Consider the following 72,089-nt stretch of genomic DNA (forward strand, 5'->3'; position numbering starts at 1 on the left):
TAAACAGCGTCGACTCGCCGAGTCCATATCTGGACTCGTCGAGTCCAGTCGCGGACCCGCGACCAAGTCTGCGATCCTACTCGGCGAGTCTTGGCCCCAACTCGCCGAGTCCCCTCTTAAATCATCCAAAAACATAATTTAAACAATACCTGAGATTTCGGTCTGTTACAACTCTCCCCCACTTGGATTAGACTTCGCCCTCGAAGTCTCACTCCGCAAATAGTTCCGGATGCTGCCCCCGCATCTCGCGTTCCGGTTCCCAAGTCATTTCCGATCCCTTACGGTGTTGCCATTGAACCAACACCAAGGGTACCTCCTTGTTCCTCAGAACCTTGATCTTCCGATCTCTGATCGCCACTGGTCTCTCCGCGTAATTCAGGCTCGCATCCACCTGAATATCCTCCAATGGAACCACTGCCGACTCATCGGCTATGCACTTTCTCAACTGCGACACATGAAAAGTGTCATGGATCTGACCTAACTCCGCTGGTAACTCCAACCGATAGGCTACCCGACCTATCCTTGCAATCACACGAAATGGCCCAATATACCGGGGCCCCAACTTGCCTCTCTTCCTGAACCGAATCACTCCTTTCCAAGGAGAGACCTTCAGGAGAACGAAGTCGCCGATCTGAAATTCAAGCTCGGATCGGCGCCTGTCTGCATAACTCTTCTGTCGGCTTTGGGCAGTCAATAATCTTTGTCTCACTTGTTGAATCTGTTCTGTCGTCTGGAGTATGATCTCCGTGCTGCCCATCACTCTCTGTCCCACCTCTCCCCAGCAAATGGGAGTCCGACACCTCCTACCATACAACAGCTCGAAAGGCGGCATACCAATGCTCGAATGGTGGCTGTTGTTGTAGGAGAACTCCGCCAACGGTAAATACGCATCCCAACTACCCCCGAAGTCTAACAGACACGCTCGGAGCATGTCCTCCAGCGTCTGAATCGTCCGCTCGCTCTGACCGTCTGTCTGGGGATGGTATGCGGTACTAAAATGCAATTTAGTACCCAGCTCCTCATGGAATTTCTTCCAGAACCTGGAAGTGAAGCGCACATCGCGGTCTGACACAATCGAGATCGGCACCCCGTGCCTAGACACCACCTCTTTCACGTATATCTCCGCCAACTTTTCCGCTGAAGAACTCTCACTGATGGCAAGGAAGTGAGCACTCTTCGTCAACCTATCCACAATCACCCAAATTGCGTCAACTCCCCTAGCAGTCCTTGGCAATTTGGTGATAAAATCCATAGTGATTTGTTCCCACTTCCACTCGGGGATCTCCAATGGCTGCAACTTGCCATGCGGTCTCTGGTGTTCGGCCTTAACCCTACGGCAGGTCAAGCACCTCTCAACGAACCATGCTACGTCCCTCTTCATACAGGGCCACCAATATTCCTTCCTTAAATCCAAATACATCTTTGTAGCGCCGGGATGGATCGAGAATTTAGATCTATGAGCCTCTTCCATCAACGTAATACGCGTACCGCCCACGAACGGCACCCAAATCCGACCCTGAAACGTCATAAGGCCTCGACTATCCTTGACAAACTCTGAGATTAACCCCACAACCCGCTCTTTCTTCCGCATTTCTGGTCGCACAGCCTCTGCCTGGGCTCCACGAATAGCGTCCAACACTGGAGTCATCACAGTCAGTCTCAAGCATACATCTCGCAATGGAGTGCTCTCCGCCCTGCGGCTCAATGCATCGGCTACCACATTAGCCTTGCCTGGGTGGTACAGGATCTCACAATCATAATCCTTGACCACATCCAACCATCTCCTCTGACGCATATTTAGGTTGGGTTGATCCATCAAATACTTCAAACTCTTATGGTCCGTATATATCGTACATCGAACCCCATACAAGTAGTGACGCCAAATTTTGAGAGCGAACACTACTACCCCCAACTCCAAATCATGCGTGGGATATCTCGCCTCATGAGGCTTCAGCTGCCTCGATGCATAAGCTATCACATGACCCCTCTGCATCAACACTGCACCCAATCCCGAAATCGATGCGTCGCAATATACCACGAAATCTTCCATCCCTTCTGGGAGAGCTAAAACCGGGGCTTCGCACAATCTCTGGCGAAGTGTCTCAAAGGAGGTCTGCTGCTCGGGCCCCCATGAGAATGCAACACCCTTCCGGGTCAATCTGGTGAGTGGCACTGCGATCTTGGAGAAATCCTTGATAAATCTCCGATAATACCCTGCCAACCCAAGGAAACTCCTGATCTCAGAGGGTGACTTCGGCACCTCCCAACTCATCACCGCCTCAACCTTGGCCGGATCGACTAATATCCCCTTCTGATTAACCACATGTCCTAGGAACTGGACCTCCCGCAACCAGAAGTCACATTTGGAGAACTTTGCATAAAGCTTCTCCGACCTCAATACCTCAAGGACCTCCCTCAAATGCTCCTCATGCTGCTCTCTAGACCTCGAATACACCAGAATGTCGTCGATAAATACAATCACTGACCGATCCAACATCGGCCTGCATACCCTGTTCATGAGATCCATGAACACAGCCGGGGCATTGGTGAGTCCAAAAGGCATCACCACAAACTCATAATGCCCATATCGCGTCCTAAACGCTGTCTTCTGGACGTCCTCTTCCCGTACCCTCACCTGATGGTATCCTGATCTCAGATCGATCTTGGAAAACCAAGATGCTCCCTGCAACTGATCGAATAAATCATCGATCCCCGGCAACGGGTAACGGTTCTTGACCGTTAGCTTGTTCAACTCCCGGTAATCAATGCACATCCGGTGTGAACCATCCTTCTTCTTGACGAACAGAATAGGTGCTCCCCATGGCGAGCTGCTCGGCCGAATGAATCCCTTTCCCAGCAACTCCTGGAGTTGCGAGGACAACTCTTGCATCTCTGGAGGTGCAAGACGATAGGGCACTTTAGCAATAGGCGCAGCCCCCGGAACCAGATCGATACCAAACTCTACTTGCCTCACAGGAGGTACTCCTGGCAGTTCCTCGGGAAAAACATCTGAAAACTCACGCACCACAGGGACCTCCTTAATTGACTTCGGTCTCTCGGAAACCTCCCGCGTATCCATCACATACGCCACAAAACCCTTACAGCCCTGCTGTAGACACTGCCTCGCCTTAGCGGCCGAACAAAAAGCTGATCCTGAACGAGTACCCTCACCGTACACCGAAAGAACTCCCCCACTATGGTCTCGTATGGTCACCAACTGACGCTCGCAGTCGATGACAGCGCCGAATCGACTCAACCAATCCATGCCCACGATAACACAGACATCCCCCATCGCAATAGGAATCAGGTCAATCGGGAATTCAACCCCGAAAATCTCTAGTACACATCCCCGAAGAACCTTCGTAGCACGAATCACTTTCTCGTCAGCTATAGAAACTCTCAAAGGTCGACTCAACGACTCACGACTAACGCCAATCTGCTGACTAAAGGCTAAGGACACAAAGGACCTACTCGCACCCGAGTCAAATAACACTAAAGCAGGCACAGAGTTCACAAGGAAAGTACCTACGCGCATAATAACATAAGCATAACATATTGACATTAAAATAATTACACGAATTACAACATACCTGCCACAACATCGGGCGCAGCGCGGACCTCCTCCGCAGTCAGCTGAAAGGCTCTCCCACGAGCCCTTGGGGCCTCGACCTTCACCGGTCGAGTCTCAGTAGTCCTGGCAACAGGTGCAGATCCCTGACGAAGCTGCGGACACTCGGCCTTTCGATGGCCGGTCTGGTTGCAATGGAAACAAACCATAAACCCCTTGGGGCACTCCCTAGCAATGTGCCCCTCCTTGCCGCACTTGTAGCAGGCACCGGCTCGACACGCCCCATCGTGACCCTTGCCGCACTTTACGCAAGTGCGGTTCTTCGAACCTCCCGTCCTCGAATCGGCGGACTTGATCCGCTTGGCTGCCGGCTGAGACTGAGCCGGCCGCCGGTCTGCCTGCTGAGACTCGGCCTCCTCCCTGGCCTGAGTCTCTAACTCGATCTCACGCTTCCTGGCATTCGCCTGAAGCTCAGTAAAGGTATGATAAGTGGAGTTTGACACAAACTCTCGGATCTCCCTCCTCAGAACACCCAAGTACCGGCTCATTCGAGCCTGCTCTGTGGCCACCAGCTCGGGGCAAAACATCGCCCTCTCATGGAACTTCCGCGTGATCGCCGCCACCGAATCAGTACCCTGCTTGAGGGTTAAGAACTCCTGAACCAATCGTTCCCGCTCCACCGGGGGAACGTACTCCTCCCTGAACATGGTAGTGAACCCCTCCCATGTCACTGCCGCAGTCTCTGCCAAAGTGAAGTTCGCCGTCACAAACTTCCACCAGTCCTTTGCTCCCAGACGGAGCTGGTTCAAAGCGAACCGTACCCTCAGGTGCTCCGGGCATGAACAAGTGTAGAAGCACCCCTCTATATCTGCGATCCACCTCATTGCAGCAATCGGATCCTGCGTCCCATCGAACTCTGGTGGCTTCGTGTTGCTGAACTCTCGGAACAGCAACGAATCACCCCCCTGTGGCCTAGCAGCGGCCACAGCTGCGGTAGCTGCAGCGGTTGCAGCCTCAGTCAATGCGGCATACCGTTCGTCGAACGTCTCCATCAGGGTGGTCTTGATAGACCCGAACATCTCCGGGATCTCAGCCCGGATCGCCGCCGCCACCTCCTCGTGGATCATCTGACGAATATCCTCGTCACTCACACCGCTCGTACTTGCCCCGTGCCGCGGTCTAACCATGATATCTCTGAAATACAACATAAAACTATCAGAGATTCTACCGAGTATAATCGTACTCGACACGCAACCCTACTCAGTCCCAGATATCCAGGGATTCTTACTTGGGCCTCCCACTGACCCGGTGTCCTCGGTAGTACGGGCCCAATACTACCGACCACACCGCATCAATGTTCATCCCAAGCCCTCCTCCCCAAACTCCAGAGAGTGAGTACTCTACGTCTGATACGCTCTATCTACCCGCATACTAGCAAAGCATCTCATATAGGCAACTTCCCTAGACTAAGGCATCACAAATCAGGCCACTCTAGTCCTATCATGAATACCTAGTCTTCTAGCATGCATAACAATTCATATCATATAATATTGTAAGGTATTTTGGGGATCTTTACCATTCGGGCGCTGACTGATCGTACACACTGCTTCTTTCTTGCTTACCACAAAACCATTTACAAAAGTTTATGCCTTTATTTGAAAAGTTTCCTCAAATCCTCGGTTTGAGTTCAGTTACCCCCGAAGGTGCACCCGAATCCCTCAAACCAAGGCTCTGATACCAATTGTAACAACTCAAATTTTTCAAACAATTTTTTTTCATTTTAAAACATAATTGTGTTCATTAAAAACAAGACATAAATAGTTAATTATTCAGTCAATACAATTATTCAAAATCCCCAAGATCATAAAACCATCTTCAGTGTGTATCGATCATGCCGGCGCCTTCCCACGGTCATCGCTAGTACCTGAAATACATGCACAACAACTGTAAGCATAAATGCTTAGTGAGTTCCCCAATATACACTTACGCACATACGCCCTTCCAGGCCCTGACCTTCCGGTCCTCATAACATAATCGCCTTCCGGCCCGTAACATATTGCCTTCCGGCCCACATATCATACATAGCACATATAACATATAACATACCACATATAGCATACATATCACATATCATAACCGACCTTCCGGTCACACAGTCAAACCCTTCCGGGTACAGTATAGTGAGAAGACTCACCTCGTAAATGCTGAAAACTAGCAACTCCTGAAATCACTCGTGCACAAACCAACGAGCTACAACCCTCCTATAACATTACATAACTCATTAGCACTCATATCATCTAAGTGTGACTACCCCTAAGAAGTCAGACTTAGGTCAACTCTGGTCAACGGTCAACGGTCAACTCGACTGGACTCGGCGAGTACCATGGCGACTCGGCGAGTCTAGTCGTCCTCACAAATTCCTGAATATTCCCTTTCTACTCGTCGAGTATCCCTCCTGACTCGACGAGGTCCTCGTGGAAGAATCGCGGGGCCACCCCGACTCCACTCGCCGAGTCTGATGAACAACTCGGCGAGTCCCAGTAATTCTTCAAGCTACTCGCCGAGTCTGAAGAACAACTCGGCGAGTCCATGCCATGCAGACGAGTAACTGCTTCCTGAGATAAGTCTCGTCCCAAAGTACACATGCAGGGGACCTTCTGGACCTCTAAAGGTCCTAATACAAGATTATAGTCGTGGGATAACAAGGCATTACTTCATCAATTCACTAAATGGGTTCTATAAACCCTAATTTCATAAATACATCACTATAGCAGAGCATACACGAATTCTTACCTGGATGATGTATTCTCTTTATTCCCAATCCTCAGAATGTGACCCCTTGCTGCTCTTTTAGCCAATCCTTCCTCTTCCTTGCACACCCACTCTTCTATAGCCAACAATGGCCTAAGATCCTTGCTCCTGCTGCACCAATCGATTCAGGGTTCTTCTCAGAAGGCTAAAACGAACAATGACGGCCAATGGACCCCTTTTATACGTCCCAAACCTGAACGGTTAGGGTTTCCGCTAAACAGCGTCGACTCGCCGAGTCCATATCTGGACTCGTCGAGTCCAGTCGCGGACCCGCGACCAAGTCTGCGATCCTACTCGGCGAGTCTTGGCCCCAACTCGCCGAGTCCCCTCTTAAATCATCCAAAAACATAATTTAAACAATACCTGAGATTTCGGTCTGTTACAACTCTCCCCCACTTGGATTAGACTTCGCCCTCGAAGTCTCACTCCGCAAATAGTTCCGGATGCTGCCCCCGCATCTCGCGTTCCGGTTCCCAAGTCATTTCCGATCCCTTACGGTGTTGCCATTGAACCAACACCAAGGGTACCTCCTTGTTCCTCAGAACCTTGATCTTCCGATCTCTGATCGCCACTGGTCTCTCCGCGTAATTCAGGCTCGCATCCACCTGAATATCCTCCAATGGAACCACTGCCGACTCATCGGCTATGCACTTTCTCAACTGCGACACATGAAAAGTGTCATGGATCTGACCTAACTCCGCTGGTAACTCCAACCGATAGGCTACCCGACCTATCCTTGCAATCACACGAAATGGCCCAATATACCGGGGCCCCAACTTGCCTCTCTTCCTGAACCGAATCACTCCTTTCCAAGGAGAGACCTTCAGGAGAACGAAGTCGCCGATCTGAAATTCAAGCTCGGATCGGCGCCTGTCTGCATAACTCTTCTGTCGGCTTTGGGCAGTCAATAATCTTTGTCTCACTTGTTGAATCTGTTCTGTCGTCTGGAGTATGATCTCCGTGCTGCCCATCACTCTCTGTCCCACCTCTCCCCAGCAAATGGGAGTCCGACACCTCCTACCATACAACAGCTCGAAAGGCGGCATACCAATGCTCGAATGGTGGCTGTTGTTGTAGGAGAACTCCGCCAACGGTAAATACGCATCCCAACTACCCCCGAAGTCTAACAGACACGCTCGGAGCATGTCCTCCAGCGTCTGAATTGTCCGCTCGCTCTGACCGTCTGTCTGGGGATGGTATGCGGTACTAAAATGCAATTTAGTACCCAGCTCCTCATGGAATTTCTTCCAGAACCTGGAAGTGAAGCGCACATCGCGGTCTGACACAATCGAGATCGGCACCCCGTGCCTAGACACCACCTCTTTCACGTATATCTCCGCCAACTTTTCCGCTGAAGAACTCTCACTGATGGCAAGGAAGTGAGCACTCTTCGTCAACCTATCCACAATCACCCAAATTGCGTCAACTCCCCTAGCAGTCCTTGGCAATTTGGTGATAAAATCCATAGTGATTTGTTCCCACTTCCACTCGGGGATCTCCAATGGCTGCAACTTGCCATGCGGTCTCTGGTGTTCGGCCTTAACCCTACGGCAGGTCAAGCACCTCTCAACGAACCATGCTACGTCCCTCTTCATACAGGGCCACCAATATTCCTTCCTTAAATCCAAATACATCTTTGTAGCGCCGGGATGGATCGAGAATTTAGATCTATGAGCCTCTTCCATCAACGTAATACGCGTACCGCCCACGAACGGCACCCAAATCCGACCCTGAAACGTCATAAGGCCTCGACTATCCTTGACAAACTCTGAGATTAACCCCACAACCCGCTCTTTCTTCCGCATTTCTGGTCGCACAGCCTCTGCCTGGGCTCCACGAATAGCGTCCAACACTGGAGTCATCACAGTCAGTCTCAAGCATACATCTCGCAATGGAGTGCTCTCCGCCCTGCGGCTCAATGCATCGGCTACCACATTAGCCTTGCCTGGGTGGTACAGGATCTCACAATCATAATCCTTGACCACATCCAACCATCTCCTCTGACGCATATTTAGGTTGGGTTGATCCATCAAATACTTCAAACTCTTATGGTCCGTATATATCGTACATCGAACCCCATACAAGTAGTGACGCCAAATTTTGAGAGCGAACACTACTACCCCCAACTCCAAATCATGCGTGGGATATCTCGCCTCATGAGGCTTCAGCTGCCTCGATGCATAAGCTATCACATGACCCCTCTGCATCAACACTGCACCCAATCCCGAAATCGATGCGTCGCAATATACCACGAAATCTTCCATCCCTTCTGGGAGAGCTAAAACCGGGGCTTCGCACAATCTCTGGCGAAGTGTCTCAAAGGAGGTCTGCTGCTCGGGCCCCCATGAGAATGCAACACCCTTCCGGGTCAATCTGGTGAGTGGCACTGCGATCTTGGAGAAATCCTTGATAAATCTCCGATAATACCCTGCCAACCCAAGGAAACTCCTGATCTCAGAGGGTGACTTCGGCACCTCCCAACTCATCACCGCCTCAACCTTGGCCGGATCGACTAATATCCCCTTCTGATTAACCACATGTCCTAGGAACTGGACCTCCCGCAACCAGAAGTCACATTTGGAGAACTTTGCATAAAGCTTCTCCGACCTCAATACCTCAAGGACCTCCCTCAAATGCTCCTCATGCTGCTCTCTAGACCTCGAATACACCAGAATGTCGTCGATAAATACAATCACTGACCGATCCAACATCGGCCTGCATACCCTGTTCATGAGATCCATGAACACAGCCGGGGCATTGGTGAGTCCAAAAGGCATCACCACAAACTCATAATGCCCATATCGCGTCCTAAACGCTGTCTTCTGGACGTCCTCTTCCCGTACCCTCACCTGATGGTATCCTGATCTCAGATCGATCTTGGAAAACCAAGATGCTCCCTGCAACTGATCGAATAAATCATCGATCCCCGGCAACGGGTAACGGTTCTTGACCGTTAGCTTGTTCAACTCCCGGTAATCAATGCACATCCGGTGTGAACCATCCTTCTTCTTGACGAACAGAATAGGTGCTCCCCATGGCGAGCTGCTCGGCCGAATGAATCCCTTTCCCAGCAACTCCTGGAGTTGCGAGGACAACTCTTGCATCTCTGGAGGTGCAAGACGATAGGGCACTTTAGCAATAGGCGCAGCCCCCGGAACCAGATCGATACCAAACTCTACTTGCCTCACAGGAGGTACTCCTGGCAGTTCCTCGGGAAAAACATCTGAAAACTCACGCACCACAGGGACCTCCTTAATTGACTTCGGTCTCTCGGAAACCTCCCGCGTATCCATCACATACGCCACAAAACCCTTACAGCCCTGCTGTAGACACTGCCTCGCCTTAGCGGCCGAACAAAAAGCTGATCCTGAACGAGTACCCTCACCGTACACCGAAAGAACTCCCCCACTATGGTCTCGTATGGTCACCAACTGACGCTCGCAGTCGATGACAGCGCCGAATCGACTCAACCAATCCATGCCCACGATAACACAGACATCCCCCATCGCAATAGGAATCAGGTCAATCGGGAATTCAACCCCGAAAATCTCTAGTACACATCCCCGAAGAACCTTCGTAGCACGAATCACTTTCTCGTCAGCTATAGAAACTCTCAAAGGTCGACTCAACGACTCACGACTAACGCCAATCTGCTGACTAAAGGCTAAGGACACAAAGGACCTACTCGCACCCGAGTCAAATAACACTAAAGCAGGCACAGAGTTCACAAGGAAAGTACCTACGCGCATAATAACATAAGCATAACATATTGACATTAAAATAATTACACGAATTACAACATACCTGCCACAACATCGGGCGCAGCGCGGACCTCCTCCGCAGTCAGCTGAAAGGCTCTCCCACGAGCCCTTGGGGCCTCGACCTTCACCGGTCGAGTCTCAGTAGTCCTGGCAACAGGTGCAGATCCCTGACGAAGCTGCGGACACTCGGCCTTTCGATGGCCGGTCTGGTTGCAATGGAAACAAACCATAAACCCCTTGGGGCACTCCCTAGCAATGTGCCCCTCCTTGCCGCACTTGTAGCAGGCACCGGCTCGACACGCCCCATCGTGACCCTTGCCGCACTTTACGCAAGTGCGGTTCTTCGAACCTCCCGTCCTCGAATCGGCGGACTTGATCCGCTTGGCTGCCGGCTGAGACTGAGCCGGCCGCCGGTCTGCCTGCTGAGACTCGGCCTCCTCCCTGGCCTGAGTCTCTAACTCGATCTCACGCTTCCTGGCATTCGCCTGAAGCTCAGTAAAGGTATGATAAGTGGAGTTTGACACAAACTCTCGGATCTCCCTCCTCAGAACACCCAAGTACCGGCTCATTCGAGCCTGCTCTGTGGCCACCAGCTCGGGGCAAAACATCGCCCTCTCATGGAACTTCCGCGTGATCGCCGCCACCGAATCAGTACCCTGCTTGAGGGTTAAGAACTCCTGAACCAATCGTTCCCGCTCCACCGGGGGAACGTACTCCTCCCTGAACATGGTAGTGAACCCCTCCCATGTCACTGCCGCAGTCTCTGCCAAAGTGAAGTTCGCCGTCACAAACTTCCACCAGTCCTTTGCTCCCAGACGGAGCTGGTTCAAAGCGAACCGTACCCTCAGGTGCTCCGGGCATGAACAAGTGTAGAAGCACCCCTCTATATCTGCGATCCACCTCATTGCAGCAATCGGATCCTGCGTCCCATCGAACTCTGGTGGCTTCGTGTTGCTGAACTCTCGGAACAGCAACGAATCACCCCCCTGTGGCCTAGCAGCGGCCACAGCTGCGGTAGCTGCAGCGGTTGCAGCCTCAGTCAATGCGGCATACCGTTCGTCGAACGTCTCCATCAGGGTGGTCTTGATAGACCCGAACATCTCCGGGATCTCAGCCCGGATCGCCGCCGCCACCTCCTCGTGGATCATCTGACGAATATCCTCGTCACTCACACCGCTCGTACTTGCCCCGTGCCGCGGTCTAACCATGATATCTCTGAAATACAACATAAAACTATCAGAGATTCTACCGAGTATAATCGTACTCGACACGCAACCCTACTCAGTCCCAGATATCCAGGGATTCTTACTTGGGCCTCCCACTGACCCGGTGTCCTCGGTAGTACGGGCCCAATACTACCGACCACACCGCATCAATGTTCATCCCAAGCCCTCCTCCCCAAACTCCAGAGAGTGAGTACTCTACGTCTGATACGCTCTATCTACCCGCATACTAGCAAAGCATCTCATATAGGCAACTTCCCTAGACTAAGGCATCACAAATCAGGCCACTCTAGTCCTATCATGAATACCTAGTCTTCTAGCATGCATAACAATTCATATCATATAATATTGTAAGGTATTTTGGGGATCTTTACCATTCGGGCGCTGACTGATCGTACACACTGCTTCTTTCTTGCTTACCACAAAACCATTTACAAAAGTTTATGCCTTTATTTGAAAAGTTTCCTCAAATCCTCGGTTTGAGTTCAGTTACCCCCGAAGGTGCACCCGAATCCCTCAAACCAAGGCTCTGATACCAATTGTAACAACTCAAATTTTTCAAACAATTTTTTTTCATTTTAAAACATAATTGTGTTCATTAAAAACAAGACATAAATAGTTAATTATTCAGTCAATACAATTATTCAAAATCCCCAAGATCATAAAACCATCTTCAGTGTGTATCGATCATGCCGGCGCCTTCCCACGGTCATCGCTAGTACCTGAAATACATGCACAACAACTGTAAGCATAAATGCTTAGTGAGTTCCCCAATATACACTTACGCACATACGCCCTTCCAGGCCCTGACCTTCCGGTCCTCATAACATAATCGCCTTCCGGCCCGTAACATATTGCCTTCCGGCCCACATATCATACATAGCACATATAACATATAACATACCACATATAGCATACATATCACATATCATAACCGACCTTCCGGTCACACAGTCAAACCCTTCCGGGTACAGTATAGTGAGAAGACTCACCTCGTAAATGCTGAAAACTAGCAACTCCTGAAATCACTCGTGCACAAACCAACGAGCTACAACCCTCCTATAACATTACATAACTCATTAGCACTCATATCATCTAAGTGTGACTACCCCTAAGAAGTCAGACTTAGGTCAACTCTGGTCAACGGTCAACGGTCAACTCGACTGGACTCGGCGAGTACCATGGCGACTCGGCGAGTCTAGTCGTCCTCACAAATTCCTGAATATTCCCTTTCTACTCGTCGAGTATCCCTCCTGACTCGACGAGGTCCTCGTGGAGGAATCGCGGGGCCACCCCGACTCCACTCGCCGAGTCTGATGAACAACTCGGCGAGTCCCAGTAATTCTTCAAGCTACTCGCCGAGTCTGAAGAACAACTCGGCGAGTCCATGCCATGCAGACGAGTAACTGCTTCCTGAGATAAGTCTCGTCCCAAAGTACACATGCAGGGGACCTTCTGGACCTCTAAAGGTCCTAATACAAGATTATAGTCGTGGGATAACAAGGCATTACTTCATCAATTCACTAAATGGGTTCTATAAACCCTAATTTCATAAATACATCACTATAGCAGAGCATACACGAATTCTTACCTGGATGATGTATTCTCTTTATTCCCAATCCTCAGAATGTGACCCCTTGCTGCTCTTTTAGCCAATCCTTCCTCTTCCTTGCACACCCACTCTTCTATAGCCAACAATGGCCTAAGATCCTTGCTCCTGCTGCACCAATCGATTCAGGGTTCTTCTCAGAAGGCTAAAACGAACAATGACGGCCAATGGACCCCTTTTATACGTCCCAAACCTGAACGGTTAGGGTTTCCGCTAAACAGCGTCGACTCGCCGAGTCCATATCTGGACTCGTCGAGTCCAGTCGCGGACCCGCGACCAAGTCTGCGATCCTACTCGGCGAGTCTTGGCCCCAACTCGCCGAGTCCCCTCTTAAATCATCCAAAAACATAATTTAAACAATACCTGAGATTTCGGTCTGTTACAACTCTCCCCCACTTGGATTAGACTTCGCCCTCGAAGTCTCACTCCGCAAATAGTTCCGGATGCTGCCCCCGCATCTCGCGTTCCGGTTCCCAAGTCATTTCCGATCCCTTACGGTGTTGCCATTGAACCAACACCAAGGGTACCTCCTTGTTCCTCAGAACCTTGATCTTCCGATCTCTGATCGCCACTGGTCTCTCCGCGTAATTCAGGCTCGCATCCACCTGAATATCCTCCAATGGAACCACTGCCGACTCATCGGCTATGCACTTTCTCAACTGCGACACATGAAAAGTGTCATGGATCTGACCTAACTCCGCTGGTAACTCCAACCGATAGGCTACCCGACCTATCCTTGCAATCACACGAAATGGCCCAATATACCGGGGCCCCAACTTGCCTCTCTTCCTGAACCGAATCACTCCTTTCCAAGGAGAGACCTTCAGGAGAACGAAGTCGCCGATCTGAAATTCAAGCTCGGATCGGCGCCTGTCTGCATAACTCTTCTGTCGGCTTTGGGCAGTCAATAATCTTTGTCTCACTTGTTGAATCTGTTCTGTCGTCTGGAGTATGATCTCCGTGCTGCCCATCACTCTCTGTCCCACCTCTCCCCAGCAAATGGGAGTCCGACACCTCCTACCATACAACAGCTCGAAAGGCGGCATACCAATGCTCGAATGGTGGCTGTTGTTGTAGGAGAACTCCGCCAACGGTAAATACGCATCCCAACTACCCCCGAAGTCTAACAGACACGCTCGGAGCATGTCCTCCAGCGTCTGAATCGTCCGCTCGCTCTGACCGTCTGTCTGGGGATGGTATGCGGTACTAAAATGCAATTTAGTACCCAGCTCCTCATGGAATTTCTTCCAGAACCTGGAAGTGAAGCGCACATCGCGGTCTGACACAATCGAGATCGGCACCCCGTGCCTAGACACCACCTCTTTCACGTATATCTCCGCCAACTTTTCCGCTGAAGAACTCTCACTGATGGCAAGGAAGTGAGCACTCTTCGTCAACCTATCCACAATCACCCAAATTGCGTCAACTCCCCTAGCAGTCCTTGGCAATTTGGTGATAAAATCCATAGTGATTTGTTCCCACTTCCACTCGGGGATCTCCAATGGCTGCAACTTGCCATGCGGTCTCTGGTGTTCGGCCTTAACCCTACGGCAGGTCAAGCACCTCTCAACGAACCATGCTACGTCCCTCTTCATACAGGGCCACCAATATTCCTTCCTTAAATCCAAATACATCTTTGTAGCGCCGGGATGGATCGAGAATTTAGATCTATGAGCCTCTTCCATCAACGTAATACGCGTACCGCCCACGAACGGCACCCAAATCCGACCCTGAAACGTCATAAGGCCTCGACTATCCTTGACAAACTCTGAGATTAACCCCACAACCCGCTCTTTCTTCCGCATTTCTGGTCGCACAGCCTCTGCCTGGGCTCCACGAATAGCGTCCAACACTGGAGTCATCACAGTCAGTCTCAAGCATACATCTCGCAATGGAGTGCTCTCCGCCCTGCGGCTCAATGCATCGGCTACCACATTAGCCTTGCCTGGGTGGTACAGGATCTCACAATCATAATCCTTGACCACATCCAACCATCTCCTCTGACGCATATTTAGGTTGGGTTGATCCATCAAATACTTCAAACTCTTATGGTCCGTATATATCGTACATCGAACCCCATACAAGTAGTGACGCCAAATTTTGAGAGCGAACACTACTACCCCCAACTCCAAATCATGCGTGGGATATCTCGCCTCATGAGGCTTCAGCTGCCTCGATGCATAAGCTATCACATGACCCCTCTGCATCAACACTGCACCCAATCCCGAAATCGATGCGTCGCAATATACCACGAAATCTTCCATCCCTTCTGGGAGAGCTAAAACCGGGGCTTCGCACAATCTCTGGCGAAGTGTCTCAAAGGAGGTCTGCTGCTCGGGCCCCCATGAGAATGCAACACCCTTCCGGGTCAATCTGGTGAGTGGCACTGCGATCTTGGAGAAATCCTTGATAAATCTCCGATAATACCCTGCCAACCCAAGGAAACTCCTGATCTCAGAGGGTGACTTCGGCACCTCCCAACTCATCACCGCCTCAACCTTGGCCGGATCGACTAATATCCCCTTCTGATTAACCACATGTCCTAGGAACTGGACCTCCCGCAACCAGAAGTCACATTTGGAGAACTTTGCATAAAGCTTCTCCGACCTCAATACCTCAAGGACCTCCCTCAAATGCTCCTCATGCTGCTCTCTAGACCTCGAATACACCAGAATGTCGTCGATAAATACAATCACTGACCGATCCAACATCGGCCTGCATACCCTGTTCATGAGATCCATGAACACAGCCGGGGCATTGGTGAGTCCAAAAGGCATCACCACAAACTCATAATGCCCATATCGCGTCCTAAACGCTGTCTTCTGGACGTCCTCTTCCCGTACCCTCACCTGATGGTATCCTGATCTCAGATCGATCTTGGAAAACCAAGATGCTCCCTGCAACTGATCGAATAAATCATCGATCCCCGGCAACGAGTAACGGTTCTTGACCGTTAGCTTGTTCAACTCCCGGTAATCAATGCACATCCGGTGTGAACCATCCTTCTTCTTGACGAACAGAATAGGTGCTCCCCATGGCGAGCTGCTCGGCCGAATGAATCCCTTTCCCAGCAACTCCTGGAGTTGCGAGGACAACTCTTGCATCTCTGGAGGTGCAAGACGATAGGGCACTTTAGCAATAGGCGCAGCCCCCGGAACCAGATCGATACCAAACTCTACTTGCCTCACAGGAGGTACTCCTGGCAGTTCCTCGGGAAAAACATCTGAAAACTCACGCACCACAGGGACCTCCTTAATTGACTTCGGTCTCTCGGAAACCTCCCGCGTATCCATCACATACGCCACAAAACCCTTACAGCCCTGCTGTAGACACTGCCTCGCCTTAGCGGCCGAACAAAAAGCTGATCCTGAACGAGTACCCTCACCGTACACCGAAAGAACTCCCCCACTATGGTCTCGTATGGTCACCAACTGACGCTCGCAGTCGATGACAGCGCCGAATCGACTCAACCAATCCATGCCCACGATAACACAGACATCCCCCATCGCAATAGGAATCAGGTCAATCGGGAATTCAACCCCGAAAATCTCTAGTACACATCCCCGAAGAACCTTCGTAGCACGAATCACTTTCTCGTCAGCTATAGAAACTCTCAAAGGTCGACTCAACGACTCACGACTAACGCCAATCTGCTGACTAAAGGCTAAGGACACAAAGGACCTACTCGCACCCGAGTCAAATAACACTAAAGCAGGCACAGAGTTCACAAGGAAAGTACCTACGCGCATAATAACATAAGCATAACATATTGACATTAAAATAATTACACGAATTACAACATACCTGCCACAACATCGGGCGCAGCGCGGACCTCCTCCGCAGTCAGCTGAAAGGCTCTCCCACGAGCCCTTGGGGCCTCGACCTTCACCGGTCGAGTCTCAGTAGTCCTGGCAACAGGTGCAGATCCCTGACGAAGCTGCGGACACTCGGCCTTTCGATGGCCGGTCTGGTTGCAATGGAAACAAACCATAAACCCCTTGGGGCACTCCCTAGCAATGTGCCCCTCCTTGCCGCACTTGTAGCAGGCACCGGCTCGACACGCCCCATCGTGACCCTTGCCGCACTTTACGCAAGTGCGGTTCTTCGAACCTCCCGTCCTCGAATCGGCGGACTTGATCCGCTTGGCTGCCGGCTGAGACTGAGCCGGCCGCCGGTCTGCCTGCTGAGACTCGGCCTCCTCCCTGGCCTGAGTCTCTAACTCGATCTCACGCTTCCTGGCATTCGCCTGAAGCTCAGTAAAGGTATGATAAGTGGAGTTTGACACAAACTCTCGGATCTCCCTCCTCAGAACACCCAAGTACCGGCTCATTCGAGCCTGCTCTGTGGCCACCAGCTCGGGGCAAAACATCGCCCTCTCATGGAACTTCCGCGTGATCGCCGCCACCGAATCAGTACCCTGCTTGAGGGTTAAGAACTCCTGAACCAATCGTTCCCGCTCCACCGGGGGAACGTACTCCTCCCTGAACATGGTAGTGAACCCCTCCCATGTCACTGCCGCAGTCTCTGCCAAAGTGAAGTTCGCCGTCACAAACTTCCACCAGTCCTTTGCTCCCAGACGGAGCTGGTTCAAAGCGAACCGTACCCTCAGGTGCTCCGGGCATGAACAAGTGTAGAAGCACCCCTCTATATCTGCGATCCACCTCATTGCAGCAATCGGATCCTGCGTCCCATCGAACTCTGGTGGCTTCGTGTTGCTGAACTCTCGGAACAGCAACGAATCACCCCCCTGTGGCCTAGCAGCGACCACAGCTGCGGTAGCTGCAGCGGTTGCAGCCTCAGTCAATGCGGCATACCGTTCGTCGAACGTCTCCATCAGGGTGGTCTTGATAGACCCGAACATCTCCGGGATCTCAGCCCGGATCGCCGCCGCCACCTCCTCGTGGATCATCTGACGAATATCCTCGTCACTCACACCGCTCGTACTTGCCCCGTGCCGCGGTCTAACCATGATATCTCTGAAATACAACATAAAACTATCAGAGATTCTACCGAGTATAATCGTACTCGACACGCAACCCTACTCAGTCCCAGATATCCAGGGATTCTTACTTGGGCCTCCCACTGACCCGGTGTCCTCGGTAGTACGGGCCCAATACTACCGACCACACCGCATCAATGTTCATCCCAAGCCCTCCTCCCCAAACTCCAGAGAGTGAGTACTCTACGTCTGATACGCTCTATCTACCCGCATACTAGCAAAGCATCTCATATAGGCAACTTCCCTAGACTAAGGCATCACAAATCAGGCCACTCTAGTCCTATCATGAATACCTAGTCTTCTAGCATGCATAACAATTCATATCATATAATATTGTAAGGTATTTTGGGGATCTTTACCATTCGGGCGCTGACTGATCGTACACACTGCTTCTTTCTTGCTTACCACAAAACCATTTACAAAAGTTTATGCCTTTATTTGAAAAGTTTCCTCAAATCCTCGGTTTGAGTTCAGTTACCCCCGAAGGTGCACCCGAATCCCTCAAACCAAGGCTCTGATACCAATTGTAACAACTCAAATTTTTCAAACAATTTTTTTTCATTTTAAAACATAATTGTGTTCATTAAAAACAAGACATAAATAGTTAATTATTCAGTCAATACAATTATTCAAAATCCCCAAGATCATAAAACCATCTTCAGTGTGTATCGATCATGCCGGCGCCTTCCCACGGTCATCGCTAGTACCTGAAATACATGCACAACAACTGTAAGCATAAATGCTTAGTGAGTTCCCCAATATACACTTACGCACATACGCCCTTCCAGGCCCTGACCTTCCGGTCCTCATAACATAATCGCCTTCCGGCCCGTAACATATTGCCTTCCGGCCCACATATCATACATAGCACATATAACATATAACATACCACATATAGCATACATATCACATATCATAACCGACCTTCCGGTCACACAGTCAAACCCTTCCGGGTACAGTATAGTGAGAAGACTCACCTCGTAAATGCTGAAAACTAGCAACTCCTGAAATCACTCGTGCACAAACCAACGAGCTACAACCCTCCTATAACATTACATAACTCATTAGCACTCATATCATCTAAGTGTGACTACCCCTAAGAAGTCAGACTTAGGTCAACTCTGGTCAACGGTCAACGGTCAACTCGACTGGACTCGGCGAGTACCATGGCGACTCGGCGAGTCTAGTCGTCCTCACAAATTCCTGAATATTCCCTTTCTACTCGTCGAGTATCCCTCCTGACTCGACGAGGTCCTCGTGGAAGAATCGCGGGGCCACCCCGACTCCACTCGCCGAGTCTGATGAACAACTCGGCGAGTCCCAGTAATTCTTCAAGCTACTCGCCGAGTCTGAAGAACAACTCGGCGAGTCCATGCCATGCAGACGAGTAACTGCTTCCTGAGATAAGTCTCGTCCCAAAGTACACATGCAGGGGACCTTCTGGACCTCTAAAGGTCCTAATACAAGATTATAGTCGTGGGATAACAAGGCATTACTTCATCAATTCACTAAATGGGTTCTATAAACCCTAATTTCATAAATACATCACTATAGCAGAGCATACACGAATTCTTACCTGGATGATGTATTCTCTTTATTCCCAATCCTCAGAATGTGACCCCTTGCTGCTCTTTTAGCCAATCCTTCCTCTTCCTTGCACACCCACTCTTCTATAGCCAACAATGGCCTAAGATCCTTGCTCCTGCTGCACCAATCGATTCAGGGTTCTTCTCAGAAGGCTAAAACGAACAATGACGGCCAATGGACCCCTTTTATACGTCCCAAACCTGAACGGTTAGGGTTTCCGCTAAACAGCGTCGACTCGCCGAGTCCATATCTGGACTCGTCGAGTCCAGTCGCGGACCCGCGACCAAGTCTGCGATCCTACTCGGCGAGTCTTGGCCCCAACTCGCCGAGTCCCCTCTTAAATCATCCAAAAACATAATTTAAACAATACCTGAGATTTCGGGCTGTTACAAGAGTGCTTTCGGGAACTCGTCCCTTAGCTAACTGGGTATCACGCACTTCATCCCAGCACAGAGGGGATCTGCACTGTCGGCCATAGAGGGCCTCGAATGGAGCTGCCTTTATGCTCGTATGATAACTATTGTTGTAGGAAAATTCAACAAGGGGTAAATGAGTATCCCAAGCTTTTCCAAAGTCAATCACATAGGCACGAAACATATCTTCTAAGGTTTGGATAGTTCTCTCACTTTGCCCGTCGGTCTGTTGATGGTAGGTTGTACTCATGTCCAGCCTAGTTCCTAGGGAATTTTGTAATGACTGCCAGAACCTCGAAGTGAATCTAGTATCTCTGTCCGAGATGATAGATAAAGGAACACCATGCAGCCTTACAATTTCCCTAATGTAAGTTCTGGTAAGTTTCTCCATCTTGTCTGTTTCTTTGATCGGTAGGAAGTGTGCAGACTTGGTCAGTCTATCGACGATGACCCATATGGAATCAAGTCCACCCGTCGTCTTGGGCAACTTGGTTATGAAGTCCATAGTGATCCGCTCCCACTTCCATTCTGGTATCTCCGGTTGTTGTAGAAGACCGGAGGGTTTCTTGTATTGGACCTTGACCTTTGCGCAAGTAAGGCATTTACTCACGAAGGTAGCAATATCTGATTTCATGTTAGGCCACCAATATAACTTTTTAAGATCCAGATACATCTTATCTGAACCCGGGTGGATGGAATAACGAGTGTTGTGAGCTTCGATCATGACCAAGTCTCTGAAGCCACCGTGTTTCGGTGTCCAGATCCGATCTATGAGGTACAAGGCTCCGCCACCCTTGACTTCCAAGATCTTATCCATTCCTCTAAGGGATTCACCAGCCACGTTGTCAGGTTTCAAAGCGTCGAGCTGAGCCTCCTTTATTTGCGTGGACAAGTGTGAATGGATAGTTAGAGTCAAAGATTTGACTCTACGACCAATATATTCTTTCCGACTTAGGGCGTCGACTACTACATTGGCTTTACCCAGATGATAACGAATTTTGCACTCGTAATCACTGAGTAGCTCGACCCACCGTCGTTCCCTCATGTTGAGCTCCTTCTGGTCGAAAATGTGTTGCAGACTCTTATGGTCTGTAAAGATTGTGCTTTTTGTACCATATAGGTAATGTCGCCAGATCTTCAGAGCAAACACAACTGATCCTAGTTCAAGATCGTGGGTTGTGTAGTTAACCTCATGTGTCTTTAGCTGTCTCGAGGCATAGGCTATGACTTTACCTCGCTGCATCAGAAGACATCCGAGCCCTTGCTTTGATGCGTCGCAATAGACCATGAAGTCTTCTATCCCTTCGGGGAGGGATAGTATCGGGGCGGTGCACAAGGCTCGTTTGAGCGTTTGGAACGCTCTTTCCTGTTTCTCTTCCCAGTCAAAGGCCATGCCTTTTTGGGTCAAGGTTGTTAGAGGTTTCGCTATATTGGAGAAGTTCTGAATGGACCTGCGATAGTAGCCAGCTAGACCTAGAAATTGACGAATCTCAGTAGGTGTCTTTGGTGCTAACCAGTTCTCGACGGCCTTAATTTTAGTAAGGTCCACGTGTATTCCCTCTTCGCTAACAACATGGCCCAAAAATTTGACTCGTCGAATCCAAAATTCACATTTGGAGAACTTCGCGTAGAGCTTCTCCGCTCGCAATGTTTCTAAGATTTTACAGATATGTTTGCTATGTTCCTCCTTACTTCGAGAGGAGATGAGTATGTCATCAATGAAGACGATGACGACCTGATCCAAGTAAGGACAACACACCCTATTCATCAGATCCATGAATACTGCGGGCGCGTTAGTTAATCCGAACGGCATCACTACAAACTCGTAGTGCCCATAACGAGTTTGAAAGGTTGTCTTAGGAACATCCTCCTCTAACACTCGTAGTTGGTGATATCCGGATCGTAGGTCTATCTTCGAGAAGTAATTGGCTCCTTGAAGTTGATCGAATAAATCGTCAATGCGGGGCAAGGGATAACGATTTTTAATGGTAAGTTTGTTGAGTTCTCTATAGTCGATGCACATGCGACACGATCCATCTTTCTTCTTGACGAACAAGACCGATGCTCCCCATGGCGAGAAGCTTGGTCGAATGAATCCTTTCTTGAGAAGTTCGTTAAGTTGACTGGAAAGTTCCTGCATTTCAGCCGGTGCCAGATGATAAGGAGATTTGGCTACTTGGGTAGCTCCTGGCACTAAGTCGATTCTGAACTCAACTTGGCGTTGCGGTGGTAAACCGGGAAGTTCTTCTTGGAAGATGTCGGGAAAGTTGCGTACTTCTGGGATGTTCTGGATGTCTTTCAGTTCTTGATTGGTATCGATGACGTGTGTGAGAAATGCATGGTATTCCTTTCGCAAACACTTCTAGGCTTGAATGCACGAAATGATGCGAAGGCTCCTACTAGGTTTTTCGCCGTAGATAATTAAAGTTTCGTTGTTAGGAAGGTTAAGGCGAACTGCTTTTTTGAAGCACATAATGTCGGTGCGAAGAAGACTCAACCAATCCATACCGATGATAACGTCGAAACATTTAATTGGAACTGGCATGAGATCTATCTTGAAAGTATGGCTATCTAAAGTTAAGGTACAACCTACGTATATGCAGTTACTACTCTCCGTTTTTCCGTTACCCATTTCTACCGTGAATGAAATATCTAATGCACATGGTTTTTGTTTAAACACGTGTGCAAATTTATGACTTACAAACTTTTCTCTGCTCCACTATCAAAAAGTATGCAAGCATATGAGTTATTGAGGAGAAACGTACCAGTAACTATCGTAGGATCAGCTACCGCTTCCTCGTGGCCTAGGTGTTGGATTAATGTCTAAGTCCATAACTATATTTGGTATGTACTTGACCCGACCTGGCATGGTCCATTTGGGTTGCACTTCACCGACACAATTTATATGGATAATCTTTTGAGAATAGTATGTTTATGATTAATATTAATATATTATAAGTTCTAATATATTAATATGGAATCATATTATTTAATTAGTATTGATCAAGAATTAATTTATAATTTATTAATTGATCAAAAGGAACTAATTAAATATGGACTCTTATATATATGGAATGGGCCAAGTTCATTTAGGTTGGGCTAAGCTTTCATGGATAGTCCATGGAGTGTTTAACCCATGGATCCTAGGAAATGAAAGGTCATGGGTATTAGGGTTTAACCCTAATCCTCCATACTATATAAAGATGTCTTTGGTTGGTGAAATTGGCACTAGTGTGGATACACTAAAGAAGGGCTAGCCAATTTCACTAGAGAGAAACAAGTAATCATATTCTCTAAAGTATTCCAAGGTGTCTTGGTGATTTGTGATTCCACTTGAGGCTTCCACACTATTGGGGCTAAGCTCTTAAAGCTTGAAGACATCAAGCTACATCAAGAGGTATGTATTCTATCTTGTTACATTCATAGTTTTTGTATGCTAGATTAGGATAATACCTTGGATGTTCTTATTCGCATGTATAATAGAGAAAACATAGATCCAAGGTATTTAGGGTTGCATGTACACTTAGGAAGTGTTAGAATGCTCAAAACCCAACACTAGGGCCATAACTCTCCCTACTCCTCCAGCCATCCCTGCTTTAGGGTAGTTCCTCTTGTAGTGGCCCACTTCGCCACAACCGTAGCAAGCTTGGCCCATAGCGGAGTTAGGAACCTGGGCGGCCTGAGTTGTTGGAGCCTGGCAGAAACGGGCTGTGTGCCCCTTCATGTTGCAGTTGGTGCATTGCATCTCCCTGCAAGGCCCGCGGTGGTGGAAGCTGCATTTGTTGCACATCGGGAGAGTTCCAGCATATGTTTTTGCTGGTAAGGGGTTCGCAGGGACAATGGGAGTAACTGTGGTAGCATTGATCGCCACAAGTTGTTGTTTCTTGGAGGATCCTTGCAAAGTCCCTCTTTTCCTCTTATTCCACCCGTTCCTGTTGTGGTCGGGGTTGGACTCTTGTGGTACTGGTATAGGGATTGATGGGTTTTGAGGTTTCCTTTGGTCTATGAGAGATTGTGCTAGCTCTTCGGCGCTATCGAATGTAATAGGCCTGGAAGCTATCACACTTGACTGGATCAGGGGCGACATTCCCCAGATATATCTCTCTATCTTGTTGCTCTCGAGAGCAACCATGTCAGGGCATAAGTTTGCCAGATCACAGAACCTATTTATGTAGGTCGTGATGTCGGATCCAACCATTTGTAGACCCCAGAATTCCTGCTAGAGTTTTTGTACTTCGCCTCGAGGACAATACTCTTTCATCAGCATGTCCTTTAACTTTTCCCAGCTGATGGAATATGCCACCACCAAAGTCAGATAGTTAACATGGCTGTTCCACCATGTTAGTGCTCTGTCGGAGAAGGTACAAGCTGCAAACTTGACCTTGTTGCCCTCCTGGCAAGCACAGAATTCAAAGACGGATTCCATCTTTTCAATCCATTGTCTCAACACCATAACACCCCCAATTCCATTGAAGCTACGGGGTTTGGCGTTCGTGAAGTCCTTGTAGGTGCATTCCCGAGGGTATCCATGGCTTTCGCTGTGGTTCGAGGGTGGTGCACCTGTTCCTGATCCACTAGGAGCAGGAGCGTTGATTGCTGACACAGAAGCTGCAACTGCTGCTGTGAAAGCTGCCTGGAACATGTTGGCATCGAAAGGATTTGGTGGTTGAAGAGGTTCAGGTGGTGGTGGAGGTGGTGGTGGAGGTGTTTCGTTGTTTGGGTTACGCCTTGGACTCCTGCGTGGCGGCATCTTTAACTATACGTTTAAAAGATGACGACATGGATAACAATAAATGATTAATGAATGTGTCTCATGGACTAACTCCCCATAGCCCAACAACAGAAGGAACAGTATGACTAAATGAAGAAGATAGCATTTGGATAATTATTTCCATAAGATTAGATATCTGTCAATAATACTGGAATTACAGATGTAACAAGTTCGGGAAAAATGGCCTAGAAGTAGGCCTTACATCAACCAAGATGGAAAATTTTGACAGAATTAAGACTAGATCCAGACCTAACAGTTCTAAGATTTATAAATACAAGAAATTAGACCAAAGTTTTACATAAACTAAGTTATATCCAAAAGATGAGTTGAAGATATTGTATCGGCGACGAGAGCTGCTTGCATGAGTCCTCGATCCCGATAGTAGGCGTTCTATGTCCCTTATACGCCTGTCAGACCTTGCTTGCTGAGCTCGAAGTTCTCTAACTTCAGCTCGGGTTTCAGCAAGTTCCCTCTGCAGATTTGCATTGCGGACCAGAGTCCTTTCATGAGCAGACTCTAGTTGGCGAATGTGGACAGTGTTAACACCAGAGTTGGCGTCAACTTCCAAGACTTGATTGATAGTCGCCTGAGCCATTATCGTGTTCCGAGAAATCCTACGCACCATGATTGGTAGGACTCTATCAGCAGAACCTCCTTCAGTGAGTTTGTAGAAACTTCGGTCTCCATTGTAGGGAATGGGCTGACCCTGTTCATGACTCCATGTATTCAAGTTAGTCGCCCACAGAGGTGTGCGTCCTTGAAATGCTGGACGGGGGTTCAGGTTTGGGTTTTGAGCATTTGGGGGTAGGTTGTTGACTTCTGGCTCCAATTCAGAACTATCAGAAAAACCCTCAGCATGGTGATCATCCAAAGGGATTGGGTGATCATCTTCTAGTTCTGCCTCTAGCCAACCAGCATTGCCTTGGTTTGGGAAGTACGGGTCGCTATGGTGAAATCCAGCCATTTTAATCTATGCGAGAATAGGGATATAAGAAATAGCTAAAATAGACGAACTAACTAAGATAATTACACTAAGACCAAATACCCATATGTTATTTCTTTATGGTTGTGTTGGTAAGTTTTTAGACTTGTTGCCATATCACAACCATTCATGGACATATGCTAATCACTCCTCGGACCAACATAGTTGATCATGCTATGCCATTCCCAAGACTAACCATATATCCCCAGGCATACTTGTGATATTCAACAATTGTAATACTTTTGCTCTTGTCATTGTGACACTGATTTTAGTATGAATGCAGGCACGTATACTTTGTTAAATATTTTATTGTTTAAAAGTATAACTCTTAGACAGAGTGTTTTAATCCCAATGTATTTATAGTTAGTATATCTTTTATGGGTTGATATACTCAATTCACTATAAACAATGCTCTGATACCAATCTGTCACACCCCAAAACCACGAACGGCAGAAATGTTCAGGGGTGGAGGACGTCATGTACAGTATTACAACAGTGTAATATAATAAACAAGCAACAACATCATCCATTGCATTATAAGTAAAGTTTTAATACATGTGTGTTCTTTCATTGTAGTAAGACACCAAAACTATACAATCAAAATAAAAGACGAGACTTGTCTGCTCCGTCTTCTCAAAAACTGGCCATCGTACCTGTCTACTGTTGACCTGAGAATACAAGTTATTTTGAAAGAGAGTATCAACTTTAAAGCTGGTGAATTCATAAGTATTTAAGTGTCATTGTCTTGCTTACTAAAAGCTGTTTTAAAAGTCATGTAAACCTTTAAATGAAAATGTTGATGTAAGTATGAAAAGTCCTAGAAAATCCCTTATTTTCTATCATTTGGAGATGTAGTCTTCTACCAAGACCCGAATGTTTTGTTATGACAATCTAGTCTTCTACCAAGACCCGAATGTTTTGTTATGATAATGTAGTCTTCTACCAAGACCCGAATGTTTTGTAAGTAAAATGATAGCTTTTCCTTTCTATTGACTAGTACTAAAAGTGCTTAGTCTAACTCATCGTTTATGTGAATATATCACAAAATAAAGTAAAGTTGGAAAATATAATCATGTAAGTGTTATCCCTGGGTGACCAGGATTAACACGACATTGCCGAAGCGAAAGATAGACCCTATGGACATCCAAAGATTGTCCCCTCATCCTCTGTAGCGGCAGCAGGGTGGAGGGAGAGTTAGTCCCGATATCGATCTCTTAATACAGATTGTTAACCTAATGATCCTCCGAAGATTCACATCTCATCCACTGTTGCAACAGTTGGACAGAGGGATGGTTAGTACCATCACTGACTACTAAATAAGTGATAACCTTAGACATCCGTAGACATTCATCGACCACTGGTGCTAATCAGTGGGGTTCGGAATGGTAAGTCCCGCCGAGATATCCCATTGAACTGGGATAGGAAAGAAAATTTACACAATAAGTACTAATAAATCATCCTTGTAGTTCTAAGTACAAGTATCCAGGTAAGTAAATACAGGTTTATGCACCTATGTAGAAGTGTTCCTGTATGGTATTCATGTAAGTGTGTTCATCTAACAGGTAAGTATATGTAAACATATTCATGTATCATGTATTCCTAAGTACGTGTACTCATGTATCATGTAAGGTATTGTATAGACTCAATGAATGAACTGACTTTTTTGTGATTCCTTGTAATAGGAATAATGTTTTGTTTCTTCTAACTATCCCTATGATAATTAACTGGAAAGTAAGTGGTTGTTCAAGTAGATTTATGCACCCTCGATACACCAGGGTATGGGAAACTAAACGAAGGATGAAAACTATAATCTCTAACATATAAATGAACATATGCGCATAAGTATAGTTTGATTCAAGAAGGTAAAATAATGGTTTTGCAATATATCTAGGAGTTTTGAACAATAATTAAGAATGACTTGATGTCATTTTAATAATCATTTCAAAACTAATACTTTTGTTATCAAGGTATTTTAAGATAGAAAACCACTTCATGTGTCACCTTTTGAAATATGTGAAATCTACTGAGTGAAAACACAGTTATAAAATACATAAGATTGATTTAAAAACTTATTGTTTTCTACTTGTATCCCCCCTGTTAAAACGTTTAAAATCATTTAAAACATTGATTAAGGGGTATGAACTCACCTGTAGTTGGTGGTTCGGATGAACTGGACGGTGTAGGATTGCTAGGTGTCAAGTGAAGACTTGTACACACACTACGATCCTAATGAACATATAATCACACATATATGCACTCAGTTAGTCTCAAATTACTAATTGATAAAGTTAAGACATCCTAGATATAATAAACACTTTATATAAGTGTTTTAAGTCCTAAGGATTGCATCTAAGCTATTGTGGGACAAGGCACTTGTGTTTAGGGTTCCAAACGACCCCATATATGAGTTTACTCCCGATATACCATCACACATGGAGTTTACAATTGTAAACTCTTGAGTTTACGGTCGTAAACTCCCAACCATGGGTGTATTCTGTGTTTTGAAGTTCCAAATGATTCCTAGAATTATTCCAACTTGGTGGTTAAATTCTTGGAAGGGTTTAAGGCCTAGAAACACTCCTTGGAGGAGTTTACGGCCCCAAGGCCATTTCCTTTGGAGTTTACGGCCGTAAACTCCCTTGGAATGGTGTTTTTTTTTTGTTTTCAAGTCTCTTGCATATGAAGGATAGGTTCTAAATATTTGTTTAAAGCTAATGAGGACCCTAGGCACACTTTGGTGCCCTTGTTTGGTTTTTACGGCCTAGGAGCATTACCAGGGCCGTAAACTCACTTCAAGAGGTGATTTTGATGTGTTTAAGGCCCTTTATTGATTGGGAACAAGTCTAGGTAAAAGCCTAAGGCCTTAGGTGCCTTGAAAGCACCATTTTGAGTATGATATTTGGAGTTTACAGCCTAAGAAACTCTTGGGCCGTGAACTCCCAAACTTGGGTGGTATTTGCTTGATTTCATGTTCCTAATAAACATATAAATGAGTCTATGGCAGTTGTATATCACGGGGGACAGTCTAGGCTTCGTTTCGGGAGTTTTCCGCCCAAGAACACCTTGGGGAGTAAACTCCTAAATCTAGTGATTTAGCCTTCTAAATCATGTTATAACTACATATAAACCTTTCTAACACTACTAGAAAGAGTTACTCACATTTTGGTATAAAAACCCAAAGATACGTGAGAGAGAAAATGGCTTTTCTCTAGTTGGAAATGTGAATAATGAATGAATTTGGTTCAGAATTCTTTTTATAGTCCTGAGATATTTTTGGTAGAAAATATATTTATTCCTGAAATGATCTCTAATATAATAGAGTGTTGGAATAACAAAGTTGCACTAAACCCTAGTGCATCCACTCTCCTGATATCTCCTGAAGTGTAAACCCTGAATTACTCAAACTTACACGAAAAAGTCTGAAAATTAACTATGATTGCTATAACTTCTTTTGAAGTGATATAGTTTGTATATAAGGAAATTTCGGGTTGTCACACTTGCTGCTCGTTACAGTGGGACTTGCAAGTCTATGGGTGCCAAATGTCATTTCTTACGACGTCTTACATCGTTGTTTTACTAGAGTCGGTAGCAGGATACAGGTCGATCACATGTTACTTTAAATTACAATAGATTTAAGGTAGTTAGTACGGTTGTAGTTATTTGATACTACACCATAGTACCATTTCATTTTCCCATTACATTCACTTTGTGAACATTCACACGATGCATAGTAATGTTGAAGCTATATTTTTGGTTAATGATAGTCAGATTTGGGAAAATACACACTTTTAAAAGAGAAACAGTCAAATACTAGATGCCTTGGTAGAAGGCTACTTCCAGTAGGAAGCATAGGGTTTTCTAGGATATTCAAAACTTTTACATACTCAAACTTACAAATACATTCTTACAAATTAAGACACTAAAAAACTTATGATCTCACCAGCTTTAAAGCTGATACTCTCTTTCAAAATAACTTGTTTCCTCAGGTTAATAGTAGACAGGTACTGATGGAAGGTTTAGAGAAGATGGAGCTTGTTCAAGACTCATCTTTCATTTCAATTTATGCTTTAGTGTTTATTAGACATATCAGAACACTTGTATTAAAATTATATTATTAATGCAATGGATGATGTTGTTGCTTGTTTACTACTACTCATTGTTGTGATACTGTACATGACGTCCTCCGCCCCAGAACGTTTCCGTCGTTCATGGTTTTGGGGTGTGACAATCTTCCATTACATTAATAGTATAATTTATTGTAAATGATTGTATCTCCTATAAAATCCTATATTTTCTACTTATCATGAAATGTAGCCTTCTACCAAGACCCGTATATTTTGTATGTTGTTTGTTTGTAAAAGTGAGTGTTTTTCCCAAGTATGACTATCATTACCAAAATATAGTTTACATTTCCATTTATATGAGAAGATCACAATGTGAATGCAATGGGAAAATAAAGATGTACTATAGTATTGTATATAGTAACTATTGTTGTACTAACTACCTTAAACCAATTGTTTAATTAAGGAAAAATGTGATTTGCTTGTAACCATACTTGATTGACTAGTAAAACATGACGATCAAAGACTTTGAAATGGTATGACATTCGTCACCCGTAGACCTGCATGTCCCACTGTAGCTAGCAAAAAGGTGTAGGATGGTCAATCGAGTATAGATCTATACACAAATCACGCTCTCCGTCCAGGAGACTCTGATTACAAACTTGACATAGCAGTAAATTGCCATGCCATGAAGTAGTGGCTTACATTAATGTTATAGTGTTCTTGTATTTGTATAGTATGTTCTATTTGTTCTAGTGTATTGTATTTTCTGTTTGTATAGTATGTTCCTCCCTATTTCTCATTAGAGTATGTTCCTTTTGTTTCTCGTTATTGTGTGTTTGAACTGACTTATGTATGTACTGACTCTTGAATGTTTCATTGTACTATAAATAGTGAGTAGTAGTCCTCTAAACTATACCTATTATAGTTTACTATTAATGTTGTTTGAATGACTGAGTATGTTTGTACACCTTTGCTACCCAAAGGTGTTGAACTGATGTAAGAACTTTTATATCTATACACATATACATAATATATAACTAGGATTGAAATGACACTCGGACGAACAAGCGGTATCCTACGTCCGCAACCAAACAATGAACATGAAATTAAGTGAGTTATTAGTTTTCCCACCCCAAAACCGGAATGGTGGAAACATTCAGGTGTGGAGGATGTCATGTACAGTATCACAACACAGAATAATAGTAAACAACAAAACAACATCATCCATTGCATTAATAATATGATTTAAAACAAGTGTGTTCTATGTAGTTTATAAGACACCAAAAATGTAAATAAAAATATAAGACGAGACTTGAACGGGCTCCATCTTCTCAAAAGTTGGCATCGGTACCTATCTAGTGATGACCTGAGAATACAAGTTATTTTGAAAGAGTTTGTCATCTTTAAAGCTAGTGAGTTCATAAGTATTTTAGTGTCATTGTTTGTATCAAAATGTTTTCAACAGTGTTTGAAGTATGAGTTTGTAAACGTTTGTAGTAAAAGTATGTGAATGTTTGTAAACGTTTGTAACTCCTAGAAAATTCTATATATTCTACTAAACATAGCCTTCTACCAAGGCACGCCTGCTTTGTATGTTTGTTTCTTGTAAAAGTGTATAATTTTCCCAAGTGTAACTGTCATTATCAAAATATAGTTTTTACATTATTGTATATGTGAAATGAACACAAATTCTATGCAAATGGGAAATTAATGTAGTATTGTAGTGTTCTATTATAGTGACTACTGCTGTACTAACTACCTTAAACCGGATTTATATTAAGCTATAATGTGATTAATTGTACCATACTATCGACAATAAACACGATGATGAAAGACGTCGGAAGTAATAACAATTGGCACCCGTAGACATGCAGGTCCCACTGTAAGTAGCAACAATATTTAGGATAGTCAATCTAGTATAGGTCTATACGCAAAGTCATGGTCTCCCTCCATGAGATTTTGGTTACAAATCGGGCCATGGCAGTGAAGACATGACCCGAGACAGAGGTTCCCATTTATGTTATAGTATACTTGTATATGTAATGTATGTACTAGTGTAGTGAATGTATTGTTTCTTATCATAGTATCGTTGTATAGTTTCTCATAATAGTATCTTTGTATAGTTTGTCATCATTGTATCGAGGTATAGTTTCTCATCATAGTATAGTTGTATAGTTTTTCATAACAGTAAGTATTGACTCATGAATGAACTGACTCTTTGTATGCTTCATTGAACTAGTAGTAATGAGTAGTATATCCCTAACTATACATATTATAGTTACTTGTAGAATCGTTTGTATCACTGAATGTATTGAACTGAGATAAAAGTCTTTATATCTATGCATATATACATAATATAAAACTAAGGATCCAACAACACTTGGACAAACAATAGGGTATTCTAAGTCCACAATCAAAAAAGGAACATGAAGTAAAGTGAGTTGGAAGTTCTAAGTCCTTCAATCCTTACTTGTATAACTATATATGTAATAGACATGGTTTTAACAATATATTAGTTTAAAAGATGTAATACAAAAGGTTTGATACGGAAAAGTGAGTTTAGTAAAGAGTTTAACATGTAAACGAGTTTGATAAGCAGTTTGAAGTCATTTGTTTAGTAAAACACTTTTAAAGTATAGTAAATCCATATGTTTGATAGTTATTAATCACATGTGATTGATATAATAACTATGATATTCAACTTGTATCCCCCCCATAAAAGCGTTTAAAATCATTTAAAAGGTTGATTAAGGGGTATGAACTCACCTGTAGTGAGTGATGCGACTATAAGATCGGTTTAGGAAGTTGAGTGTCAATCGCGGATTTGAGCAGAAACTGATCCCATTAACCATATTATGACATATATGTGTATACAATTAGTTCCTGTAATGACTATTTATCGAATTTGGACCACCAGAGGGACTAGTAAACACTTATACTGAAGTGTCACAACCATATAAGATTGTATATGAGGGATATCTGGTTATACAAGGGAGTGTATGTTCAAAATACAACATTTTAGTGTGTGTGCGGCCAAGGTGTGTGGCCAGGGTGTGTGTGTGGCCGCACACTCCCCATGAAGTGTGTCAAAACCTATTTTGAGGCCTTAGGACTCATCTAAGAAGGTTTCTTACTTCGTGTTCTAGCCATATATGGAGTTCGTTGCCATTTTAGGACCTAAAAAGGGTGTGTACGGTTGCACATGGTGTGTGCGGCCGTACACATGGTGTGTGCAGCCGTACACACCTAAAGATAATGAGAAAAGGCGTTTTTCATGCATATCTTGAAGTATTCTTGGCATATAACAAGGTACAACAAGTATATACACATTATAGAGGATTGAAAAGGGTGATTAGGGTCCAAAACATAGTGTGTGTTCTTGGTGTTTTTGAAGATCTAACACCAAAAAGGTGTTTTCATGGATCAAATCAAAGGGGAAGGCTTGTTTGAAGATTGTGGTGAAAAGGTGGATGATACTTTAGAGGATTTTGAGTTGTAGCTTTGAAGAAGTGGGAAAAGTGATCAAAATGACTAAGTGTGGTATATATAGGTGGGAGTGTATCGCTGGGATGGGTGTGTGGCTGTACACTCAAGTGTGCGGCCGCATACTCCATATGTTGGAGTGTTTAGCCCGAATTTGCTTGGTATGTATCGAATTATCCCATTTATAGGCTCGTACCTTGCTTGTACTAGGTTTAGAACACTCAAAATAGACCCTAAACAGTGTTAAAAGGTAGAAAAACGAGTCTAACTTTGATTGAATTGATTTATTGTACATGATAGAAATTTCGGGTTGTCACATCATCCCCCCGTTAGAGAGAATTTCATCCCGAAATTAGAGTTTAAGCAACATCTAGTTACAAATAACTAAGCGAAAAGTTGAGGATATTTCAGTTTCATTTGATCCTCGCGCTCCCAATTGTATTCCGGTCCTCGCTTGGCGTTCCAGCAAACCTTCACTATTGGGATATGTCTTTGTTTCGTTTGCGTGACCTGTCGCTCCATGATCTCTACTGGTTCTTCCACAAAGTTGAGGCTCTCGTTGATCTTGATCTCGTCGTGTGGGATTACAAGAGTCTCGTCAGATAGACACTTTTTCAAGTTCGAGATGTGGAAAGTACAATGTACGTTACTAAGTTCGCGGAGTAGGTTTAGTTTGTAAGCTAAAGGGCCGATTCTGGCGAGAATCTCGAAAGGCCCTATGTATCTTCGATTGAGCTTCCCATGCATTCTGAAGCATATCAAGCCGTTCAAGGGTGAGACTTTCAAAAGAATGCGGTCTTCCACTTGGCATTCCAAATCTTTCCTTCGTTTATCTACATAGCTTTTATGTCGGTCTCTAAAGGCTTTCAATCATTAACGAATCTGAACAATCTTCTCCGTCGTTTCCCGAATGATTTTCAGACCTGTGAGAGTGCTGTCAGGAGCTCATCCTTTAGCTAATTGGGTGTCACCTACCCCAGCCCAACATAGAGGGGATCTACACTTCCGGCCATAGAGGGCTTCAAATGGAGCAGCCTTGATGCTCGTATGGTAACTATTGTTGTAGGAAAACTCGACAAGGCGTAAATGAGCATCCCATGCCTTCCCAAAGTTGGTCACACAGGCTTGCAACATATCTTCCATTGTTTTGATGGTTGTATCAATTTTTCCGTCGGTATGAGGATGGTAGGCTGTACTCATGTCTAGGCTTGTTCCTAAGGAACTTTGTAGTGACTTACAGAACCTCGAAGTGAATCTACTATCTCTATCGGAGATAATGGATATAGGAACACCATGCAGTCGTATGATCTCCCGAATGTATGTTCTTGTACGCTTCTCCATCTTGTCAGCTTCTTTGATAGGCAGGAAGTGTGCAGACTTGGTAAATTTGTCGACAATGACCCAAATGGTATCAAGTTCACCCGTTGTCTTGGGTAACTTAGCGCAAGTATGGCAGTTACTCACGAAGGTAGCAATCTTTGCTTTCATGTTAGGCCGCCAGTATACCTTTTTAAGCTCCAAATACATCTTATCCGAACTTGGGTGGACGGAATATCGAGTGTTGTACGCTTCGGTCATGACCAAGTCTCTGAAGCCACCGTGTTTCGGTGTCCAGATCCGGTGCATGAGAAATAAGGCTCCAAGTTGAGCCTCCTTTATTTTTGTGGACAAGTGGGAATGGATAGTCATAGTCAGAGATTTGACCCATCGACCAGAATATTCTGTCCGACTTCGGGCGTCTGCTACTACGTTGGCTTTACCCGGATGATCAAGAATTTTGCATTCATAGTCATTGAGTAGCTCGACCCACCATTTTTGTCTCATGTTGAGCTCCTTCTAGTCGAATATGTTTTGTAAACTCTTGTGGTATGTAAAGATAGTGATTTTCGTACCATACAGATAGTGTCTCCAGATCTTCAGGGCAAAAACAACTGCTCCCAGCTAAAGATCGTGTGTGGTGTAGTTGACTTCGTGTGTCTTCAGCTTTCTCGAGGCGTAGGGGATGGCCTTACCTCGTTGCATCAGTACACACCCGAGCCCCTGGTTGGATGTATCGCAGTATACTACGAAGTCTTCTATCCCTTCGGGGAGGGATAGTATTGATGCAGTGCATAAGGCTCGCTTCACTGTTTGAAATGCTTTTTCTTGCTTCTCTTCGCAGTCAAAGGCCACGCCTTTATAGGTCAGTGTTGTAAGAGGTTTCGCAATTCGAGAGAACTTCTGTATGAATCTACGGTAGTAGCCAGCGAGACCTAGAAAGTGACGAATTTCTATAGGCGTCTTTGGTGCTGACCAGTTCTCAATGGCTTTAATTTTGGAAGGGTCCACGTGGATTCCTTCTTCTCTAACCACGTGTCCTAAGAATTCGACTCTTCGAATCCAAAATTCACATTTCGAGAACTTCGCATAGAGCTTCTCCGATCATAAGGTTCCTAGAACTTGTCGCAGATGATCGCTATGCTCCTCCTTACTTCGAGAGTAGATCAATATGTCGTCATTGAAGACGACGACGAACTGATCCAAGTAAGGACGACATATTCTATTCATTAAGTCCATGAATATTGCGGGTGCATTGGTCAATCCGAATGGCAACACCATGAATTCATAGTGTCTGTAACGAGTTTGGAAGGCTGTTGTGACAACCCGAAATTTCTATTCTGTACAAACATATCAAGTCAATAGCAGTCAGAATAGTTGCTGACAATTTTCAGACTTTTTAGAGTAAGTTTGAGTATTTCAGGATTTCACACTTTAGTGATAACAGGAGAGAGAATGCACTAGGGTTATTGTGGAATCCAGTTATTCCAAAACTCTAAGAAATTAGAGTTTACTGCTCGAATAAAATATTTTCTGACAAAAACCCTAAATTTGAGAGTATATATAGAAGATCTAGTCATTATTTTCACTTTTTCCTAAACTTCCCAAGATCCAAAACCATTCTCTCTCAAGTATCGTCCAAAAAAAATTTCAAGATCTTCAATCTACTAAGCGTTTCTATCTTCCTTAAGTGATTATATGCTTAGATCTAGTCTTTTAAAGCACTTCTAACCGTGAAATCATTCCAAAAAGGTTGATTCTTCCTTTTCACCAAGAACACACACTAGTGTTCTTGGACTTTTAGCTCCTTTCAAGCTTCCACAAAGTATGTACTTCTATCCTAGAGTCTTATAAAGCTTGCTATACATCTTTACATCAAGGAAATCATCCAAGAACACCAAGAATAAGGTGTTCATGCTTCAAGAAGTTCTTGAACCGTAAACACCAAGTTATGGTGCCAAAGGGTGCCTTACGCTGCCTAGGTACTTCACAAGCCTTTGTAACAAGTCTAGATCCTTCCTTGATGGGTTTATCACACAAAAAGCACAAGAAAACACTCATTTTTATGTGTTTACGGCTTGGGGATCTCCCAAAACCGTAAACACCCCAAAAGGTGTATAAATGCCCCATAGTTACTCCTTATGCCTAGAATCTAACCTAGGCTATTACCTTGAAGTGTTTAGGACTTGAAAACATCAAAATACCTAAGTCCATGAGAGTTTACAGTAGTAAACTCATGGAGAAATGGTCCATAGACCGTAAACTCCATTTAGGAGTGTTTTGATGCCACACAACACTTCCTATGGCTTAAACATGAAGTAGGAATTTTTGGATTGCCTTAGAAAGCATCAAGCAACAAATGGTCACAAATGGGGTGAGCTAACTACCGTAAACCCAAGGGTTTACGACTGTAAACCCTTTTTCTAGTGACCACAAAACCGTAAACTCCCAAAAGGAGTGTTCCTTGAACCCTAAACACACTAGCCTTTCCCTACAGCACTTAGATGCAATCATTGAGACTTATAACACTTGTATCAGGTGTTTAGCATGTCCTAGGGTGTCTTGACTTTGTTTATTAGTTGTATAAAGACTAATTGGATACATATATGTCATATTATATGTTAACTAGGATCATAGAGTGTGTTCAAGACTTCACTTGACACCTAGCAATCCTACATCTTCAGTTCATCTGTACCACTCACTACAGGTGAGTTCATACCCCTACTCAATGGTTTAAATGTTTTTAAATGCTTTTATGGGGGGGGGGGAGAATACAAGTGAAATACTTATAGTTATTACATTAATCACATGTGATTAATAACTACAAAACACGTGGTTTTCTTACTGTTCAAACTGTTTATCAAACTGTTTTGCTTCAAACTGTTTTACAAACTCTTTTACTTATCAAATACTATTACTTAAACTCTTTTATACTCATTATCAAATCCATGCCTATGTATGTATAGTTATATAAGCAATGTTTAAAGGTCATAGAAAGGCCAGCTCGCTTTATCTCCCTTTCCTCTTTGGGATGTGGTTGTAGAGCATCAATTATCCGTCCGAAGGTCGTCTAAATATTAGTTATATATTATGTGTACATATATAGTTATAAAGGTTCTTCTAGTCAATTCAATACCCTTGGTTAGCAAGGGTATACTTCCATGTTCATACGTACAAGTTATAGTACTATTAAACTACAACAGGCATAGTTTAGGGTTTTACTAATACTAATACAAGAACAATGAAGCATACAAAGAGTCAGTTCATACATGAGTCATAATACATAGTGATGAGAAACAAACATAATACATAGTGATGAGAAACAAACATACAGGCTAGATAGAGGAAGAACACACAATACAACTAGCACATATATTACATATACATTACATTCAATTATGTGAGCCATTAAACGGGTCATGGCACTACCTGGCTTGACCGTTTTTGTATCCAGAATCTCCTTAATTAGGGAGCGTATGAGTTTGCGTATAGATCTATACTGGACTGACTATCCTACACCTTGCTGCTTGCTACAGTGGGACTTGCAAGTCTATGGGTGCCAAATGTCATTTCTTACGGCTTCTTACATCATCGTTTTACTATTGAGTCGGTAGCAGGGTACAGGCAGATCACATGGTACTTTAAATAACAATTGGTTTAAGGTAGTTAGTACAGTAGTAGTTACTTAATGCAACACTACAGTACTATAATATTTATCCCATTACATTCACTTCGTGAACATTCACACGATACACGATAATGTAAAACCTATATTTTTGGTTAATGATTGTCGGATTTAGGAAAATACATACTCTTACAAGAGACACACAGAGTTAGTAGATGGCTTGGTAGAAGGCTACCCTTAGTAGGAAACATAGGGTTTTCTAGGATAGTTCAAACAAATACAAACTTTACAAAACTTATATATTACATCTTAAAAACATCTTACAAATACTTTCATACAAACTCAGACACTAATATACTTTTGATCTCACCAGCTTTAAAGCTGATACTCACTTTCAAAATAACTTGTATTCTTAGGTCACCAATAGATAGGTACAGGTGCCAGGCTTTTGAGAAGATGGAGTTCGTTCAAGGCTCATCTTTTATTTTGATATGTACTTTTTGGTGTCTATATAACTTGACAGAACACACTTGTATGAAATTACATTATTAATGCAATGGATGATGTTGTTGGTTGTTTACTACTTTGCATTGTTGTGATATTATACATGACGTCCTCCAACCCCGAATGATTCCATCGTTCAGGTTTTGGGGTGTGACAGATTGGTATTAGAGCATTGTTTATAGTGAATTGAGTGTATCAACCCATAAAAGATATACAAACTATAACCACAAGCGGGATTAAAATACTCTGATTAAGAGTTTATACTTTAAATAATAAAATATTTAACTAAGTATACATACATGTATTCATACTAAAATCAGTGTCACCAGGACAGAACAAAAGTATTACGATTGTTGGACAACACAAGTAGACTTAGAGACATATGGTCAACCCTGGGAAGATGTAGCCTGATCAGCTACATTATCTGAGGAGTGACTAGCATGTGCCTAAGGATGGTTGCGAGGTTACAACAAGTCTAAAAACTTACCAACACTACCACAATAAGAACAGTAGAACATAACATTAAACTTAAAATACAATAGGAGTATTATGTGTTACTCTGATTATTTACCTAGGAACTAAAGGTCTTTATTAGTAAACCCAAGTCAAGTATTGGATTTACTGATAAAGATCACCTTATAGTTATCTAGTTAGCTTGTCGATTAATTATTTCCTTACCCCTTTTATGACATAGATATCATGGATGGATTTCTTCATCTTGACGACCCGTACTTTCCACCTAACGACAATGCTGTATGGCTTGAAGCAGAGTCTGATGATGAGCATCAAATCCATTTGGATGATCATCAAGTTGAAGGCCTCTCGGATGGATCTGACTCTGAACCCGAAGTCAACAACCTACCTCAAGTAGGTCAAGCTCCGAATAACAACTCCCGACCCGCATTTCAAGGACCCACACCCCTGTGGGCAATAAACATGAATACTTGTAGCCATGACCAGGGTCAACCCATTCCTTACAATGGAGACAGAAGTTTCTACATACTCACTAATGGAGGTTCTGCTGACAGAGTCCTACCCATCATGGTTAGTAGGATATCTCAGAACACGATACTGGGTCAATCATCTATCAATCAAGTTTTTGAGATTGACGCCAACACTGGTGTTAACACTGTCTGCATTCACCAACTAGAGTCTGCTGATGAAAGGGCTCTGGTTCACAATGCAGCTCTTTAGAGGGAACTCACTGAAACGCAAGTTGCAGTCAGAGAACTTCGAGCTCAGCAAGAGAGGACTGATAGGTGTATGAGGGACATAGAACATCTTCTGTCGGGATCAAGGACTCACTCTGGTAGTTCTCGTCGCCGATAGATTCTCACCAACTTCTCTCTTTTGGATATAACCTAGTTATGTAAAACTCTGGTCTAATTCTCTATCTTGTAAATCGTAGGCCTGGTAGGTCTTGGTTAGGTTGTAATTCTGTCAAAATTTTCCCATTTTGGTTGATGTAAGGCTTATTTCTATTGGCCGTTGTTCCCGAACTTGTTACATCTGTAATTCCAGTAATATTGACAGGTACCTAATCTTATGGGAATTATTATCCAAATGTGATCATCTATTAATTCTAGATTTCCATTCAATCGCATCGTTTGGGCTATGAAGAGTTAGTCCATGAGTCATTCTTATCAATTCTTCCATTGAAATCTTGTCAATGTTTCATCTTCATAAACTATAGATCAAAGATGTTGCCTCACAGAAATCCAAGGAGAAACCTCAATAACGAAACACCACCTCCTCAACCACCTACTCCTCATATCGACACGACAACCTTAAATGTTGTTGTAGCTGCAGCTGTGGCTACAACCATGGCTCAGTATCATTCATCTGGTTCCACTGGAGGAGGAACCCCTGTTCAATCTATCCAGGTTGAAGCTCTTGTGCGCTCGAGAGAGTGCTCCTATAAGGACTTCACCAATTGCAAGCCATTGTCCTTCAAAGGGACTGGCAGAGTCATTGCCCTCTCGCAATAGTTCGAGAAAACCGAATCGGTTTTCAAAATCTGCTCTTGTTCCGAAAAGAGCAAGGTGAAGTACGATGCTTGCACCTTTGAAACTAAAGCCCTAACATGGTGGAATAGCCATGTTATGTCGCTATCACTCATAGTGGGTAATGCTATGGCCTGGGATACTTTGAAAGACCTTAGGATTGAGGAGTATTGCTCGAGGGGCGAGATCCAAAAGCTGGAAGAAGAGCTATGGAGCCTAACCATGAAGGGCTCCAACGTAACCACTTATACCGCCAGATTCTGCGAGCTGGTGGCTCTCTCTCCCAACATGGTTCATATAGAGGGAAAGAAGATTGAGCGATACATATGTGCGCTGGTGCCATCGTATCAGGGAAATGTCTTGGCATCACACCCCACTACATTTGATAGTGCCAAGCGATTGGCACAGCAGCTCATAGACCATGGGGTTCGTACCCCGGCCGCAACAACAACTACCCTGGCCATCTTAGAACCTGCAAACCGCTGATTCCATGCGGAAGTTTTAGGATGACAAAAAGAAGACAAAGGCTGCCAAAAAGCAGTAGGTCGTGGCCGTACATGCTGCGATAGCACCTGCCGCTGCTGCTCCGGTAAAGCAGTATTCTAGAAGTTTGCCCAACTGTAACAAATGCAACTTCCATCACGTTGGTGCTTGCAGTGAAATGCAGTGTATGAACTGCAACAGGAAGGGGCATACTGCCCGTTTCTGTAAAGCTCCGGCGAAGCCAATCAACCAAGTCCCCGGGGCAGGAGTGGGCCAAGCTTGCTACGGATGTGGCGAAGTTGGCCACTACAAAATGAACTGCCCGAAGGCAGGGATTGCTGGTGGAGTGGCAAGAGTCCTGGCCATAGGCCATGAGGAAGCGGTAGCCGGCCCCACAGTGGTCACTGGTACGTTCCTCTAGATAACACTTATGCGTGCATTCTATTTGATAGTGGAGCGGAGAGAAGTTTTGTGAACCAAAAGTTTTCTCATTTACTTAAGCTAAAACCACGAGCACTTAAAGAACCGTTCACTGTAGAAATGGCTAATGGCAAGACAGAGAGCACTAGCAATATATTCATATGGTGTACCCTAACTTTAGATAACCATTCATTTTTTATCAATCTTATGTTGGTCTCAATTAAAAGTTTCGACGTCATTTTCAGCATGGATTGGTTGAGTCTTCATCGTGCCGATATCATGTGTTACGAAAAGGCTGTCCGCCTAAATCTACCATCTGGCGAAACCCTAATAGTTTATGGCGACAAACCCGGCATGACCTTCGTATCATCTCGAGCATCCAAGCTCGGAAATTCTTGTGAAAGGAATGTACAACATTCCTTGCTCATGTGGTCGATGTGAGCTAAGAAACGAAGGAAATTCAGAACATTCCAATAGTATGCGACTTTCTCGACATATTTCCAGAAGAACTCCTAGGATTACCTCCGCAACATAAAGTCGAGTTCCGAATCGACTTAGTTCCAGCGGCTACCCCCATAACCAAATTGCCTATCGTCTAACACCTGCAGAGATGCAAGAACTGTCTGGTCAACTTAACGAACTGCTTAACAAGGGCTTTATAAGACCAAGCTTCTCACCCTGGGGAGCTCCAGTCTTGTTCGTCAAGAAGAAAGACGGATCGTTTCGTATGTGCATCGACTATAGGGATCTCAACAAGCTGACAGTCAGAAATCGATATCCGTTGCCTCCTATCGGCGATTTATTTGACCAACTCCAAGGGGCGAAGTTCTTTTCAAAAATCGACTTAAGATCCGGATATCACCAACTATGAGTGCTAGGGGAGGATGTTCCAAAGACATCCTTCCAAACTTGTTATGGGCACTATGAATTCATAGTGATGTCGTTCGGATTGACAAACGTGCTCGTTGTATTCATGGACTTAATGCATAGGGTGTGTCGTCCTTACATGCATCAGTTCGTCATCGTCTTCATCGATGACATACTTATCTACTCTCGTAGTAAGGAGGAGCATAGTCAACATCTACAACAAGTCCTCGAAACATTACGTTCGGAGAAGCTCTACGCGAAGTTCTCGAAATGCGAATTTTGGATTCGACGAGTCGAATTCTTAGGGCACGTGGTTAATGAAGAGGAAATACACGTGGACCCTTCCAAAATCAAGGCCATTGAGAACTGGTCAGCACCGAAGACACCTACAAAAATTCGTCAATTTCTAGGCTTCGCTGGCTATTATTGTAGGTTCATTCAAAACTTCTCCCGCATAGCCAAACCTCTTACAACACTGACCCAAAAGGGTGTGGCCTTTGACTGGGAAGAGAAGAAGGAGAGTGCGTTCCAAACTATGAAGCGGGCCTTGTGCACCGCACCAATAATATCCCTCCCTGAGGGGATAGAAGACTTTGTAGTCTATTGCGATGCATCGAATCAAGGGCTCGGATGTGTTCTGATGCGGCGTGGTAAGGTCATCGCCTATGCCTCGAGACAGTTGAAGACACATGAGGTCAACTACACGACCCACGATCTTGAACTAGGAGCAGTTGTGTTTGCTCTGAAGATCTAGAGACATTACAACACATCCTCGACCAGAAAGAGCTCAACATGAGACAACAACGGTGGGTCAAGCTACTCAGTGATTACGAATGCAAAATTCGTTATCATGTGGGTAAAGCCAACGTAGTAGCTGACGCCCTGAGTCGGAAGGAATATTATGGTCATAGAGTCAAATCAATGACTATGACTATCCATTCACACTTGTCCACACAAATTAAGGCATTTCAGCTCGAAGCTTTGAAGCCTGAAAATGTGGCGGGCGAATCCCTGGGAGGGATGGGTAAGAACTTGGAGGTTAAGGGTGGTGGAGCTTATTATTTCGTGGAACGGATCTGGACCCCAAACCTCGGTGGTTTATGAGACTTGGTCATGAACGAGGCGCACAACACTCGTTATTCTGTGCACCCAGGATCAGATAAGATGTATCTGGACCTCAAAAAGTTATACTGGTGGCCTAACATGAAAGCAGAGATTGCTACCTTCGTGGGTAAATGTACTTGCGCCATGGTCAAGGTCGAATACCAGAAACCCTCCGGTCTATTACAACAGCCCAAGACACCAGAATGGAAGTGGGACCGGATAACTATGGATTTCATAACCCAGTTAGCTAAAGGAAGAGTTCCTGAAAGCACTCTCACAGGTCCGGAGATCATACGGTAAACGACATAGAAAATCGTTCAGATCCATGAACGATTGAAAGCCTCCAGAGACCGACAGAAAAGCTACGCTGATAAACGTAGGAAACCATTGGAATTCGAGGTGGGTGACCGTGTTCTATTGAAGGTCTCACCCTGGAAGGGCTTGATACGCTTCAGAAAGCGTGGAAAACTAAATCCAAGGTATATAGGGCTTTCGAAATTTTCGCAAGAATCGGCCCTGTAGCTTACAAACTTAACTTACCGCGTGAACTTAGTAACGTACATTCTACCTTCCACATATCGAATTTGAAAAAGTGTCTCTCCGATGAGACTCTTGTTATCCCACTCGACGAAATCGAGATCAACGAGAGCCTCAACTTCGTGGAAGATCCAGTAGAGATCATGGACCAAGAGGTCAAGCAGACAAAACAAGTCATATCCCAATAGTGAGGATCAGACGAAACTGAAATATCCTCGTCTTTTTACTTACTTATTTGCTTAAATTCTAATTTTGGGACGAAATTCCTTCTAAGGAGGGGATGATGTGACAACCCGAAATTTCTATTCTGTACAAACATATCAAGTGAATAGAAGTCAGAATAGTTGTTGTAAATTTTCAGACCTTTTAGAGTAAGTTTGAGTATTTCAGGATTCACACTTTAGTGATAACAGGAGAGAGGATGCACTAGGGTTATTGTGCAACACAGTTATTCCACAACTCTAAGAAATTAGATTTTACTGCTTGAATAAAATATTTTCTGACAAAAACCCTAAATCTGAGAGTATATATAGAAGATCTAGTCATTATTTTCACTTTTTCCAAAACTTCCCAAGATCCAAAACCATTCTCTCTCAAGTATCATCCAAAAAGATTTTCATGATCTTCAATCTAGTAAGTCTTTCTAGCTTCCTTCAGTGATTATATGCTTAGATCTAGTCTTTTAAAACACTTCTAACTGTGAAATCATTCCAGAAAGGTTAATTCTTCCTTTTCACCAAGAACACCAAGAACACACACTAGTGTTCTTGGACTTTTAGCTCCTTTCAAGCTTCCACAAAGTATGTACTTCAATCCTAGAGTCTTATAAAGCTTGCTATACATCTTTACATCAAGGAAATCATCCAAGAACACCAAGAATAAGGTGTTCATGCTTCAAGAAGTTCTTGAACCGTAAACACCAAGTTATGGTGCCAAAGGGTGCCTTACGGTGCCTAGGTACTTCACAAGCCTTTGTAACAAGTATAGATCCTTCCTTGATGGGTTTATCACACAAAAATCACAAGAAAACACTCATTTCTATGTGTTTACGGTTTAGGGATCTCCCAAAACTGTAAACACCCCAAAAGGTGTATAAATGCCCCATAATTACTCCTTATGCCTAGAATCTAATCTAGGCTATTACCTTGAAGTGTTTAGGACTTGAAAACATGAAAATACCTAAGTCCATGAGAGTTTACGATAGTAAACTCATGGAGAAATGGTCTATAGACCGTAAACTCCATTTAGGAGTCTTTTGATGCCACACAACACTTCCTAAGGCTTAAACATGAAGTAGGAATCCTTGGATTGGCTTAGAGAGCTTCAAACAACAAATGGTGACAAAGGGGGTGAGCTTACAACCGTAAACCCTTTTGCTAGTGACCACAAAACCGTGAACTCGCTAAAGGAGTGTTCCTTGAACCCCAAAAACAGTAGCCTTTCCTTACAACACTTAGATGCAATCCTTGAGATTTATAACACTTGTATAAGGTGTTTAGCATGTCCTAGGGTGTCTTGACTTTGTTTATTAGTTGTATAAAGACTAATTGGATACATATATGTGATATTATATGTTAACTAGGATCATAGAGTGTGTACAAGACTTCACTTGACACCTAGCAATCCTACATCTTCAGTTCATCCGTACCACTCACCATAGGTGAGTTCATACCCCTAATAAATGGTTTAAATGATTTTAAATGCTTTTATGGGGGGGGGGGGGGAATACAAGTGAAATACTTATAGTTGTTACATCATCACATCTGATTAATAACTACAAAACTAGTGGTTTTCTTACTGTTCAAACTGTTTATCAAACTGTTTTGCTTCAAACCGTTTTACAAAATCTTTTACTTATCAAATACTATTAATTAAACTCTTTTATACTCATTATCAAATGCATGCCTATGTATGTATAGTTATATAAGCAATTTTTAAAGGGCTTAGGAAGGCCACTTCGCTTTATCACCTTTTCCTCGTTAGGATGTGGTTGTAGGGCATCGGTTATCCATCTAAAGGTCATCTAAATATTAGTTATATATTATGTGTACATATATAGTCATAAAGGTTCTTCCAGTCAATTCAATACCCTTGGTTAGCAAGGGTATACTTCCGTGTTTATAGGTACAAGTTATACTACTAGTAAACTAGAATAGGCATAGTTTAGGGTTTTACTAATACTAATACAAGAACAATGAATCATACAAAGAGTCAGTTCATACATGAGTCATAATAGATAGTGATGAGAAACAAACATAATACATAGTGATGAGAAACAAACATAATACATAGTAATGAGAAACAAACATAATACAAAGTGATGAGAAACAAACATACAGGCTAGACAGAGGAAGAACACACAATACAGCTAGCACATACATTACATATACATTACATTAAGTTATGTTAGCCATTAAACGGGTCATGGCACTACCTGCCATGACCATTTTTGTATCCATAATCTCCTTAATTGGGGAACGTATGATTTTGTGTATAGATCTATACTGGACTGACTATCCTACACCTTGCTGCTCGCTACAGTCGGACTTGCAAGTCTACGGGTGCCAAATGTCATTTCTTATGGCGTCTTACATCGTTGTTTTACTATTGAGTCGGTAGCAGGGTACAGGCCGATCACATGGTACTTTAAAAAACAATTTGTTTAAGGTAGTTAGTACAATAGTAGTTACTTAACACAACACCATAGTAGTATAATATTTATCCCATTACATTCACTTCGTGAACATTCACATGATGCAAGGTAATGTAAAAACTATATTTTTGGTTAATGATAGTCGGATTTGGGAAAATACACACTCTTACAAGAGACACACACAGTTACTAGATGCCTTGGTAGAAGGCTACTCTTAGTAGGAAACATAGGGTGTTCTAGGATAGTTCAAACAAATACAAACTTTACAAAACTTATACATTACATCTTACAAATACTTTCATACAAACTGAGACACTAATATACTTATGATCTCACCAGCTTTAAAGCTGATACTCGCTTTCAAAATAACTTGTATTCTCAGGTCACCAATAGACAGGTACATGTGCCAGGCTTTTGAGAAGTTGGAGTTCGTTCAAGACTCATCTTTTATTTTGATATGTACTTTTTGGTGCCTATATAACTTGACAGAACACACTTGTATGAAATTATATTATTAATGCAATGGATGATGTTGTTGCTTGTTTACTACTTTTCATTGTTGTGATATTATACATGATGTCCTCCACCCCCGAACGATTCTGCCGTTCAGGTTTTGGGGTGTGACAGCTGTCTTTGGAACATCCTCCACTAGCACTCGTAACTGGTGATATATGGATCTTAGATCAGTCTTAGAAAAGTAACTTGCCCCTTGCAGTTGGTCAAACATACTCTATTCATTAAGTCCATGAATGCTGCAGGCACATTGGTCAATCCGAATGGCATCACCACGAATTCGTAGTGTCTATAGTGAGTTCAGAAGGCTATCTATGGAACATCCTCCACTAGCACTCGTAACTGGTGATATCCGGATCTTAGATCAATCTTGGAAAAGTAACTGGCCCCTTGCATTTGGTCAAACAAATCGTCTATGCGAGGCAAAGGGTAACGATTATTGACCATAAGTTTGTTGAGGTCTCTATAGTCGATGTACACATGGAATGATCCGTCTTTCTTCTTAACGAACAAGACCGGTTCTCCCGAGGATGAGAAAGTTGGTCTAATAAATCCCTTGTTGCTTAGTTCATTAAGTTGACCAGATAGTTCCTGCATCTCAGCCGGTGCTAATCATTAGGGCGATTTGGCTACTGGGTAGCTCCTGGGGCTAAGTCGATTCTGAACTCGACTTGTCTTTGCAGAGGTAATCCGAGTAGTTCTTCTAGAAAGATGTCGGGGAAATCTTGCACTATTGAAATGTTCTTCAGGTCTTTCGTTTCTAGGCTCGTATCAACAACGTGAGCAAGGAATGCACGATATTCCTTACATAAGTACTTCTATTCTTGAATACTTGAGATGATATGAAGACTCATGCCAGGTTTGTCACCGTAGATAATAAGAGTTTCGTTAGACGGAAGGTTTAGATAGACTGTTTTCTTGTAGCACATGATGTCGGCGCGATGAAGACTCAACCAATCCATCCCGATTATGACGTCGAAACTTTTAATTGATACCGGCATGAGGTCGATTGAAAAGGTATGGCTATCCAAAGTTAGGGTACATCCTATGTATATACTGCTAGTGCTCTCAGTTTTCTCGTTAGCCATTTCTATAGTGAATGGTTCCTTAAGTGTGCGTGGTTTTTGTTTAAGTAGGCAAGAAAATTTATGATTCACAAAGCTTCTCTCCGCCCGCTATCAAACAATATACATGCATAAGAGTTATCGAGGAGAAATGTACCAGTGACCACTGTAGGGTCGGCAACCACTTCCTCGTGGCCTATAGCCAAAACTCTTCCCACTCCACAGGCATTCCCTACCTCCGGGCAGCTCCTTTTGTAGTGGCCTACCTCACCACAACCGTAGCAAGCGTGGCCCACACCAGCGCCAGGGACTTGGGTGATCGGTCTTTCCAGATATTTGTAGAAACGGACAGTGTGTCCTTTCATGTTGTAGTTAGAGCACTGGATTTCCCGGAAGGGACCGTTTTGGTGGAAGTTACATTTGTTACACTTTGGAAAACTTCCAGCGTACTGCCTTGTTCGAGTAGCAGCGGCAGGTACTATCGCAGCATGAACCGCCACAACCTTCTGCTTCTTGGCAGTTTTCTGCTTCTTCTTGCCATCCCAGAATTTCTGCTTGATTTCAGTGGCTTTGGAGGGTTCTTAGATGGCTAGGGTTGTTGTTGCTACCGAGGTACGGACCCCATGGTCAATGAGCCGTTGTGCCAATCGCTTGGCACTATCGAAAGTAGCGGGGTTTGAAGCTAGTACATTCCCATTAACTAGAGGCAACAGCTCCCAGATATACCTCTCTATCTTCTTTCCCTCCGTGGGAATCATGTTGGGACATAGAGCCACCAGCTCGATGAATCTGGCAGTATAGGAAACTATGTCGGAGCCCTTCATGGTTAGGCTCCACAGTTCCTGTTCTAGCTTTTGGATTTCGCTCCTCGGGCAGTATTCCTCAATCATGAGGTCTTTCATGGTTTCCCAGCCCATATCATTTTCCACTATGAGAGTTAGTGACTTAACATGGCGATTCCACCATGTCAGGGCTTTTTCCTCGAAGGTGCAACCAGTAAACATGACCATGCCCCCTGCTGGGCAGGAGCAGATCTCAAAGATTGACTCCGTCTTTTCGAACCATTGCGAGAGGGAAATGACTCCGCCAGTCGCTCTAAAGGACTTTGGCTTGCAGTTGGTGAAGTCCATGTAGGAGCACTCTCTCGAGTGCATGAGGATTTCACCTTGAGTAGAATTTACAGGTGTTCCAGCTCCGCTAGCACCAGGAGAATGATATTGAGCCATGGCCGTTGCCACAGTCGCAGCTACTACAACGTTTAGAGTTGTCGTATCGATTAGTGGATGAGGTGGTGGTGGTGTATGATTTGCCGGCCTGCTTTTGGTAGGATGCGGGCGAGGTGCCATCTTTTACTGAAAGTTTATAGAGATGATGATGATAGTAAGAATCAACTATAAAGTATGATGAGAGTGATCCATGGAGTAATGCTCCATAGCCCAAACATTAGAATCAGTGTATGAGTTGAATAGAGATACAACAATAGAGTTTGAAAACACAAGAGTATAGACTTTCCAATAGATTAGAAACTGCCAATATTACTAGTAATACTGATGCAAATGAGTTCGGGAAAAATGACCTAACGGTAGGTCTTACATCAAACTATACTAGGGAAAAATGTTGACAGTTTAGTAGATTAGATATTGTTTTGAAAAACAGGAATAATTACAAACAAGTACTTCATAGAGCACATATAAGAAAAGGCTATTCCTTAATCAAAAGAAAAGATATGCTAGACATCTTCTAACGGCGGCAAACATTCCTCGGGTGAACCCTAGGGTCTACTAGTTGACAATCCACGTCGAGAAGGTGTCGTTCATAGACTCTCTGGTGAACCCGGAGCTCTATGATTTCTGTCCGAGTCTTAACTAGTGCTTGCAGCAGGGCCTCGTGGTCCATTGCAAACCTCTCCAAAGCATGCTCTAGGTGGCTGGTGCAAATGAAATGCATCTTTGCATTTGCATCAACCTCTGTAATGCGATGGAGAGTCGTCCCGCCCTGGTTTTCGTTTCGGGCAACCCTTCGGACCAGGATTGGCCGCTGATCCTCCTTCACTCGTGTCATAAAAGCTTCGGTCTCCATTGAATGGCATGGGCTGATTTTGCTCTTCGCCCCATGTTTCTATGCATTCCACCCAAGCAAGCGTCGGGCCTTGAAAAGCCTGACGGGGGTTAGGATTTGGGACTGGAGCCGCAGTGGGTAGGTTGTTGACTTTTGGCTCGGAGTCAGAACCATCAGAAAAGCCTTCTGCATGGTCATGATCCAAAGGGATTGGATGCTCAGTTTCTGGCTCGTCTTCAAGCCATCCAACATTGCCTTCGTTCCAGAACTACGGATCGCCGTGAAGATGGAATCCAGCCATGATATCTACGCGTGAAAAGGGATATAAGAATCTAATATATATAGGCGTACTACTTAATATAATTATAAGACGATCCTTACCAGTTACTTCAATACTTGCATAGTGCATACTAGTTATATAAAATCAAAGCAGGATAGACCTTCGAATAAGTAACCCTAACTCTAAATCCACAACCTAACAAGGAACAGGAAGTAAAGAAAAGATCACAAATTCTAAGTCTATGATTAATCTCATATAACGTTAGTGTATCCACTTAGCAACTATTGACCTACTAGTAAATACCTTTTTAGTTCTCAGATAGGTAATTATAGTAACACAAAATACTCCTATAGTATTTTAAGATTATGTTTAGGTCTAATGTTATCATTGTAGTAGGGTTGGTAAGTTTTTAGACTTGTTGCAACCCCACATCCATTCTTAGGCACATGCTAGTCACTCCTCGGAAAACATAGTTGATCAGGCTATATCCTCCCAGGTTTTACTATGTCTCTAAGCCTAATTGTGTTGCTCAACAATCGTAATACTATTGTTCTGTCCTAGTGACACTTATTTTAGTATGAATGTAGCTATGTATACTTAGTTAAATATTTTACTATTTGAAAGTAGAAAATCTTTGTCAGATTATTTTAATCTCATTGTGTTTATTGTTTGTATATCTTTTATGGGTTGATATACTTAATTCACTCTAAACAATGCTCTGATACCAATTTGTCACACCCCAAAACCAGAACGGCAGAAACAATCAGGGGTAGACGACATCATGTACAATATCACAACATAGAATAATAGTAAACAAGCAAACAACATCATCCATTGCATTAATAATATTATTTATTACAAGTGTATTCTTTATAGTTTATCAGACACCAAAAATGTAAATCAAAATATAAGATGAGACTCGAACGCGCTCCATTTTCTCAAAAGCTGGCATCGGTACCTGTCTACTGATGACCTGAGAATACAAGTTATTTTGAAAGAGTTTGTCAGCTCTAAAGCTGGTGAGTTCATAAGTATTTTAGTGTCATTGTTTGTATCAAAATGTTTGCAACAGTGTTTGAAGTATAAGTTTGTAAGCGTTTGTAGTAAAAGTATGTGAATGTTTGTAACTCCAAGAAAATCCAATATTTTCTACAAAAAGTAGCCTTCTACCAAGGCATGACTGTTTTGTATGTTTATTTCTTTTAAAAGTGTATAATTTTCCCAAGTGTAACTACCATTATCAAAATATAGTTTATACATTATTGTTTATGTGAAATGATCAAAAATTCTATGCAAAGGGGAAATTAATGTAATACTGTAATGTTGTATTATAGTGACTATTGATGTGCTAACTACCTTAAACTGGATTTATATTAAGGAATCATGTGATTAATTGAACCATAATATCGACTATAAACACGACGATGAAAGTCATCGGAAGTAATGACAATTGGCAACCGAAGACCTGCAAGTCCCACTGTAGCTAGCAGCAAGGTGTAGGATAGTCAATCTAGTATAAATCTATACGCAAAGTGACGCTCTCCCTCCAGGAGATTCTGGTTACAAATCGGGCCATGGCAGTGAAGACATGCCCTGAAACAGTGGTTAACATTTATGTTATAGTATACTTGCATATTTAATGTATGTACTAGTGTAGTGAATGTATTGTTTCTCATCATAGTATCGTTTTATAGTTTCTCATAATAGTATCGTTGTACAGTTTCTCATAATTGGATCGTTGTATAGTTTCTCATCATAGTATAGTTGTATAGTTTCTCATAATAGTAAGTATTGACTCATGAATGAACTGACTCTTTGTATGCTTCATTGAACTAGTAGTAATGAGTAGTATATCCCTAACTATACATATTACAGTTACTAGTAGAATTGTTTGTATGACTGAATCTATTGAACCGAGATAAAAGTCTTTATATCTACACATATATACATAATATATAACTAAGGTTCCAACGAAACTCGGACAAACAACAGGGTACTCGAAGTCCACAACCAAACAAGGAACAACAAGTAAAGTGAGTTGGCAGTCCTAAGTCCTTCAATCCTTACTTATATAACTATATATGTAATAGACATGGTTTTAACAATATATAAGTTTAAAAGTTGTAATAGAAAAGGTTTTAGTAAAGATTTTAACATGTAAACGAGTTTAGTAAAGAGTTTACATGTAAACGAGTTAGGTAAAGAGTTTAACATGTAAATGAGGTTGATAAGCAGTTTGAAGTCATTTGTTTGGTAAAACAGTTTGAAAGTATAGTAAATCCATATGTTTGATAGTTATTAATCACATGTGATTGATATAATAACTATGATATTCAACTTGTATCCTTCCCATAAAAGCGTTTAAAATCATTTAAAAGGTTGATTAAGGGGTATGAACTCACCTGTAGTGAGTGATGCGACTGTAAGATCGGTTTAGGAAGTTGAGTGACAATCGCGGATTTGAGCACAAATGGATCCTATTAACCATATGATGACATATATGTATATACAATTAGTTCTTGTAACGACTATTTATTGAATTTGGACCACCTTAGGGACTAGTAAACACTTATATTGAAGTGTCACAACCATATCAGATTGCATATGAGGGATATATATATATATATATATATATATATATATATATATATATATATGGCTATACAAGGGACTGTATGGTCAAAATACACCATTTTAGTGTGTGTGCGGCCAGCATGAGTGTGCGGCCGTACAATCCCCATGAAGTGTGTCAAAACATATTTTGAGGCCTTAGGACTCATCTACGAAGGTTTCTTACTTTGTGTTCTAGCCATATATGGAGTTCGTTGCCATTTTAGGACCTAAAAAGGGTGTGTATGGTTGCACATGGTGTATGCGGACGTACACACCTGAAGATCATGAGAAATGGCGTTTTACATGCATATCTTCAAGTGTTCTTGGCATATAACAAAGGATAACAAGTATATACACGCTATAGAGGCTTGAAAAGGGTGATTAGGGTCCAAAACTTAGTGTGTGTTCTTGGTGTTCTTGGTGTTTTTAAAGATCTAACACCAAAAAGATGTTTTCATGGATCAAATCAAAGGGGAAGGCTAGTTAAGGTCATGTACTAGCAAATCACGGGATGAATAACTTACTTGTTTGAAGATTGGAGTGAAAAGTTGGATGATACTTGAGAGGATTTCGAGTTCTAACTTTGAAGCAGTGGGAAAAGTGTTCAAAATGACTAAGTGTGGTATATATAGGTGGGAGTGTGTGGCTGGGATGGCTGTGCGGCCGTACATACCTGTGTGTGGCCGTACACTCAAGTGTGCGGCCGCACACTCCATATGTTGGAGTGTTTGGCCAGAATTTGCTTGGTATGTATCAAATTATCCCATTTCTAGGCTCCTACCTTGCTTGTACTAGGTTTAGAACGCTCAAAATAGACCTTAAACAGTGTTCAAAGGTAGCAAAATGACTCTAACTTTGATTGAATTGATTTATTGTACATAATAGAAATTTGGGTTGTCACATTAGTCCTAAGTCCTTTCAACCTTATTTATATAAACATATCTATATACACATGAATTTGACAATATATAAGTTTAAATGTGTTTGATAAAGAGTTTAGCATATAAAGGAGTTTGATAAAACGTATTGAAATAGTTTGTTTGATATCAAGTTTGAAGTATAAGAAATCCACTTGTTTGATAGTTATTAATCACATGTGATTGATTCGATAACTATAATGTTTTCTACATGGATTCCCCCCCCCCCATAAAAGCATTTAAAATCATTTAAAATATAAGTTATGGGTATGAACTTACTTGGTAAGACTGACGGTTTGATGAAGACGATGTCTAACTCGGGCAACACTTTGACTGGAAAGAAGCAAGTTTCTCGAGAACTTCGGGACTTCGGGCTTCCATCAGGGCTTGGACATGTAACCGGTGCGTCGGGTTAGTCTCGGGATGCTTAACATAGAGTAAAAGTATGAGAGAGGATAGAAATGAGCGGCCAAAACCGAAGCCCCCGGTTTCTATTTATAGGGTGCATTTTTGGGATTCACGTCGTGAACATGGGATGGTTCATGTCGTGAGTTTGGTTCTTATCCCCTCCGTAGACTCGACGTCTGATATCCTTTCTCTGACACACATCAGTCACTGTCTTACATCGTGAGCTTCTGGCTTACATCGTGAGTCTTCTGACAGTGTTGGGTTTCATGTCCTGAACTTTAGTAATTCATATCTCTCGCATACGAGTTCCAATTTCGACGTTCTTTATGTCCACATGTAGGTGATATTATGCTCTATAACTTTCGTTTAATCTTGGTCGGTTAATTTTGACTTTATTTTTAATATCATATTTTTAATAGGCCGGGATAGGAAAAGTCCGTTAAAAATTCATAACTTCTTCATCTGACGTCCATTTCCGTCTGTGTTTCTACCATTGTAATCCTATTATCAAGAATTTCGATTCTCGTTTAGGTTGCGCCGGCTAAAAGTTGCTCGATATCTATTTCGACTTTTTAGTTGTCTACTGCTATATCCGAAACTTAGAAAAATCATAACTTCCTCATATGAAGTCATATTTGGACGTTCTTTTTATGCATATTTACGGTTTAATGATGTCTGCGACCTTCATTTTGATACCTAAGGCTAAAATGTGTTTTATTGAAATCTCGCGTTTTATGCTTAACAGTGTTTTACAGGTTTTGTTGCGGATCTTTGATTAGTCATAACTTCTTTGTTATAACTCATATTTTAGTGTTCTTTATATTTTTTAAAACATTGTTACGTTATCTTCAAATTGCTACATCAAAATAGAGATTTTTGAACATTTCATTTTAGACGCTATTTTATTAACTCAAAAATAGGTTACAGTATTTGACTTTAAGTCATTACATTGACTTGAAATATCGGGTTGTTACACAAAGGAGACATGCTTACTCTTGACATCAATCCAATTGTTGGGATTCCCTCCGTTTGCTTACTTTAAAAAGCTTCGTCATAAGTTAGCTGGCTTTGTGATCGACATTTATCACATTTGAATTTTCAAAATTTAAATAAATTGGTGGTACAATATTTGTTAAGAGGTTTACCTGTGTTAAAATTTGATAATGATACTATGTGTGCAGCTTGCGAACAAGGAAAGTAGCATCGACAAGGTCATCCTATTGTGATTAATTCGAAGATAGTTGACTCTTTGGAATTACTTCACATAGATCTATGTGGACCCTCAACTGTTGAAACACTCAACAGAAAGTGATACATATCGGTCATTGTTGATGATTTTTCAAGATTCACATGGGTATATTTACTAAGATTCAAGTTCGAAACAGCTCAAGCATTGATGGACTTCATCAAGCATATTAAATTAAGTTTGAAGAAAAAGGTTCGAAAGATCAAGAGTGACAATGGCTTTGAATTCAAGAATAATGTTCTTGATTCATTTTTAACATACAAAGGAAATTCGCATAATTTCTCATCACCTTACAATTCTCAATAGAATGGTGTTGTCGAAAGAAAAAATCGTTCACTTTGGGAATCTACGCGCACAATGCTCACTTATGCGAATCTTCCTCAATACCTATGGGCCGAAGCAGTTTCTACTGCATGTTTCACTCAAAATCGATCGTTTATTCATCGTCGTTTTAACACCACTCCTTATGAAATTATTAAGAAATTTAAACCAAATATTAAATTTTTCCCTAGTTTTGGTTGCAGGTGCTTTATAATGGATCTAAAAAACCATCTTTCAAAGTTCCAAGCTGACGAAGGGATCTTTTTCGGATATTCACACAATTCGGTTGCTTACAGGGTGTTAAACAAACGAACAAGAAAAATTGAAGCAACCTTTAATCTCACTTTTGATTATTAATATTTTAAAAAATTTGATAAAATCTTTGAACAACCCATAATGAATGAATCAAGTAATGAATCTCAATCTTTGAATTCTTTAGACTTTGATTATGATTTGATTTTTGGTGTTCCAGATTGTGCCATTGATGTCGAAGTTAATGTTGCTGATAATCGTGTGCCTAAAGCATCAAAACTTTCGAATGATTCCACTCTTACATAGGATAACAATGATGTGATGTCATCAACCAATTCTTTTACAAATAACAAAAGTCTGCCATAAATAACGAATGTTCAAGTTGAGGGGGAGCATACTTTCGAGGGGGAGAGAGAAATAATGGATGTTGATGTTGATGGGGAGCATCAAAATATTAATCCGATTGTTGAGGGGGATAAATTCGGATATAATACAAGTGTTTCGACTGACCAAACTAATGTTTTTCATGATACTAATGATAATTTTTCAAATGCTGGTGAAACTTCAGAAAATGAAGAAATGTTCAAAGATGCATCATTAGACATTGATATTGCATATCCTCCAATGGACAAGTGGACAAAAAATCATCCGAAAGAACAAGTTTTAGGAGATCCACATGAAGGAATGCTTACAAGAGCTCAATTACATGCAAAGAATGAGGTACTTCATGTAAATCAAGAATTTTCCATGTTCAATGCTTTTTTTTCGAAAATTGAACCTAAATCAGTCAAAGATGCCACGAAATATCTTGATTGGGTTGTTTCTATGCAATCTGAACTTGCTGAATTTGAAAGAAACAAGATATGGAGACTAATTCCCAAACCAAATGATATGTCAATTATGGGCTTAAATGGATTTGTAAGAATAAAACTGATAAAGATGGTAATACTTTACGAAATAAAGGTAGGCTTGTAGTTAAAGGTTATTCGCAACAAGAAGGTATAGACTATGAAGAAGCCTTCTCCCCTGTCGGAACACTCGAGGCAGTTAAAATACTTTTGGCCTATGTAGCACACAAGGATTTTGATGTCTACCAGATGGATGTAAAGTGTGGGTTTCTCAATGGTGAGCTCGAAGAGACAATGTATATTGAACAACCCCAGGTTTTATTAACAAAGAGTATCCTGATCAATGTTATATCTTAGATAAAGCTGTTTATGGGTTAAAATAAGCTCCAAGAGCATGGTATGCTTCTCATACCAAGTTCTTAAAACAATCAAAATTTAAGCAAGGAATAGTTGATCCCACTCTTTTTCGAAAGAAAGTTGGGAATTATCTAATGCTTCTTCAAATTTATGTCGATGATATTATTTTTGGCTCTGCTGACCCTGCTTTGCCAAGAGAATTCAAAATTTTGATGAAAAGTAAATTTGAAATGAGCATGATGGGAAAAATCAACAACCTTCTGGGTTGAATATTCGTCAAAGTAGAGTAGGAATATTCATCAATCAAGAAAAATATACACGAAATTTGCTTGAAAAGTTTGGCATATCGAATAACACAAAGCTTTTAGTATTAATGGCAGTTGGAATGAAACTAAGTCCTTTGTTAGATAATGTGACAACTCGATATTTCAAATCTATGTAACGACCTAAAAAGTCAAGTATTGTAACCACTTTTGATATAATGAAATTAACTCCAAAAATAAAATGTCCAACAAGTCTCTAAATAATTACCTACTATGTTTGATGTCATTAAACCATGATCGTACGTAAAAAGAACGCTCAAATCCGACTTCGTATATTGAACTTATGATTTTTCAAAGTTCGGCTTAACGACAGACAGCTAAAAACTTGAATCGGAGATCGAGCGACTTTTGGCCGGAATGACCTAAACGAGAATCAAAGGTCTCGGCGATGGTATATCAACCGTAAAAAGTCTGGCGAAAACAGACGTCATATAAAGAAGTTATGAATTTCTAACAAAATTTTCTTACCACGACCTTTTAAAAATAAATAATAAAAATAACTTCAAAATTTGCCGACAGAATCTAAACGAAAGTTGTAGAGCGTAGTCTCACCTACGCGTGGATATAAAGATGGTCGAAAACGGAGTTCGTATGAAGAAGATATGAACTTTTGAAGTTTATTGAATATTAAAAATATAATTTTTAATAGAAATTTCGGTATTATCCGAAGGCTGAGTCGCACACGAGTACGCCCAGCGTACACGCGTATGCCCAGCGTACTCAAGGACTAGGCCGCAGATCGTCCACGTCGTGCCCTATGCAAGCCTATGTCTAGTCCCATCCAGAGTCTGAAGCAGTCGATGATGTGTTCATGCGTGACGCACGAGCACGCCCAGCGTACTCGACTACGCCCCGCGTACGGAGGCGGTTCCCAGCCCCTGTAAAAGGGATGTGAGGGTTCCGAAGAAAGGGCTCATTTCTCTCTCAACTTTCTTTCGTTTTGCCTCGTTTTCCATGCAAGTGATATCCCAAAGTCCCGGTTACCATGCTCAAATCCTGAAGGTCGTTTGTGCTCCCGAGATTCCCGAGAATCCTGAGAAAATCCGTTTTCTCGAGTCGAAGTTCTTCTCGGTTTTCATCTCGCCTTCTTCGATCTTTCAAGTGAGTTAATACACTTATAATCCACTCTTTTAAATGTTTTATAAATACTTTTATATGCTTTTAAGGGGGGGGGGGGGTACAAGTAAAACACACGATTATTATTGTGTGTTATATAAAGTTTCATTATACACTTTTTATCAACGAAATCATATGTGATTTATAACTATTATAGGGAAACTTTCGTATGCAAAATATATCACGATAACATCGTATTTTTGGAAATGAAAAATGTGGTTATATATGTATAGATCAAACACTCTACTTATACTGTATGTATATGTGTCCATCTTGGCACTATAAAAATTATACTTTTCATATCAAGTGAGCATTTTTACTAGGGATTACTATGCAAACGAGACACACTTTTAGAAAACTATAATAGGTATAGTTTTACGAGAACATTACGAACTTTTACATACTAGAAACACTATTTCATGAAGTTTACTTTCACATAAAAGAACTAATGAACATTTTCGCACGTAAATCTGTTTTATACTAAGTTTTGTGAGACATTAACTTCACATACGTTCGAGTACACAATTCAAGTCCTGTATTATATACCAGAATCCCTTGGAGGGGGAGCATGGTGTTTGTGTATAGATCTATACGGGCTTGACAACCCGTGCCCTGACTGTTAGCTACAGTTGTCACACCCCAAAACCAAGAACGGCGGAAACGTTCTGGGGCGGAGGACGTCATGTAAGGTAATCACAACACAGTAAATGTAAATAGGCAAACAACATCATCCATTTCATTAAATATATAAATTTAATACATGTGTGTTCTGTAAAATTTTAGACACCAAAAATATAACGTAAATCAAAATAACAAAATGATGAGTCTTGAGTACGCTCCATCATCTCAAAAGCTGGCATCGGTACCTGTCTACTGATGACCTGAGAATACAAGTTATTTTGAAAGAGTTTATCAGCATTAAGCTGGTGAGTTCATAAGTATTTTAGTGTCAATGTTCATTGTCAAAAACGTTTGAACTTGTCCCAATGTATAAGTTTGTAAAAATGTAAATAAATGTTTAAAAGTATTTGCAAAAGTTTGAATCTCTCAGAAAATCCTATATTTTCTATAATAGTAACCTTCTACCAAGGCTTAACTGTTTTGTAAACTTGTCTGTTGTAAAAGTGTGTGATTACCCAAGTATAACTATCATTTGATAAAATATAGTTTGTACATTAATGCTTAAGTGAGATTATCACCAAAATATGTAATGGGTAAATCATTGTAGTACTGTATTTTTGTATAATAAGAACTACTGTTGTACTGATTACTACTACCTTAAACCAGATTTATATTAAGGTATAATGTGATAATTGCACCATACTATCGACTGATAACAACGACATAAAGAACGGTCGTAATAACGGAATGACGTTTGGCACCCGCAGACCTGCAGGTCCGGCTGTAGCTAGCAGCAAGGTGTAGGATAGTCAATCCAGTATAGATCTATACGCAAACTCAACGCTCTCCCTCCAAGAGAATTCTGGCTACAACTCGGGCCATGACATTTAAGGCATGCTCCGATACAGTGGATCACATTTGTTATAGTATTCTTGCATGTGTGATGAAATGTTTCTTATTCTAGTATAGTTGTATATGTTCTCGTAGTATAGTTGTATATGTTCTCGTAGTATAGTTGTATATATTCTCTTCCTAGTATAGACTCATGAATGAACTGACTCATTGATCTAGCAGTTGTAATAGTATGATTCTGTGTTACCCCGATGGTAACTTGTTAACAGTGCGTTTAGTACATATGATTATGGAAGTACTTTCATGTCTATATATGTATATTTGATATATAATTAATATGGAAACGACCTTCGGATGGTCACCCAAAATCCTATCAGACCACATCCAAATCGAGGAAAAGGAAACAAGGTGGATAGCCTTCCTAAGTCCTTTAAACATTATTTATACGTCTATACATATATGGGCATGCAATTTGTAATATAAAAGCATAAATAAGTATTTATAAGGCATTTGAAACATAAGTATTATTTTTAAAGAAAGATTGACTTGATGTCAATCTATAAAACCATTTGAAGGTGTAGATTTGATTTAAAACAGTTTAAGTATAAGGAACATTTGCTTAAATCACAGTTGTAGTGTAAATTCGAAAAGTAAATGGGTTTGGAAAACATTTAGAAGTAAAACAGTTTGATAGATAGTTTGAATAGTGATAAAACCACTGATTTCCCTAGTTATTAATCACATGTGATTAGTACAATCACAGGTGATTGAAACAATAACTATAAGTATTTAACTTGCATTCCCCCCCTTTTGAAAGCATATAAAAGCATTTAGAATATTTAACAGGTTGATTAAGGGGCATGAAACTCACTTGATTGATTGAAGAAAGCGAGATGGAAAACCGGGCAGAGTTTCGTCTCGGAAAACGGATTTTTCTCGGGATTCTCGGGAATCTCGGGAGTAAAATCGACCCTCGGGACTTGAGCAAAAAGACCAGAGCTTCGGGTTATAACGGGCACGGAAAACGACACAAAGTTGTGAGAGAGAGGAGAGAAATGAGCAACATTTTCGGAAAGCCTCGCATCCTATTTATAGGAAGGCTGAACCGCCTCCGAACGCGGGGCGTACGCTCGTACGCAGCGCGTACGCGTACGTCATGCATGACCGAAGCCTCGACTGCCTCGGTTCGGATGGGACGGGTTGCTGGGTACGCGGGTCGGATGGGACGGCGGGTCGGACGGGACAGCGGGTCGGACGGGTCGGAGCTTCGGACGGGTCGGACGGGTTAGAACTCTTCGGATAGTGCGACGTGGACGATCCGAGACCCTCGATCTCAGTACGCGGGGCGTACGAAGGTACGCGGGGCGTACTTCGGTCCAATCCGATGACTCCCCTTCGGATATTACCGGGAATTTATAATTAAATTTATATTAATTATAAATAAACTTCAAAAATTCATATCTCCCTCATACGAACTCCGTTTTTGACGTTCTTTATATCCTCGCGAAGGTGAGACCATGATCTACGACTTTCGTTTAGATTCCGTTGGCTAATTCCGAAATTATTTTTATTATTTATTTATTAAAATGACGTGATTAAGGAATTTCTTCAAAATTTCATAACTTCCTCATCCGAGGTCAGATTTGGACGTTCTTTTCATGTACGCAAACCTTGATATGATTCGTATTACTTTATTTAATCCGAATAAGATTTTAGGAAGGTTACATTTTGACCTAAATTTGATCGGTTTTACATTACATTGACTCGAAATATCGGGTTGTCACATCATCCCCCCGTTAGAAGGAATTTCGTCCCGAAATTAGAAGTTTAAGCAAGTTAGAAATTTCGAATAACTAAGCAAAAAGGTGAGGGTATTTCAGTTTCATCTGATCCTCACGTTCCCAAGTGAATTCCGGTCCTCGCTTGGCATTCCAGCGAACCTTCACGATAGGGATACGGCTTTGCTTTGTCTGCTTGACCTCACGGTCCATGATCTCTATAGGTTCTTCCACGAAGTTGAGGCTCTCGTTGATTTCGATCTCGTCGAGTGGGATTACAAGAGTCTCGTCGGATAGACACTTTTTCAAGTTAGATACGTGGAATGTAGAATGTACGTTACGAAGTGCGTCTGGTAGTTCGAGTTTGTAAGCTACGGGGCCGACTCTTGCAAGAATCTCGAAAGGCCCTATGTACCTCGGATTAAGCTTCCCACGCTTGCCGAAGCGTATCAAGCCCTTCCAGGGTGAGACTTTGAGGAGGACTCGGTCTCCCACCTGAAATTCCAAAGGTTTCCTTCGCTTATCAGCGTAGCTCTTCTGTCGGTCTCTAGAGGCTTTCAATCGTTCACGGATCTGAACGATTTTCTCTGTTGTTTCCCGAATGATCTCCGGACCGGTGAGAGTACTGTTGGAAGTTTGCCCCCTGGCTAATTGGGTATCACCCACCTCAGCCCAGCACAGAGGGGATCTGCACTTACGGCCGTAGAGAGCTTCAAATGGAGCAGCCTTGATGCTCGTGTGATAACTGTTATTATAGGAAAACTCGACAAGGGGTAAATGAGTATCCCATGCCTTCCCAAAGTCAATCACGCAGGCTCGCAACATATCTTCCAGAGTTTGGATGGTCCTCTCACTTTGTCCGTCGGTCTGAGGATGGTAGGCTGTGCTCATGTCCAGCCTTGTTCCTAGAGAATGTTGTAGTGATTGCCAAAATCTTGAGGTGAACCTACTATCTCCATCGGAGATAATGGACATAGGTACACCATGTAGCCGTACGATTTCTGTGACAACCCTATTTTTCCCAAAAAGCATTGTAAACACTCGAAAGCTAAAAACAACGAAATTAACCTCGAAAATAAAGTGTTCAAGTATCTAAGTTGGGATGCATCGAATATTAGATATCATGCCAAGGTTTCAAAGAACATAAAGAACGCTCAAAACCGGGTTATATTGAAGAAATTATAACCACTCGTATATTTACGACGCGACGTTAAAACAATATTTGACATAAAAAGTAGAATCTCAATAAAATGCATTTTAAGCCTTAAGTATCTAAACAAAAGTCGTAGATCTCGTTGAAAGGTGAACGTACATAAAAAGATCGCCCAAATTGGACCTCGTATGAAGAAGTTACGAATTTTCAAAGTTTCGTAACAGTAGTAGAGGGCTAAAAACTCGGATTGAAGATCGAGTGTTATTTAGCTATCGCCACCTAAACGAAAGTTGAAGATCTCCTCAGTAGTAATAAAACAATAAAAAGACAAACGAAAACCGACGTCGAATAAAGAACCTATGAATTTTTAACGAACTTTAGGAGGCCCGGCCTATTAAAAATGTATCATTAAAAATAAAGTCAAAACTAGCCGACGAAGTCTTAAGGAAAGTTGTAGAGCATAATCTCACCTACGCGTGGATATAAAGAACGCGAAAAACGGAGCTCGTACGCGAAAGTTACGGAATTTAGAAGTCGGAAGCAGGGATTACGCCCCGCGTACTCTGGGAGTACGCCCCGCGTACTAGACCTAGAGTCGAGTCTCATCGACCCGCCCAAGCTACGCTCGGCTAGACCCAGTAGTCCCATCGACCCGCCCAAGCTACGCTAGCTAGACCCGAGTCGTAAGCCATGACGCCAACTTACGCCCCGCGTACTCCGGAAGTACGCGCCGCGTACGGGGGTTTCCAGCCCTATAAATAGAAGGCATAAGCTTCGAGTTTAAGCACACATTCACAAACCTCCAGATACTCTCACACTCTTCTAAAGCTCCAGAGACCATTCCATCACCTCGGTTTCCGCACTCGAGCCCCGACGAAAGATTTACGCTGCAGAGATCCCCGAAGAGCCCGACGACGCAACCATCCGCGGACGAAGTTCTGCTCAACCCTAGCCTCTCTCTTCGAAACGAGTGAGTTCATACCCCTACTTTTCAATTCTTTTCACATTTTAGGGGGGGGGGGGGGAATACAAGTACATTACAAATCAAAGTATTATTTTTATAATATCGTTCTTATAGAGTGTTGATACAAAAATAACTTTATGTTTTAAAGGGATATTATATCACCAAGTTGTTATTACCAAATGGGAATATACTTTTGACAAACTATAATGAGCATAGTATTCAAGTGATTCATACATTTTACATATACATCTCGACAAATGAAATGCTTTCAAAAGAAGTACAGTCTTTTATCATCGTAAATCTGTTTATACCTAGTAATGTGAGACAGCTTCACGTACGTTCGAGTATGCCTTATTAAGTCCTGTATTATATACCATAATCCCTTGTAGGGGGAGCGTGATACTTGTGTATAGATCTATACGGGATTGACAATCCCACACCTAAGCTGTTAGCTACAGCTAGGCCGGCAGGCTTGGGGTGACAAATGTCATAACAGTTCCAACGCCTGAAGAACGTTGTTACAGGCCAACAATGTCATTAGCATGGTTATAAAACTCACATAAAAGTATAAAAACAAGTTAGATTTACGAGATTCATACATGCATTTCAGTTTTCCATTTCATTGTTAATACAAATGTTATCACTATTATTCAAAGCATGGAAAACACTAATGCACTCCAACACGGGAAAACTTTTCAAATCATTTATAGAAAATATTGGATTTTCTGAAAAAAAACCTCGTTCATCGATTTACTATTAAAAAGGGCATGCTTTTCATTGCAAAACACTTATGAACTCACCAACTTAATTGTTGACACTTTTTCGAAACCACTTGTATTTCTCAGGGAATCAGTAATACAGGTAACCACCAGCTTTTGGAGAAGGAAACACTAAAGATGTTTTATTATTGAACATTTATCATCTCATTGTAATATTCTTTTGCTATTATGTATAACGCAACAACATACGTTTTCATTATATATGTGATGGTTGTGTTACTTTCTTTACAATATTCAATGGTTGTGATACTACGTGAAGTCATCCACCCCCGAATGTTTCCGCCATTCTGGTTTGGGGGTGTGACAGATTGGTATCAGAGCATTGTTTATAGTGAACTAAGTATATCGAACCACATACGATATACAAACTATAAATGCAAAGGGGACCAAAAACCCTCTGATGAAACATTTTCATGAACAAAATACTTTCTTTTAAAGATATACATTTTTACAAGCATGCATAAATCTCGTATCATAACAAGTTTTACTAAAAAGTATTACGGCAAGTTGCGACGCTACGATTGAGCCTCGGGGTATGTAATCATGTCGAGAATAAATATAGCCTGATCAACTATATTTATCCTGGATTTGACCAACGTACGTCGAGGAATGGTCGTAGTGGACAACAAGCCGAAAACTTACCAAATACAAAATTGTTCTAGTTTGCCAAGTTGAAATAGTATAGAAGTATTATTAAAAATAGTTGTACAATAAAAATTATAGTCAAAAATAATAAGTCGCTAAATAGAAATTTCTTTTCTTATAACGTCCTCATACATCCATCCTAGTACAGACAAATGGCCGGATTCCATTTACCAGGAGATCCCTACTACCCAAACCAAGGCAACGGCGGTTGGATAGAAGAAGACCCGGAGGAAGACCCAGAGGAAATCGAAGAAGAGGTCGAGGAAGAATTCGAAGTCGAAGTCGGAGAGGAGTTCGAAGTCGACGAAGAGATCGTGGAGATTTCTAGCGGGACAGACTCCGAGCCAGAAGTGTACAACCCTCCCATCCCTCATCCTCCCGTAATCAGACCAGATCAACCGGGACCCATCCCCATCTGGGGAAGCCACCTCTACTACTGGAGCCGCCAACAAGGTGTACGCCCTCCATTCGGCATGTGTCGGGATTTTTACAACGTCAGAGGGGGAGGCTCAGTAGATCGAGCACTTCCTGTCGTCGTGAATGCTATAGCTAACCAGAACTACCAGGCGGACCAACAAGCAGCCAGAGTTCGTGAAATCAATGCTGCTACCCAAGGTAACGCCGCTGACATCCGCCGTTTGGAAGGACTACATGAAAATACCCAAATCTACACGGGAACACTTCAGAACCAAATGATAGTGGCTCTGGCAGAAATAAGAGGAATGAAGGAACAACAAGCAGATCTCGAGAGGCGACTGATGGGAGTCAAACGGTCGGATGCCGAGTCTAGCTCCAAACGCCGCAAGTAGAGCTTGTTCGATGCCCAACAATTTTGTTATAGATTAGGATTTCGGATAAAAGTTTTTCCTTTATTTCCCTTGTTTTCCCTGTTGTATCCGTAATCGGAGATCTCTAGGAGGATCAAATTTTCCCGAACAAGATATGCAATGTAACACACCGCAGGTGTGACCTATATGTATAAATATGAAGTATTTCTTATTATATACCTCTCAAAAGTAGCGAGTTTTAAATTTCTATGCCTACCTTGAAACCATAACCTAAAGTCAAAAACAAATTACAAGATACAACTAACACTCGATTGTCAAAACATTAGAAACTTATAGTATTCATTCTTATTTTTCTCTACCAGAACATGCCTCCTCGTAGATCAACACGCAGAAACTCAACTTCAACACCACCTCCACCACCTCCTCCAATCATGGACACCGTTATGTTCCAGACTGCTGTAACCGCTGCTGTAACTGCAGCAATGGCTCAAATGAGCAACAACGGATCAGGGGGAGGAACGAACAGTTTTACAAATGGCCAAGGTCAAAGCCGTTCAGGGATATGCACTTACAAAGACTTCACCAACGGAAAACCTATTCCCTTCTGCGGGACTGGGGGAGTATTGGCTCTATCTCAATGGATAGAGAAAACAGAAGCTGTATTCGAAATCTGTGCATGTCCTGAAGAAAGCAAAGTAAAGTTCGCCGCTTTTACTTTCTCTGAGCGCGCCCTGACATGGTGGAACGGCCATGTCCAGACACTAACCCTGGTGGTGGCAAACTCCATGGGTTGGGAAAACCTGAAAAGAATGCTCCTTCGAGAATACTGCCCAAGAGGCGAGATTCAGAAGCTTGAACAGGAACTGTGGAACCTCTCGATGGTAGGATCGGACATAGTTGGTTACACCAACAGGTTCAGTGACTTAATAACACTTTGCCCAGGAATGTTAACCCTGGAGAGCCAAAAGGTTGAGAGATACATTTGGGGACTATCACCCCAACTTCGAGGAAGTGTGCTAGCTTCCAGACCCTTGACTTTCGCCAGCGCCAAGGAACTAGCACAATCTCTTGTTGATCATGGTGTCTGTCAAGGAGTCGCAGCGATTATGGCTGAACCAACCAAAGGGAACAGCAACAATGAAATCAATGCCAACAACAACAACAAGAAGAAATTTTGGAACAAAAGGAAGGGGCAAACTTCACAAGAACCTTCAAAGAAACAAATGGTTGCGGTTTATGCTGCTACTACCCCCACCACAACTCCTGCTACCTCTGCACCAACAAAACCATATGCAGGGATTCTGCCCAAGTGCAGCAAGTGCAACTACCATCACCATGGTGTTTGTCGCGAGATGCACTGCAAGAACTGTGACAGGAAAGGGCACACAGCCCGTTTCTGTAAAGCACCGGCACGACCAATTACTCAGGTTCCTGGAACTGGGGTAAGCCGGGCATGTTATGGGTGCGGAGAGACTGGACACTTCAGGAGGGATTGTCCCAAGGAAAGGAATATTGGCGGTGTGGGGAGAGTGCTGGCAGTAGGACAGAGAGAAGCAATAGCGGACCCCACGGTGGTTACGGGTACGTTTCTACTCAACAACACTTATGCATGCATACTTTTTGACTGCGGTGCGGAGAGAAGTTTTGTGAGTCATAAATTCAAACACCTACTTAATCAAGAACCCCAACCACTCAATAAAATATTCACTGTAGAAATGGCAAACGGTAAAACAGAACACGCAAACGATTTATACGTAGGGTGCACACTAAATTTAAACGAGCACTTGTTTCAAGTCGATCTTATGCCCATTTCCATAAGAAGTTTCGATGTCATCATCGGTATGGACTGGTTGAGCCTTCACCATGCCGATATCCTTTGCCACGAAAGGGATGTTCGCTTAAATCTGCCAAACGGTGAAACTCTTGTCATTTATGGCGACAAACCTAGTTCAAGTTTACAAATCATTTCCTGTATTAAAGCACAAAAATATCTTCATAAGGAATATCATGCCTTTCTAGCCCACGTAGTAGACAAGAAACGAGAATCGAAAAACATTAAAGATATTCCGGAAGTCTGCAACTTCCCGGATATTTTCCCAGAAGATCTTCCAGGAATCCCACCGGAACGTCAAGTCGAGTTCAGAATCGACTTAATCCCCGGGGCTACCCCTGTAGCAAAGTCGCCGTACCGTTTAGCTCCAGCCGAGATGCAGGAACTATCCAGTCAATTAAACGAGCTGCTGAGCAAGGGATTCATCAGACCAAGTTTCTCACCATGGGGAGCGCCAGTCCTATTTGTGAAGAAGAAGGACGGATCCTTTCGCATGTGCATCGATTATCGGGAGCTAAACAAACTCACAATCAAGAACCGATATCCCTTACCGCGCATAGACGATCTGTTCGACCAACTGCAGGGGGCAAGCTACTTCTCAAAGATCGATCTAAGGTCTGGTTATCACCAATTACGAGTACTGGAAGGAGACATCCCCAAAACGGCTTTCCGAACACGTTATGGTCACTACGAATTTGTGGTAATGCCCTTCGGATTGACGAATGCTCCAGCAGTGTTCATGGACTTGATGAACCGAGTATGTCGTCCCTTCCTGGACAAGTTCGTGATCGTGTTCATAGATGATATACTCATCTATTCAAGAAGCCAGGAAGAACACAGCAAACACCTCCGCCAAGTACTGGAAACATTAAGAGCAGAGAAACTTTACGCAAAATTTTCCAAATGTGAATTTTGGATTCGGGAAGTGGATTTCCTAGGACATGTTGTAAGCAAAGAAGGAATACACGTGGATCCTTCCAAGATAAAGGCAATAGATAATTGGACTACTCCAAGAACCCCTACAGAAATCCGGCAATTTTTGGGACTCGCCGGGTATTACCGAAGATTCATACCGAACTTTTCAAAGATTGCCAAGCCTCTTACCACCCTAACCCAGAAGAATGTGACCTTCGACTGGGGAGAAAAACAAGACAGCGCATTTCAGACACTAAAGCGAGCCTTATGTAGTGCGCCCATCCTAACCTTGCCAGAAGGAACGGAGGACTTCGTGGTCTATTGTGATGCTTCAAACCAAGGACTTGGGTGTGTCTTAATGCAAAGAGGGAAGGTCATCGCCTACGCCTCAAGACAACTAAAGACGCACGAAGTGAACTACACAACGCATGATCTTGAGCTGGGAGCAGTCGTCTTCGCTCTGAAGATATGGAGACACTATCTCTACGACACAAAATGTACCATCTTCACTGATCATAAAAGCCTCCAACATATCCTCAACCAGAAGGAACTCAACATGAGACAGAGGCGATGGGTAGAACTACTAAGTGATTACGAGTGCGAAATCCGGTATCACCCCGGAAAGGCTAATGTGGTGGCTGATGCACTCAGTCGGAAGGAGTACTCAGGTCGCCGAGTGAAATCCCTAACTATGACAATCCATTCACACCTGTTCACGCAAATCAAGGAAGCCCAAATAGAAGCCTTGAAATCCGAAAATGTGACAGGAGAAGCCCTAAGAGGAATGGATAAGAACCTTGAGACCAAGAACAACGGAATTCGTTATTTCATGGATCGAATTTGGATACCGAAGTTTGGTGGATTCAGAGAAATCGTTATGGACGAAGCCCATAAAACACGATACTCCATACATCCCGGCTCCGATAAGATGTATCTCGATCTCAAGAAATTGTACTGGTGGCAAAACATGAAAGCCGAAATTGCTACCTACGTAAGCAAATGCCTAACATGTGCCAAAGTCAAGGTGGAATATCAGAAGCCCTTGGGTTTATTACAACAACCAGAAATACCCGAATGGAAGTGGGAGCGGATAACCATGGATTTCATAACAAAATTACCCAAGACAACAAGCGGACTCGACACCATTTGGGTAATTGTCGACAGGTTAACTAAGTCAGCGCATTTCCTACCGATCAAAGAGACGGACAAATTGGAGAAGTTAACAAGGACATACCTCAGAGAAATTGTACGACTGCATGGTGTGCCCATATCCATTATCTCGGACCGAGATAGTAGATTCACCTCAAGGTTCTGGCAGTCATTACAAAAAGCTTTGGGGACAAGGCTAGACATGAGTACCGCTTATCACCCACAAACCGACGGCCAGAGCGAGAGAACTATACAAACCCTAGAAGACATGCTGAGAGCTTGCGTAATCGATTTTGGCAAAGCATGGGACACACATCTACCATTGGTCGAGTTCTCGTACAACAATAGCTACCACACCAGTATTAAAGCTGCCCCGTTCGAAGCCCTTTATGGCCGCAAATGCAGGTCACCTTTGTGCTGGGCCGAAGTGGGGGACACGCAACTAGCAAAAGGACAAGCAACTGACAACACGCTCACGGGACCAGAAATCATACGGGAGACTACGGAGAAGATTGTTCAAATCCGAGAACGTCTAAAAGCATCAAGGGATAGACAAAAGAGTTACGCAGATAAGAGACGAAAACCCTTGGAATTCCAAGTTGGAGACCATGTCCTACTCAAAGTCTCTCCTTGGAAAGGCTTAATACGCTTCGGAAGACGTGGAAAACTGAACCCTAGATACATCGGACCATTCGAGATCCTTGCCAGGATCGGTCCAGTGGCTTACAAACTTAGACTACCTCAGGAACTCCACAACGTACACCCTACCTTTCACGTATCAAATCTAAAGAAGTGCTTATCCGACGAGACCCTTGTCGTCCCTCTAGACGAAATTGCAATAAATGAAAACCTCCAGTTTGTGGAGGAACTAGTAGAGATCATGGATCGGGAAATCAAAAGGACTAAACAAAGCCGCATACCCATTGTAAAGGTCCGCTGGAACGCCAAGCGAGGACCTGAATACACCTGGGAACGCGAAGATCAGATGAAACAAAAGTACCCGCATCTTTTTCCTAAAACTGTAAACTCTATCTTAGATTAAATTTCGGGACGAAATTCCCTTAACAGGGGGATGATGTGACAACCCTATTTTTCCCAAAAAGCATTGTAAACACTCGAAAGCTAAAAACAACGAAATTAACCTCGAAAATAAAGTGTTCAAGTATCTAAGTTGGGATGCATCGAATATTAGATATCATGCCAAGGTTTCAAAGAACATAAAGAACGCTCAAAACCGGGTTATATTGAAGAAATTATAACCACTCGTATATTTACGACGCGACGTTAAAACACTATTTGACATAAAAAGTAGAATCTCAATAAAATGCATTTTAAGCCTTAAGTATCTAAACAAAAGTCGTAGATCTCGTTGAAAGGTGAATGTACATAAAAAGATCGCCCAAATTGGACCTCGTATGAAGAAGTTACGAATTTTCAAAGTTTCGTAACAGTAGTAGAGGGCTAAAAACTCGGATTGAAGATCGAGTGTTATTTAGCTATCGCCACCTAAACGA

This window comes from Lactuca serriola, chromosome 1 (genome assembly GCF_051521515.1).
Source record: "Lactuca serriola cultivar US96UC23 chromosome 1, Lser_US96UC23_V15, whole genome shotgun sequence".
NCBI classification, from domain to species: Eukaryota; Viridiplantae; Streptophyta; class Magnoliopsida; order Asterales; family Asteraceae; genus Lactuca; species Lactuca serriola.